The sequence below is a fragment of the Asparagus officinalis genome, unplaced genomic scaffold, assembly GCF_001876935.1.
Source record: "Asparagus officinalis unplaced genomic scaffold, Aspof.V1 AsparagusV1_Un47, whole genome shotgun sequence".
Lineage (NCBI taxonomy): Eukaryota > Viridiplantae > Streptophyta > Magnoliopsida > Asparagales > Asparagaceae > Asparagus > Asparagus officinalis.
The window spans coordinates 139,544-211,632 of record NW_017972313.1 but is presented as its reverse complement, the minus strand read 5'-3'; the positions used below and the strand labels follow the sequence as shown (position 1 = coordinate 211,632).

General features: G+C 40.6%; 1 protein-coding gene across 1 annotated transcript; it reads right to left on the bottom strand.

Moving 5' to 3' along the window:
- Positions 1 to 18,598: 18,598 nt before the first annotated feature.
- Positions 18,599 to 35,971, bottom strand: LOC109827130 (eukaryotic translation initiation factor 4G-like). The gene is given in 12 exon segments (XM_020394090.1): positions 18,599 to 19,250; positions 19,343 to 19,537; positions 24,744 to 27,769; positions 27,873 to 29,000; positions 29,106 to 29,237; positions 29,388 to 29,444; positions 29,546 to 29,613; positions 31,581 to 31,706; positions 33,793 to 33,926; positions 35,467 to 35,525; positions 35,528 to 35,686; positions 35,788 to 35,971. Coding segments are annotated over 11 exon segments (5,373 nt in total). The 5' UTR covers positions 35,648 to 35,686; positions 35,788 to 35,971; the 3' UTR covers positions 18,599 to 18,922.
- Positions 35,972 to 72,089: the final 36,118 nt, after the last annotated feature.

The following is a 72,089-nucleotide window of genomic DNA, read 5'->3' as shown; positions in this document are numbered from 1 at the left end:
GAAAATCATCGTACACCTCGGCGGCATCCGTAGTTGGGTTGGCTGCCAAGAGATCACAAATAGCTTGTCCATTGACCGACTTTTGTTGTTTAAAATGTAGGTCATACTGGGACAGAAGCAAAGCCCATTTCGCTAACCGCCAATTCATGAAAGCAGGCTGCGTCATGAATATTCTGACTGGGTTAACATTGGAGATAACGTAGATAGTTTGTCCTACCAAGTAGTGTCGTATTTTTTGGATGGCGAAAACTAAGGCGAGACACTCCCTTTCAATCATCGGATATCGAGATTCGGCACCTACCAAGGTCTGGCTCAGGTAATATACTGCCTGTTCGTGACCGTTATCGTCATCTTGTGCAAGTAGTGCACTTAATGAATGGCTCGTCGCCTTGACGTAAATCAAGAACGATTTGCCCGATTTCGGTGCCACGAGTACAGGAGGTTTTGAGAGATATTCTTTAATACTCTCGAACGCTTTTTTGACAAGCGTCGTCCCATACGAATGATACGCCCTTCTTTGTAAGTCTGGAGAAGGGTTGACATTTTCCCGAAAGATTCGAAATGAACCGACGGATATAAGCCAACCGTCCTTGTAGTCCTCTGAGCTCCTTAAGGTTTCTCGGAGGTTGTAATTCGTTAATCGCCTTCACTTTGTCAGGATCAATGTGAATACCCTTGGTGGTGACGACGAATCCAAGAAACTTACCGCTGGACATTCCGAGAAATGATTTGGTAGGATTCATCTTTAATTGATGAGTCCGCATTAGATCGAACATAGTCTTTAAATCTTTAATGTGATCATTTCTGTCACGACTTTTTACGACTAGATCGTCCACGTAGCATTCGACAGTCTTTCGGAGATGCTCTTGGAAAATCTTTGACATGGCTCTTTGATATATAGCACCTGCGTTCTTCAAGCCGAAGGGCATAACTGTGTAGTAGAAAACACCAAGGGGTGTTCTAAACGCGGTATGCTTTTCATCATCTGAATGCATCTTTATCTGATTATAACCAGAGAACCCGTCCATAAAAGACATTCTCTCGAATCTGCACGTGTTGTCAATAATAACGTCCGTGATGGGAAGAGGGAAATCGTCTTTGGGACATGCAGTGTTCAGGTCTCTAAAATCGATACAAATTCTGATTTTTCCATTCTTCTTAAGGACTGGGACGATGTTGGCAAGCCATTCGGGATGTTGCTCCTCCCTGACGAAACCCGAATCGATAAGCTTTTTGACTTCGGACTCGATTGCCTCCATAATTTGCGGACGAAACCGTATTTGTTGTTGTTTGACAGGTTTGACATCCGGTTTTATATTGAGACAATGCACTGCTATATTTGGATCGAGTCCTGGCATATCTTCATAATTCCAAGCGAACACATCGATGTATTCCCTAATGAGAGAGATTAGTTCTTCTCTCTCATTTGGCGGGAGGCTATCGCTAATGAATATTAGCTTCGGATTATCCTCGTTACCCATATTCACCTGGACTACTTGATCTTCGGTGGGAGGTTCTCTTTGTTCAAACCTATCACCGTACTGCATATTCAAATGATGAACCCAAGGGTCCTCCCAAGTTGGCATTTGATCGTCTTCCTCTATTGTAGCAGGATCAACCGTAGTCATGTTCACCATTAGCTTCTTAAACATTTCTCCGAGACTGGCGTCGGAGTCCCAGGCTGAAGAGTCGGAAGAATATCCATTTTTGCCCTTATTAGCGATTTGGTCGATGACCTGCCAGCAACATTCGTCATCGGACGAGGAGACATAACCTAAACCTCTTTTGTGGCGATAATAATCATCAGGTTTTCCTTTTGGTACGTAGGCCATTCGGGGCGGAACTCGCGGACCTCGACCAAAGCAAAGACCTTCTCCTAGCGTGAAATCATATCCGTACTTCTCCATGAGATCGCGCGCTTTCGTGTTATACCCGAATAGATGAGGGGCAGGTTTATCATCATCGTCTTCCTCTTCCAGGAAGTGGTCTGGTAGCGGAGATTCTCTTCCTTTACCGTAGACAACTTTCCTTTTACCCCCTACCTTTGCGGGGATGACAAGTGTCGTTCCGCATGTATCCTGTACCTGCTTTTTCATCAAACAAAATGATTGAAGTGGCATATACAAGTCAGGGTTATCATACAGTTCCTTAGTGATATCATCAAGACACAACGAATACTCTAAATCATCATTTATTGATAATTCTTCGGCAAGTTGCCAATTACAACTACTTTCCGATGATTCTTCATCGTCAAGATTGATTACAATGGGTACAATGTCATTAAGTACAAAACCACCATCATAATCAAACCCAGCTTCGGTATCAGCTTCGTCCCCGCTGTCCGTTCCTTGGGCCGATGGTTCAGTATCGGATTCGGCGCCGTATAGAAGGGAATCAGTGAAATAGTTCTCTAATCCCTTAAACGGTTGCTTATCCGCGACCACCGTCTTGACTTCATTATTTGTGTCCACATACTTGAGGCACTGATGAAGAGTTGACGGGACTATAAGATTGCCGTGGATCCAAGGTCGACCCAACAGTAAATTATAGGATGTTTCCGCGTCAATCACGTAACAAGTAACTTCCGACTTTAAATCCCCGATCTGGCACTTTATCCGAATCTTTCCCAAGGGTCTGGACCCACTAGTGTTGAATCCGTAGATCGTAGTGCCCGTGGATGCTAGCTTACTTACCGGTATTCTGAGATTATGCATCAATCGGAATGGCATGATACTGACAGCGGAACCCGGATCGACTTGGATCCGGTTGACAACGCTGGAGCCAATGTGGCCGGTAAAATACAGAGGCCGATCATGCTTGGAATTTTTCGTCTGCATGTCTTCTTTGGTGAAGGAAATGCAGGGAAAATGGTGCGCCGCTAGATTACAATGTTGAACTGACGGCCCCGCTTCTCCAGGAGACGGCTTGATTCGAGTCAAGAAAGCTTCAGAGTCATTCAAGGCTTCCTGCAATGCTTTCCTTGTGTCCTTTGAAAGACGCAGTAATTCGTATAGGGTTATCCTGGCTGGTATATTAGCTAACTGCGCCATGATGTCAAAATGGGGCGGAGAGCTTGCCTTTCCCGGTTTGTCTCTCCCAATCGGATGATTGAATCGAGACTGCCTCGGGTTTTGGACTTCTTGGTGTAGAGGCTCTTTTCCTTTCTCCTTTTGCTGGACTTTCTCCGTAGCTACAGGTGTTGGGGGAGTCGCGACAATTCCCAGTTCTGCCAACGTCTTTGAGGGAACGGTTTTGTTTACTCCCAGCTGCTCAGAAGCATCCGGATATTTGTAGTGATATTCATTCCCGCTCCGGGTTACCAAGGCCTCCTGTTCATCTTCAGAAAGCGGGAAGGCTGGAATTTCATCGTCGTCTCCTCCTGGAATAGCAAAAGCTCCATAACAAGACTTACCTTTTCCTTTTGGCCTCTTTTTGGAAGAGGCTCCGTTCCATTGTTCATCTCCAACCAAATCTGGATGAACCCAAAGAATCTCACCATTCGGGGCCGTGTGTGGTACAAGTCCCTTCTGGCGCTGTTTATGAGGATCATCGTTCACGGTCTTCACCGTTGCATTTATTACCGGCTCATGCTGGAACCAGTTCAAGGGAACAGAACCGAAGCTAATCGATACTGCATTTGCACCCACCTTCTTCTCCTTAGGTTGTTTCATAGTGATGACCCCAACATCAATCAAAGCTTGAATCTTATCCTTAAGGGCGTAGCACGACTTGGTAGGGTGGTGAACTGCTCTGTGAAACGCGCAATATTTCGGGTCATTAACCCTTTTGGCGTCTTCCTGATCTTGGATTGGCGGCAACTTAATCTTATTGTTTTCTATAAGGTATTTAAAAATACCGGGAACTTCATCTTCCTTGAATGAGTAAACCTTCGGGAATTTTGGTTCCGAAGTCTTCTGTTTTTGAGGCTGCTGTTGCCACCGTGACTGTTGAGGCGCCTTCTGCTGCTGCTGTTGCGGTTGCGCTTGCACTTCAAATGTTTGGTTCGCATCTACTGCATTCACCTGTGCTTTCCCTTTTCCCTTAGGGACAAAATTTTGTTGCGGGGCTGGTGCCGTCGTTTGACCTCTTTCGGCTTTTTTTCTCTTGAGGAAACGTTCGGCTCTTTCCCCTCGGACCTTCAAGTCTTTCCAGGTCTTAGATGGTGCCATTCCCATAGCTTCAAGAATATCCAATGAAAGATTGTTATGACAAGTCTCCAGAATAAAGTCTTCACTAATCGGATCCCTACAATTCATGGCCTTGTTTCGGAATCGCTTAATGAAATTCTCTACTAACTCTCCGTCCTTTTGTTTCTCATCAAATAATGTCCCGATCGAGACCTCAGTGTCGTCGTCAAAGAAATTTGTGAGAAACATATCCTCCATGTCATCCCAACTGGCGATGCTCCCCGGCTTGAGGCGGCGATACCAATCGAAGGCTGCTCCGCGAAGAGTGCCGACGAATGACCGTACCATCAGAGGTTCGTTCCCGGAGATTATTCCCAAATGAGACTTGAAGTATATTAAATGCTGCGTGGGGGAACCCTTTCCATCAAATGGCGTGAAATTGATCAAATTGAATTTTGCTGGATACGGGATTGATTCCCACTCCCTTGGGTATGGGCACGGTATTCCAGACCTTTTCACTTCCTGAGCATTCATCAACGCATTGATCTTGCTCTCCAAATCCCTCATCTTCTTGTCTTCACTCGTATCTGTCTTCGAGTGGTTTCGGGGAGAGGTAACGTGGTCCTCTTTCGTATTGTTATCATCCGAAGGGCCACCCCCATTATTGTTATTGACGGGAGGGGTGTTCATGTTGACATTATCCTCCCCTTCTCGATCATTATCAGCTTGGTCAGGATTGTTACGACGGCTAGTCTCTCCTTGATGAGTTGTCAATATCGCAATCTGTTGGTCATGCATTTCTCTCATCTGCTGCATGGCCATTTCCATTTCGAACTTGAAGTTTTCCTTCTGCTTAGTCAGGGCATCCTCAAGTATTTTGGCCATCTGTTCAGTGCTAATCATAAGTGACTCATAAGACTGTCCTGCACTTGATGCGGTGTCATCGGAGGCCATCGCCGAGCAAGCATCCGAGCCGGCATCCGAGTATACCTCCGAAGTTTCATCTTCTGAAGGAAGTCCCTTCTGTATTCTTTGGTAGTTCTTTCGCCTACTGGTCCCTGTTCGCAATCGAGTCATACGTTGGGACACTTTCCGGTTCTTCAGACGACGGCTTGATTCGAGTCAAGAAAGCTTCAGAGTCATTCAAGGCTTCCTGCAATGCTTTCCTTGTGTCTTTTGATAGACGCAATAATTCATATAGGGTTATCCTGGCTGGTATATTAGCTAACTGCGCCATGATGTCAAAATGGGGCGGAGAGCTTGCCTTTCCCGGTTTGTCTCTCCCAATCGGATGATTGAATCGAGACTGCCTCGGGTTTTGGACTTCTTGGTGTAGAGGCTCTTTTCCTTTCTCCTTTTGCTGGACTTTCTCCGTAGCTACAGGTGTTGGGGGAGTCGCGACAATTCCCAGTTCTGCCAACGTCTTTGAGGGAACGGTTTTGTTTGCTCCCAGTTGCTCAGAAGCATCCGGATATTTGTAGTGATATTCATTCCCACTCCGTGTTGCAAAGGTCTCCTGTTCATCTTCAGAAAGCGGGAAGGCTGGGATTTCCTCGTCGTCTTTTCCTGGAATAGCAAAAGCTCCATAACAAGACTTACCTTTTCCTTTTGACCTCTTTTTGGAAGAGGCTCCGGTCCATTGTTCATCTCCAACCAAATCTGGATGAACCCAAAGAATCTCACCATTCGGGGCCGTGTGTGGTACAAGTCCCTTCTGGCGCTGTTTATGAGGATCATCGTTCACGGTCTTCACCGTTGCATTTATTACCGGCTCATGCTGGAACCAGTTCAAGGGAACAGAACCGAAGCTAATCGATACTGCATTTGCACCCACCTTCTTCTCCTTAGGTTGTTTCATAGTGATGACCCCAACATCAATCAAAGCTTGAATTTTATCCTTAAGGGCGTAGCACGACTTGGTAGGGTGGTGAACTGCTCTGTGGAACGCGCAATATTTCGGGTCATTAACCCTTTTGGCGTCTTCCTGATCTTGGATTGGCGGCAACTTAATCTTATTGTTTTCTATAAGGTATTTAAAAATACCGGGAACTTCATCTTCCTTGAATGAGTAAACCTTCGGGAATTTTGGTTCCGAAGTCTTCTGTTTTTGAGGCTGTTGTTGCCACCGTGACTGTTGAGGCGCCCTCTGCTGCTGCTGTTGCGGTTGCGCTTGCACTTCAAATGTTTGGTTCGCATCTACTGCATTCACCTGTGCTTTCCCTTTTCCCTTAGGGACAAAATTTTGTTGCGGGGCTGGTGCCGTCGTTTGACCTCTTTCGGCTTTTTTTCTCTTGAGGAAACGTTCGGCTCTTTCCCCTCGGACCTTCAAGTCTTTCCAGGTCTTAGATGGTGCCATTCCCATAGCTTCAAGAATATCCAATGAAAGATTGTTATGACAAGTCTCCAGAATAAAGTCTTCACTAATCGGATCCCTACAATTCATGGCCTTGTTTCGGAATCGCTTAATGAAATTCTCTACTAACTCTCCGTCCTTTTGTTTCTCATCAAATAATGTCCCGATCGAGACCTCAGTGTCGTCGTCAAAGAAATTTGTGAGAAACATATCCTCCATGTCATCCCAACTGGCGATGCTCCCCGGCTTGAGGCGGCGATACCAATCGAAGGCTGCTCCGCGAAGAGTGCCGACGAATGACCGTACCATCAGAGGTTCGTTCCCGGAGATTATTCCCAAATGAGACTTGAAGTATATTAAATGCTGCGTGGGGGAACCCTTTCCATCAAATGGCGTGAAATTGATCAAATTGAATTTTGCTGGATACGGGATTGATTCCCACTCCCTTGGGTATGGGCACGGTATTCCAGACCTTTTCACTTCCTGAGCATTCATCAACGCATTGATCTTGCTCTCCAAATCCCTCATCTTCTTGTCTTCACTCGTATCTGTCTTCGAGTGGTTTCGGGGAGAGGTAACGTGGTCCTCTTTCGTATTGTTATCATCCGAAGGGCCACCCCCATTATTGTTATTGACGGGAGGGGTGTTCATGTTGACATTATCCTCCCCTTCTCGATCATTATCAGCTTGGTCAGGATTGTTACGACGGCTAGTCTCTCCTTGATGAGTTGTCAATATCGCAATCTGTTGGTCATGCATTTCTCTCATCTGCTGCATGGCCATTTCCATTTCGAACTTGAAGTTTTCCTTCTGCTTAGTCAGGGCATCCTCAAGTATTTTGGCCATCTGTTCAGTGCTAATCATAAGTGACTCATAAGACTGTCCTGCACTTGATGCGGTGTCATCGGAGGCCATCGCCGAGCAAGCATCCGAGCCGGCATCCGAGTATACCTCCGAAGTTTCATCTTCTGAAGGAAGTCCCTTCTGTATTCTTTGGTATTTCTTTCGCCTACTGGTCCCTGTTCGCAATCGAGTCATACGTTGGGACACTTCGGTGAAGTGATCCGGACTGAAGTGTCGCGTTGACTTTCCTCTTCCGGTCATGTTAACAGATACTTTTGGAAATTCATCATCTTGGAGAACAACTCTCTTCTTTCGGAAACGTCTTGGTCTGGATTCAGACGTTTTGGTGGAGATTCTTTCAAATACTGAAACTCTCTCCGGGGTGGTCTTGGAACAGCAACATTCTGACAACACTGCCTTGATGATTTTGGCACATGGACAGTGAGAATCTGTATTCCGGGCACTCATTTTCCTGGATTTGTTCGCACCCCCAGCTTGATAGTACAACTCGTCAGTTTGATGACTGGAGCAACCTATCGTGTGTTGGCACGACTTCCCAGGTATAACGTCTTCGTCTGACGAGTACATTTTCTTCTGAGGATACAACGCTTTGTTAGCATTTTCAGGAGTCGCATGTCTAAGGCGACGTTTTTGTGAATGTCGGCCCTCAACAGGCTCCTGGATTTCAATACGCAGTCCGATGCGGTCATTTGCGGGACTTTTCCCGTCATACCTTCTCTTCCACTGCTTAGGATGATGACCTCCAGCCTGACAATGTGCTCGAGATTCATTCAATCGGCCTAAGCGCTCTTTGACCGGAGCTTTGCCTCGATCATCGGGTGAAGGGCCAAGGCGATCTTTGATGGTCATCTTGAAATGGGACAAATCCACACTGTCACAAATCTCAACCGGAAGTGTGGAACTCGAAGGAATCGAAGAAATAGGTGCAGTACATCTTCTGCCTTGAATCTGTTGCGGGTCAGACTTGGGTGACCCGCAAGTTGGAAGGTCGGATTGGAGTGACCCGCGAGTTGGAAGGTCGGATTGGAGTGACCCGCATTTCGGCGGGTCGGATTGAAGTGACCCGCGTTTCGGCGGGTCGGATTGAAGTGACCCGCGTTTCGGCGGGTCGGATTGAAGTGACCCGCATTTCGGCGGGTCGGATTGGAGTGACCCGCGATTTTCGATCTTTTTGGCCGCCGTCTTAGACTTTGGCCTCCATACTTGGTGCAGTCTTTGTGGCTTATGTTCCACTCCTTCTTTCTCCAATTTCTTAGCCTCTTGCACAAGAATTTTTGCTTATGCAAGCAATGCGTGGCGTTTGTGAATCCGCTCTTGAAGAGTTGATCGGGTCCTTTTGACGCGAACCCATTCATTCTTCGCTGGTTTGAAAGGGGAGGGGCTGTCCATTCTCTGTTGTGATGGTTGGCGCCTCCTATATTTCAGATCCGCCTCATAGCGGATTCCATCCACTGGTTCCAAGGCTTTGGCCAGTTGACGTGCGAGGCGTTGGCGTCGCCTCTGACGTGCTCTCTTTGATAGAGTGGGCACATCCTCAACAGTCGACCCTTTGCTTAAGGGGTTCAGATCTGTAGTTTTAGCCTCGTCGGATGCCGACGGGGAGTTGTGAGCCACGGGTGCAGCGGTGGCGGGAAGATCCTCTTCTTGGGCTTCTGTAGCTGAAGTCCAACGGGTCTTCCTGGAGTAGGCCTTCCTGCATCTGTGAGGAGAGGCCGATCTGGAGGAGGAGGACAAGTATTCCTCGTACTTCTGCTGGTCGAACTCATATTCGACCTCCGTTTCAACCGGGATCGGGATCCGAGGTTGCGACACGTCAGCCTTCGCAGAAAGGCTGTCGGCTCCACTGTGGTCGCCAGTTTGTTTCCGTCGAAAGTTACCTTAGTCATTGATTTCATTAAACTTTAAGCGTTACAAATGAATTCAAACAACAAAAGAATAAAAGATTATAACTTTCTTGAAAATAAACACAAGATCCGTTTATCGGCTCTTGCTTGCGTGGGTTCTTTGCTGGTGCCAGGGTTAATCCGTGGACGACCGCGAATCAGATCCGGTTGCAGAAAATTTGGCAGAGCTTCGCCTTCACCGGGGAAGCTTTTTTGATTAGAGGCGCTGAGATCGTGGGTTCTTTGCCGGTGCCGGGGTTAATCCGTGGACGACCGCGAATCAGATCCGGTTGATGGAAAATTGGGCAGAGCTTCTACCTCACCAAGGGGGTATTTGCTTGAAGTCCTGGAATCGACAAAGCGATATCAGGGCTCTTCTCGAGATTAAGACAAAGCCTAATCTCAAGGAACGGACGTACGGGCTTCTGATCCTTCGAACGGCTTCTCCTTTGTGCTGAAGTTCGCCGGGATCTCGCTGTCCTTCGCTGAATTTTTGTGCTCCTTCACTCTCCAATCCAGCAGCACCTCGTCCTCTTGATAAAATTCCAGATCCAGAAAATAGAGGCCTTTGGCTCATATTTATAGGCCTCGAATGCGGTTATTTGGATGAGAACAAGTGATTTGGCTCTATCTTCAGTCAACAGCAGCCTAACCACGTTTGGGGATGGTCTCAAGTCAGTTAAGAACCCCTGGAACCGATAAACCCTGCAAAAAACCAATTTAAAACCGTCAAAACGTGTTTTGGGACATTAGACTGCGCGGCAGAACGATCTGACCCGCGCTCGCGCGGGTCGGAATCATCCGACCCGCGCTGGACTTGTTCTTGTTGCGTATTCGTTCGATTTGTTGACTTGTATGCTTCGTCGCGAGACCGATCGTCGAACGCGCGTTGGTTAATATACGCGTGCTGATCGATGCGCGCGGGCTGATTGACGTGCGCACGTTGACTGACACGCACACGTTGGTTGACGTGCGCGCGTTGACTGGTTTGACGTGCACGTGTTTGACTGACGCGCACGCGTTGGTTGACGTGCGCGCATTGACTGGTTTGATGTGCACGTGTTTGACTGACGCGCACGCGTTGGTTGACGTGCGCGCGTTGACTGGCGCGCACGAGTTGATTGACGTGCGCGCTTTTGACCGACGCGCACGAGTTGGTTTGACGAATCTTCTTGACTCGCCCATTCATTGCTTCGAGTTTCGTGCGGGCTCTTGTAGACAATTTTAGACGCCTACAACTTTGAGATAAATTTAGTAAATAAAATAATTAAATTAAAGTTAAAATTATTAAATTTGAGAGAGGTAAAAAGGATAATCAAAAGTTTTAACACCACAATCCTCTTTTATGTGTATTATAGATATAGCTATAGATATAGATAATCATTAGCACTACATGAGTGTTTTAAGAAAATAAGTTCTGACGTGTATAATAGTTACATATTTGAAACCGATTCATATAAAAAATCATTTATTTTGTATTTACCGGGACTGCAAGGTACAAGAGGAAGTTTGTTGCTATGGGGCTGTTTGGTTCAATTTCTATGAAAAAAGGGGAAAAAGAAAAATACTCAAAATTTGATTTTCTTGTATTTCTATAAAATTTATAGGAAAAAATTATAGAACTCAAAATAGCATCATATTTCTTGTTTTTTGCTATTTATTTGTTTGGTTCAAAGTATCTAACAATACTCTCTCTTCTGTTTATTGGATGGAAACAGGAGGGAATAAAATTTGATTTCATCTACTGAACATGATTGGTAACTTAGATGAAAGGCGTGATTAATTTTGGTAAGTTTGTTTGGTGACTCATTTAAGAACGGAGGAAAGTGTAGTAATGTGGTGCTGTTGTTTAATTTTTATTCTGGAAGAACGGTCCTGGTTTTGCCTAGAAATTGTTTTTAATTTCAGTTCTTCTTTATTACAGAGCCATTAAAGCAAACCTTGTATGGGTTTTTAACGCAAAATTTTTTAAAAAAAACCTTTTTTATTAAACAAGTCAACATTGTTTCCCTAAATAATTAGCAAAATCGACTTCTTTTGGTCACGTTATCAAGGCTTGCAAAAAAGGTCAATTTTGTAAAATAGATCTTCAAAATACAGAGGACTACTAGTCCCTTGTACTTAGTGGTCTGTAATTAAGGTTAATCTAATTCTTATATAAACGGGACTAGTAGTCTCATGTATATAGTAAAGAGTTCTGCCTCCCCTAACAAAATACACGGGACTATCATTCTCGTATTAAGAACAAATAGTTTGATAGTTTTGCCAACAAAATACATGTGATTAGTAGTCGCGTGTATTGTCAACATTAATCCCATGTATTTTTGACATTATATAACCCACGTGTGCTTGCCCTAATTCTCATCCCAACCACAATCCCTCGTATCTCTCGAGAATCCCTCAACTAAAATTAATCTCCTAATCCCTCCCCTCTCTCGAGACTCCCTCAACTAAAATTAATCTCGCCACAATGAGAAGTCTCTCCCACACTCATCTCCTACATGCACACTCTCTCTCTCTTCCCCCTCACATCCCCTCCGCACCACCCCACCTGGGTTGGTCCCGCCTCGCCCTCTCTCTCCCACCCACCACCCCCACACATAAGACGGGGAACCCAAAACTCTTCTCTCCTCCTCGTCTTGTGTTGCCGGCGCGCGCGCTCTCTCTTCTTGAAAAGCTCCTGATGCCTATTGTCCTACTGGCTTATCCGTCACAACTCTCTCACCAACTTCGACGAACCCCTTCTCAAGGTAAAAATTTTCTCTTATTCTAGAAGTTTTAAATTTCAATAGCAATATGAAATTTGTGGTGATTTTAAATAAATTTATTTGGAGTTTGATGAATAATGTGGTTGGTTACATGTAGGATTTAAAACAAATAGTATTTAAGATTTTACAGTTGCATAATATGAATTTTAAAGAATATTATTAAATTATTTGAATAATATTAAACTATAAATCTTCAATTAAGGTTCATCCAAAAATTTGATATTGGATTTGTCAATTAACATTTAACTAGAAATCGATATAGTAACTTTGATGTAGGGTTTTTCTTTTATAGTTTAAGTAGAAAATTGTTATAGGAAATTTGATATATATTCTTAAAATATAAAAATGTAATAAATAATTTTCATAGGACGGAATGGTGATATTTTAGTTTTGATAGCTAATGGAATATCCATCGTTTGCTTCTTCAGTGGAAGACTAAGTATTACATTGAATAGTATGCCTACATACAAGGGAGGATCCAAATAATTATTCATGTTATCTAAATCATACAATTTCAATGGAATGATGAAAAAAATAAACAAAGCCACTAAAATTATTCATAGAGAGTATGCAACTAAGGTGTTCTGTAATTGTCTAATAAGAATAGAACAATTGCTATCAGTGGTTTTAAAGGCGCGCGCCTCATTGCGCTTCATGCGCCTTACGATGCGGGGCGGTGGCAAAGCGCCCCACATCTGATGCAGCAGCGCCTTTTGCGCCTCGCGTACATCCGTACTTTGTGTAGTATGCATGTAGTATATTTTCTCATATAGTTTTGTTTGTTAACATTTCAATCGAGCCTTTATACTTGATATTTCATATCCCAAAAAACAAAATAAATCCATTAGGCCTTTTTAATAACCTTCAATTGAGGACCATTACTAATCCTTTGTTTGGATATTAGTCTTGATTTAACATTTGATTTGAAAATTTATGAAATTTGCTACTATGTTGGGTGTTAGCATTAGAAATTAAGGCAATATATTATGATTTTGTAGTAAGATATTATTTATCATAATATTTTTTATGTAAATTCTAAAAACATGTTCTTTCGCGCTTGATTACATATATTGAAATATTATGTGTGCGGTGTGCGCCTTGCATCACTCGGGCGCGCGCATCGCGTTGCGCCTTGCGCATGTGCGCGTAAAGATGCTTTGCGCCCCGCATTGCGCCTCGCGCATTAACAACACTGATTGCTATAGAGATGACCAACGATCAAGTATGATTGATATGAAACAACTACTAAAAAGAAAATCTTAATCAAGTTGTCCATTGAAATTTTTCTAATTTTTGGTATTGCCTAAGTTTTAAAATTTTTGGAAGAGTTCTCCTGCATGTTAGACAGTTGGTTTGGCACAACACACTTACGGCAGAAAAAGCTTCAAAAGAACTAAAGAGAAAAGACACAACAAAGGAGATCAGAATACTGGAGGCAAATACCTCCATCTATATAGTATAATATATTATATATATTATTATTATATATAATATAGAATATTATATATATATATATGGAAAAGTATTAGAGTGAATCATACCAATTTGCCAACTCTAAAAAGTTTTAGAAAAACCATGGTGACAACCCTAGGTCCCACCTAGGACGCCGGTATTGATCATCATCATTTCCTTGTTGCGATCCGCTCCGTTGAACTTGATCTACACGTCCTTAAACCCAACACCACCAATTTTAGAGTAAACGTTCGTGTTTTAGACCCTTTTTATCCACTCGCTGCAATTTACCCGGTTTCGAATGAATAGAATTTTTGCACGGCTCAACGATTGGTCAAACATAGACGTGTTCACCCCAAAATTGGGTGTGTTTTGGCGTTGTAAACGTGGAGAGTCTCTTAGTTCATACCCTAACGGAGAAAGTTCGATCGAAAAAAAATAGAAATGAAAGTCTGTTGATCTAGGCCCATTCATTAGGTGGGAGCATAGAAGATGGTAGTCAACCTTTATAAGATTCAGCTTTTAACCGATTATATTATTATATATAACTGCATACAATATTAATTATTTAACCTCAAAAGTATATCATATTTTTAAAGCTATATATTATAATTTCTTATATATATATATATATATACATACAGTCAAATAGTTCATAAAAACAAATTAATTAAATTACAAATTAACCCTGCTTGACCAACAAATATTATATTCAAACAGTCCCCCAATTTCCAATCGCCCCCTCATTTGTCAAGAACTGTCCCAAAAATTTTCTCAATCTCTCACTTCTGTTAAGGAAATGGTGGGTATTTAGCTGAAAAAAGCAAACTTAAGATTTTTTTAATAAAAGATGTACGGTGTGTTGTTGATCTAGTTTTCCTATAATCATATGTACTACTAACTAATATAGGCGTATATACTATTTATTATACTATAATAGTATATATAGGTATATCTGTATATATATCGGTATATATATATATATAAATATATAGAAAGAGAACGAAAGGAGAGAAAGGCTATGCTTTGGTACCAAGCACAAATTTTGTGCTTGGTAGTAAGGTGTCTCCATTCCATCCACACCTAACTCAATTGGGGAGACCACATGTCAACCCATGTGAATGTGTCCCCCATTTAAATTGACGTGGAGGCATAATTGCCACCTCACTATCAAGCAAAATTTTTGTGCTTCGAGGTACCAACATACTCATAGGATGCCTCATAATATATATAGTATATATATATAGTATGTATATCTACTAATATATATATAGATAGAGATGGTAATATATATATATAATATATATAATTATAATATAATTATATATATATATATATATATATGAGCTAATTAGTTATATGGTATAAGTATCGCATTAGACAGATTAGGGAGTCCTAATACAAGTTTAGGGAATTTGGATTACATTAAATGGTATTGAGGGATTACTAGAAGATGGAAATAAATAATATATGTGCCTAGGGGTTTAGATGAGAGAGAATTTGTAATTTTTTTACTACAAATCGAATATCAAATATCACGTCTACTTATTTTTTATTACTATAAATTATTTATATATGCAACTTTTTAACTTAATTGTAGATAAATACTATTGATGATATTGAAGCCATTGCAAATAAGGGTCTAGAACTTTCTGTCATAGTTACATATCCAAGAGTACATCCATCTTTGTATCAGCGAATAGTGTAGAGGGTTCATAGAGCTTTGAATTAAATTCATGAGGATCTTCATGATGGTTTAGAGGTGATGGTGGAGGAGGATGTCTTATACGCATGCTGACCAAATCGACGGAGACGACAAGAATTTTGCAGGAACGGTGATGAAGCTGGACTTTCACAACATGTTGGCGGCCCATCACAACCACGTATGCAATTGGACATGTAGCTTATAAAAACTCAACTTTTTGTTGGACAACGATGACCTGCTGGGGTAAGAAGAGGGAGACAAAGGAAAAGACTTTTAGGTTGTATGCGATCAATTTATCGACAAGGGTCATGGATGCTCGAAGCTTTGATTGGAGCTCTTTAAAGTCCCTCCTCGTCTTTTCGAGAGAACAGCGACTCGATTGAGCCTCTGCCTCGGCCGTCATCCTACGACGCTTCTCGGACTCAGCCTCCATCTATAGATGAACCATCTCTTCTCCTATTTTATCCTGTGATTATCTTTATTTTACTCGGATTTGGCTCAAGCCGAATCTAAGAAAAATGGGCTAACTGTTACGGGACATATCTGTTCCACGAATATATGACTTGATGAGTCAACATCTCGACCAGCCTAACAATCCGACACCTCAGTGCTGGCACGAGAAGCGGTGATGGTCGACATGAGAGATCCTGATCTCCCGGACGAGTCGACATCTTTATTTCAACTCGAGAGACGGTTATTAGTTGAGATGAAACAAAATTCCAACCAGTCGGACAGGCCGACACTCCTGAGTCGACGCGAAAGGCAGTGTCGGTCGACACGAGAGTCAGCTACTCAAAGATATGACCCTATGGGCTTTGCTTCTCGACGAAGCTAAAGGATTGCCCTTATCTCAAACCTGTCAGCATACGTGTCACTTCTCAACATTATTTAATCTTTGATGATCATCATTATGTCTTTGTCCTCAACAGTCTTGAAGACTTCTCAACATTGTTTAATCTTTGATGATCATCATTATGTCTTTGATGATCATCATTATGTCTTTGATGGTCACTTCAATGCAATGCTACCGAAGTGATCTCCCGCCACTCACAAACCAATACTTGTGGAGCAAATGATGACTTATTCTCCAACTCACTCCTCATCACCGCCTCACTATCGTCTTACTGCACACTCATGAAGTGACCAATCTGCCCTCGGCATCCCCTATAAATGTAGATGTTATTCGCTATAGCTAAAGGTTTGCAACCTAAAACCCCCAAGAGCACGTACTACACAAAAAACAAGAACACATAGTTCTGTTACTCCACTCTGGGCATGCACATTACCACCTTAAGAACCACATCGGTCTTTGACCTTTCCCTTCCCCACTCGAGTTTTACTAACTTGACCGTCAGAGAAACCACGGGGGAACCGATCACTGCCCTCTCACGGGTTCTTCTTGTCTGTGCAGCGTGGACATCAAGCCCTTGTTCAAGAACCAGGCATAAAACCGAAGAAGGGAGCGGGCCCTCCATTATCCTTCATCACTCCGCAACCATCCTCTTCTGGATTATTCTATTTGATATTGAGCATCAACATATCTATATTGATGAACATTCTTATTCCTAGAAAATAAAGAGTATTGATTTTTCTTAGAATAAGAAACATGATTCTTCAAAACATAATCGTTCTTTGTAAAAGACTTACGAACAAATCCAATACCAAAGTGATTGTTTGAAGATTTTTGAAATAAGAGTAAATCATTCAAATTCTCTTTTCCTATATTAAACTTGTTTACATTTAGAAATAACTCTTCATATTTGAGTTTAAGTGTAACCATATTTTTATCTAAATCAGAAATTCTATTTTTCATGATATCACATTCAGATTTAAGATAAATATTATTTTTAGTCAATAATTTATTTTTAGAAAATAACTCATCATTTAGTTCCTTCAATTTTTCAACTTGTGAGGACTTTGAAGAAAGAACAAATCCAATACCAAAGTGATTGTTTGAAGATTTTTGAAATAAGAGTAAATCATTCAAATTCTCTTTTCCTATATTAAACTTGCTTACATTTAGAAATAACTCTTCATATTTGAGTTTAAGTGTAACCATATTTTTATCTAAATCAGAAATTCTATTTTTCATGATATCACATTCAGATTTAAGATAAATATTATTTTTAGTCAATAATTTATTTTTAGAAAATAACTCATCATTTAGTTCCTTCAATTTTTCAACTTGTGAGGACTTTGAAGAAACTAATTCTCAGCTTAATCTCTCATTTTCATTTTTCAAAATCTTATAATTAGAATTTAAATCCTTAAATCTAACATATAGTTCATTAAATGCTTCTAATAACTCTTCATTATCAAAAATCACTTACTTTATTTTCTTGTGTCATGAAGCACATGTAAGCAAATTGCTCTTTTTGTTCTTCTTCTTCTTCAGAAAAGGATGCATCACTATCATCCCATGTCACTGCCAAAGCCTTCTTCTTCTTATCGTTTAACTTGTTGAAGTTTGTAGGCTTTGACTTTGACTTTAGAAAAGGACAATCATTCTTCATGTGTCCTGGCTTATTACATCCATAACAAAGATTTCTGGATGATTTCCGCACATTTTGAGCGGAAATTAATTTCTATAAAATGTGGTACTTTTATGTACTTTATAGAAAACTTTTCTAAAAAAAATTTTTGAACCAAACACGGTTTATAGAAATCTCTAGAAAAATTTTATTTACAAAACTGTCACTATCATCCATTTTCTATAAAGTTTTTTATAAAACCACTCAAACCAAACAGGCCCTAAACAAATGAAAGCTAGAATAATTTATGCACCCGCCCGGTGTTCACGGACGTAAACTTATATTTGGTGGTGATATTTATCCTATCTATAATTTAGTACTGTGTTATATATGTTTGTAACTGGTAATTATGTAACCTTTTTTCAGTATACTTTATCGCATTTTAGATATAAACCTTACACAAAGTTGCATTTGAAGTGCAATAGTAAAATAATATCAATTCTTTAGTTATATAAGAACAAGATTTTTATAATTATATAAATATTTAATATGATTCAGAAACATACAATATAAAGGAAGTTATAACCAATTCAAAAAAACACGTAACATTGCACTTGGCTGGACCGCACGGACGGAGAGGAACTGTGATCCAAAACAAATGAACACTAAAGTGACATGCGCGCCAGCCCGTGTTTCATGTAACAAGTTATGAGGTCTTCTAGCATTTTAATTTGATTTTTTAAATATGCCAATAGAAAATTCTCAAGCAAATATAATATGATTATACTATAGTTAATCTATAGTTATTCATTTTCATTATTATTAAATTAAAATATTTAATATACCACGGTTCATTTTGTCCATACAAATCCAACTATCTACTATTTTCGTTAATACCAATAAAAACACCTTCTGCCATAATCAAGCAGCTCTTCCAACAGAACACCAAAACTCAGTACGCAGAAGCGTACACAATTTTGCCGAAAGACTCAGGAGGAAAGTTTTTATTGCATCAAACACCACTACGATGGCTTTCATAAATCTCTTTGCTTCCCAGAGCCAGGTTATAGGATCTCAAGCTACCAGTGCTCATAAGAATAATCTCAATTATTAGCAAAAATGTATTAAAAATTTGCGCTATGCCTAAGAAACCCCCTCTCGTTTCTATTTCCTTCTTCAGTTAGTCTTCCAAAGAATATCAATGCATTTTCGAGAATTACTATAAAAAAGATCCTAACTAAAACAAAAGGAGTATAATTTCACTAGACCTACACACGAAACATGATATTCCCCTCTTCTCTAAAGAAATGCATCAAGCTTCTTAGACTTTGAATGCGGCGGCCTAAAATCCTCTAACCGAAGATTAGAGTTCACAAGGATCTCTTTCATAGTGAACTCACCCTTCTCTAATTTTATGCTCTCCAATATGCTGCCAAGGACCTCTGACGCCAACCCAATCTCTAGAAGACGGCCGGGCTCCTCTCCACCTTCATGAATCAATTTACCTATATCTCTTAATGACACCACATTCTCCAATATCACCTTTACGAAGATGCGCCCAAGGAATTCAGCTGCTCTTGGAGCATCATTCACAGCGTCCTCCAATGATGAGAGAACAGATCCAAACCTGTTAGAAGACCGAAAAAAAACAAAAAGGAGAGGCATTTTAGAGTTTATTGATAGCGCTGTTTGAATGGGAATAAGTTAAAAGGTTTTTACCCTTGACTGAGCTGGTTTTCACTGAGCAAGCTATCTTGAGATTTGCAGAGATCAACTAGAAGCTTAGCCAACAGATCTCTCTCGATATCTTTTCTCTCGAAGGAATCTGTTACCCAGAGAGAAACCATGGAAGGATAGAAGCTTGGAGAGTTCAGCTCTTTAATGCACAAAGCAACCTCCTCCTCATCCTTGGCACTGGAAACAAGGAGATGTTTGTGAACAAATTGTCTAAAAGCAACATAGTATTTTCAACAAAGTGCTCTGATATTGAAGCCTTGAATTCCGGAACTATATTTTGGAAAGACTATACAAATTTCTAAGAATTAATCAGTAAAAGACAATGTAGGAAAGTGTCATGAAGCAAAAGGCCTTTAGCATCTTCCATACCAGTGCAACTACAAACCAAGATATATTTGCTCTTTATGAGAGCCAATTGCCAGAAACGGGGCAAAAAAAAATACTGCATGAATACTGTGTACAAACACTAGAATTATATAATAACTTTTAAGGTAGACGCAAAATAACTTGCGAAACAGAGATGTCAGAATGGTATATTTGGGTGGTACAAATAGATCTAAGCTGTGTTTCGTCGAAAGAAGGAAGCTATGCAAAAGGCGAGGAAACTTTCATCTCATTATAATTGTCCAAGAATAGAACACATTATTTTGTGCCCTAGTATGCTAGCTCAATTTATCTGCTCGATTTTAGCATCTAACTTATATGACAACAAAAGGATTACCTGCCATTGGGTCATGGAAATAATATCAATTTTATATATTAACTTAAATGTCTATTAATCATCATTAGTAATATGCTAATCAGTTTAGCTTACCTAGTTTATGCTTATTTACCACAGACAATGGATGATATTTATCCCCAATCCCTCAATGTTTGCCTATTAACCTTTTTTCTTCCCCAAAGGTTATTTCCTTGCACTTGTCCAACCATTTAAAAATGATAATGAAACAAATGTCAAATAATAGAACTTGAATATTTATTAATTATTATTAATATGCTAATCAATTCAATTTATATAGCCCACGCCTAGTATTTACACAGATTTATCCATTGACAATGGGTAAATTGTATTTAACCCTCCCAAAGTCCAAAGTTTATCGTTCGAGCACATATCCATCTATAGTTTCTCTAAACAGTTTTTCCTCCCAATGTTTATTGGGTTAGCATTTTGACCTCCTACAGTTTAAAATTGTCATGTTCTAGCTAGTCATTTTCATGACAAAAATATCCATGATTTTACAGATATTCTATATCCTAGAAAAAGAAATGATGTAAATCACTAAATTTAAAAAATAAATAGAAATAAAAGTATCAAACAACTTTTGTCTTCCTTAATCAAAATCAAAGCCCACTGCAATCCTTATTCGTACATATAATATAAAATTAAAACAATAATTCTAATTATTCCATACCTATGCCTAATGATAAATCTAACTCTTAAATGAAATAGCATTTTAGTAAATAGGGAATATGATTAGCCAATAACTATTTTTATTTGATTGATTAATTAACACATTTTAGGATTTTAGTTCAATTTTAAATATTTAAACTTTTGTCAAATTTGAGTTTTCATTTCAATCTTCAAAATCTCAAGGTTTAGAACTTCTGATTTGCAGATGTACTAGATTTAGGATAAGAAGCATAGAAAGAAAAAAAGGTTAAAGCCTATCATAGATACCTTAGCATACCACACTTCTTACCAAAATAGCTTTGTTACTTGTTAGTATTTTAATCAATTAGAAATGATTTACAATTATTACTCCTATAGTTTGAAACTGTATGGGAAGTAAAGGGTGAAAAAGTCTATTCGACCCAATTATTGACATAATTAGTTTCCATTAGACATTGGAAGGCAGTGTTTCAAAATATAATAATATGCCTTAAATGTACCTTTCAATCTTCCAGTGAGATTTCATTAGCTCATAAATTTACCTTTGATTAAATAAAAAGTTACATCCAAAAAAACATGAATGTTTCTACAGTTGATAAAAATGCAAGTATCAATTGTATTAATGCACTCTAATAGAAAAGCAGCTACTATAATTCATGATGTAACTGCACTTCAAAAATAAAACTAAACTCTAGTTTTAAAATGATCATAATTTAAGTGCAGACAAGCAATTAGATTTCAGACGCCAAACTTCAAAGCTATAGGACAAGTCTCAGAAAAAACAACTGTACTACGTAAAGCCTCAATACTACTGCTAAATACATCAAAAGAGGTCAAATGGTCAAATAATCATTAGTTCTTTTATTCCTCACAGTTCAACACCAGGAATAGAGACGTGCATGCTAGTTTGCAATACATAAATTAGTGAATAAACTAACATGGTTTTAAATATTGGATTCGGGTTCATGTCGGGTTCATGTCGGATGGCTGAAATCCATGTCAGATAGAAGAAATCGGGGATATATCGGGAGACATGGACTAAATGTCAGATTGTCATATCGGGTGGTACGCATATGTATAATATCATGTCCTAAATCTAAGCATTCCTAAATTCAATATAAGCATACTTTATAAATTCTAGAGGCGACGTCGGCGATGGGTGGATTCCGACATCTCAGAGAGGCAGTATCGGGGCTCTTCTTCTTCTTCGTCTACTCGGGATCCTTCGGATGAGCCACCGACCACCCTCTTTCTTTTATCCCGATGACGGGATACCATGTCATCTTCAGGTTCGGTTGGGGTTCGGATTTCGGGGCGCAACGGGAGATGGACGACGGGGGGCCGAGATAGAGGTGGAGGAAGGGCGTCGTCATTCACGAAAGGAGTGATGGGTTTCCAAGTCCGCTGTAACCCTAATTTTTCTCTTTTCTTTCTATCGGGTTCATAAGAAACCCTTAAACATGAGAACGGATCAAATATGTTTGGGTTTTTATCACTACACCCAAACCAGATAACAAAAACAGATCTAAAAAAAAGTCATATCAGCCGATTTTTCAAAGCTGAAAAATCGGCCAATATGCCCGATATTTCCGATTTGGTCCTGAAAACCGACATATGAGTTAAAAACACCCATGTCATGTCGCTTAAGCCCTCAAACCAACATGTCGGCCGACATTTAAAACCTTTACTAACAAATGATCCCTATGTTTTTATTGCTGCAAGAGGCATTAGGTTCAATGAGATGGTAATGTGTAGCATGAGCATATCCACTGCAAAAACAATCAAGACATTGACAAAGATTTAATGAAATGGTGGTGAATCAAAATTAGATAAAGACTGTAGCCTTTGTAGAATGAATCTAGATATGGGAGACTCATAGGTGAAGCGAATCATCAAGGTAGCTTGAAACTATATCATCAGAGAGCAGTGCCGGTTATTACAAATATCTTTTGGGGGCATTTGGTTGCTTGCAACTATAGTTGCAATGCAAGTGCTATTTGTATGCAATTGAGACATTGCAACTCTTCTTACATGCAACTATAGTTGCAATTGTTTAGTTCACAATTTAAAATTTTCAACTTGTAGTTAAACTGTTTCATTTTACTTGTAACTTTACATATGCAATTTACTCTTTCACCATTAAAAAATTAATAAAGTTATTATTCTTTTCACAATTTTAAAATATTTATTTTAAAAAAAATAATGGTTCTTATTATTAAGTAAATTGACTTACATTTTTAAAAAAAATCGTAAATAATATTTTATTAAAATAATTATTTTTAAAAATAATATATTTTTGTAAAATAACTTTCTTGGTAAAAATATATTTTGTAAAAGAATTTCATTAAAAATAACTTTTTCATAATTTTTTTGAAATAAAGTATTTTGAAAACATACTATTGAAATTTTTTTAAAATAAATATTTAAAAAATTATAATTGTCCTCAAGAAAACTTTTATTTTTAAAAAAATATTACTTTTCAATTTATTTTTTCATATATTTTTTCAAATTAGTTTTCCAAGAAAGAATATTTCTTCAAAAGATAGCTTTTTTAAGAAATATTTTTTTAGAGAAAATTTAACCCCACGTAGACCTAAAATAGACCCGTACAGGGGTCACTTCCCTTCCCAGAAAAAAAGAAGAAAAAAAAAGAGGGAAAAGACCCACACACACTTGTAGTTTTTCGTAATTTAGACACCAAGATTCATTTGGGGGAAGCTTATTCCAACTAAATCGGTGCCTACTGGGACGCCTCAGATGTTCACTAAGAATATCCACTTTGAGAAGCAACAGCAGGTTTCATGTCCGTTTGATTTCCATAGTAAAAAGAGGCTTAACAAGCATAGGCATGGTCGGACCAGAAAATTTTGCCAGTATAAGTGGAACAGTATAAGATGAGAGGAATATAGAAGGATATTCAGCAATGATCTGAACCAACTAAGCTCCTCTCTATAATGCCACAATGATGAGAAGAAAACCAAGAGAGGCATCAGAAAGGTAAGCCAAAAAAACAACTCCCTTAAAGAACAGCCGGCATGTAACAGAAAATAGGGAGAAAATTTACAAGTTCCATAGAAATCCTAGTAGAAAATGGTACCAAAAAATATTGAGATGAAGATTACAGTCTTGTCATCTTTATGCAACTAATAAATGGAGAACTATGTACTAACTTCATACAATCTCTTCACCCTGAAGATTCCATATGAGATGGATAATCTTACTTGTACTAGACCATAAACGATCCTGACAATATCTCAGTAGGTTCAATGGTCACCCCCATGATGCACAATTACACGGCCCAGGGTGTACTACAAGCAGATGCTGATAACTTGCATATAAATTATATTAGGAGTAAGATTCAATTGGGTATATCTGGTTTGTTCTCTGCCTAAGAGATAAATTTGATTATCTACACATTGTCATCTTTAGCTTTCTTCAATACTCTTAATCTAGGGGAATTTATATTTTGTCCTGTTTTCACAAACTTAGATCTCAAGACCCAAAAAAATAAGATCCTTTACGATTAGGCAGCCAAGGTTTTACTGAAACTACATCGTCATTTTGGCTAAGAACTTTAAAACACTGCATAGAATATCAACATCAATTTGACATCAACAATTAGAAAGTTCAGCTCTTTCACCTTTCTCAACTTTGATATTGGCGGAGATTATTTTCGTAGGAAAGAGGCTTAGGACCTGTAATAACTTAGTTACCAAAATGTTCATTCCACTACTTCAACATGGTGACACAAACATTAGTTTCAATTTTAGATAAGTGCACAGTAAGCATGATTTAACATGATTATAAATATGAGAATATGGATAAACTACAACAATGATGATGAGGTAAATCTTAGAAAAATCGGATGAGATAAAGTACAGCTTACCTCCTCAACCAAACAAATTGAAAGGGACAAAGCTTGTATTTGTAATATATAGTAAACAGAAGGTAATAAATATTCAAACAAACAAGTAATGAACAAGAGACATGTACCTGTAGAACTCCCTTATTGCTGATATTGACTTTTCCCGTAAAGCCTCTTCGTTCAATGGTTTTGAATCAGAAGCTGCTATCAGAGTACAACCTAGGGATTCATGTGTTCGCCCAGCAGGTGTATTAGGTGGTGCACATGACCTATCCAGTGTTCTCAATGCTGCATCTTCCCTTGAGCTGTAAGGTACCCTGTCTGGTGTATTATAGACATTTGAACCTGATGTCATTCTCCGGTTATCTCCAACGGAAAGAAGAGTCTCTCCCAGAGAACTTGACATTGATGTTTGTCCCCTAAAAGACATCCCCCTTGCAAGACCACCTTGTGGACCAAGGGTAATAGAACTATCATCAGGTCTTTGAGTCAAGGGAAGCAACAATGTCCTGTTCTCAAGAGGATGGCGGTCCTCTGACCGTACATCCTGCATGCCATAGCCACGGGCTTGAGAGGGTAATCCACGGAGGCCACCAGTTTGGGAGCCTGGGGAAGGTAATATGGAGGATGCTCGTGGACCATAATCAATAGGTGGTCCTCTTCTTGAAGAAGAATTCATGCTAGGACCACGAGTCAATCTGCTAGTTTGAGATTGCCGTTCTTGAGCTGCATCCCTATGTACCTCTTCAATCTTCTTGGGCCCTTCAACCTTTCTCCTTTGTTGCCATCTGTTTTTCCTCAAATCAATTACATCTCTCAGCATGAACCTGACCCGTGAAGGTAATTCCTGATTAGTTGATAACTTTATCATTGCTTCAAAATATGCATCCATGTGTTCCTTAGCCTTGGCATGATCTATCTGATCTCCTATTGTAGTCATCAACTTGCACAGGGATTCAAGGTCTTCTACATCAAGTTTCTCATGCTGCCGGAGCAACTTCTGGATGCACTCATGCATTATCCTCTCTGTTAGCATCTTCTTTTTGTACAATTCTCCAATCAAGCGGATGTTTCCAAGCATACGCCTACGTGCCTTGATCCTTTTTTCCTCTCTCTCTTGCTGAGACTGTTTAATCTCACCTTCCTCTTCAACTCTGTCAGCTTCAGCCTGCTCTCTTTCCCCTCTTTCAAATTCCTCCTGGCACTTATTAAGGAGTAGCCTTCTAAAGGTAATTTTTTCATCGTTCTCAGTGAAATCCGGTAATGCACCAGAAAGATGGAAACAGAAATTCGCATACATTTCACAGAAAGTTGGCTCCATCAGTGCTTTATCAAAAATCTGTGATATTACACCAGAGAGGGTGACAGTATTGTCGATGTTAACCTCTTTAACTTGCAGAAAGAGTTTCTCAAAATTCTGAGGTGTTAACTTGTTTAGAATGCCTTTCAGCTGTCTTTGCTTCGCCTGTTCCTCGTCTGACACTTTACCTATTTCATATTTTCTCTCAGCCTTGTGCATAACCTGCAAAGGTGTTTGAGGAGAAGGCATTAAACCTCGTGAACTGTTTTGGGAACGCCATTGGTCTGAATCAGAGTTATAACGCAATGATCCTCCCTGAGGTGTAACTGATTGCATAGGACCAGGGAAAATTGGAAACTGATTTGACGCTTGTCCACGTGGATTTCTTAAAACCCCATGAGTGACACCTGGAACAGGACAAATATTATGACCATCTGAGCGTAGAGGAAAAGGGCCAGGTGCCTTGGACCATCTGTCATCATTCCTGGAAACTCCCTGAGATCTCTCCGTTATCCTTCCAGGACTAGGATAGGCACCCCGGTCAACAACATGTAAATTACTAAGTGAAGCACTCATCAGCACATCAGCTATATCAGATCCGATCTCAAAACTAACAGGAAGATCAGTGCAGTGCTCTAAGAATGTTAAAAGGAAATCTCTAGTGTACTTCTTTGTGCTGGTGGCTTCACATTCATCGTTATCACTATGCTTGTTTGTTTCATTAACCTGCTTTCCATTCTCCAGCTTGGGGGTTGAGATATCCGCTGCATCTTCCCAGTCATCAACTTCAGCTTTTCTTTGTCCATCTTCCTCAATTTTAACTTCATCTTTATCATGATTATCTGCTTCTTGTTTTTCCCTATCAACTATTGAAGAACTATCTACACTTTCTGAGGTATATGCAAGTTGAGGCTTTTCCTCTGGACCCTTGTATGCGTTGTACAGGTCAGAACGTCCTGCAGCATCAGCTTTTGAGAATATCTCTCTTCTTTTCTTCTTTTTTCCAGTAATAGGCTTAACCTTAGCGGACTCTGAAGGGATTTTGTCCTTGAGGCCAGATGCCACAGAGGAAGTTCGCACATCTTCAGGAATCTCCACAATAGACGCTTCTGAAATTGTTGTCCTCTCAGATATTGGGGCTTCAAATGAGCCAACATCTTCAACGCATGTTATTTTCATTTCATCTTTAACAGTGTGTGGAAAAGAAGGCGCGTCTTTCTCATTGTTAGCAGCATATTTATGCTCCAAAGATGTAGGAGCTGTTCTTTCTACCATATTCAATGTCCTTTGAGCAGCTGTTCTACTCTCTTCCTCTTTAACCAACACATCTGGCTTTCCATCTTCAGAAGACCTTGTGATGGTAGGAACTGGATCAACTTTAGCGTTACTATTATCTGTAGAAACCTCAAAAGCTTTTCCATGTTCCGACTCTTCTGACATCTTTTTTCTGCATTCAACTTCGAGAGTAACATTATCAGTTTTCTGTGAAGCAGAATCTATATTTTCAGATATGTTTTCATCCAGCTCAAAGTCAGCGCTAGATGACACCTTCGGACCTCTCACAGTACAGCTCTTTGGAAAATGTTCTGGTGCGTCCTCAGCCTTAACAGCTCCAGTCGAACCTGAATCAGCAGGTATAAATTTACTTTTGATTGACTTACTGCTTCTGGCTTCAGTTCTAGCACTATGTTCTGGACAAGAAGAAGGCAAGTCAGTTGTAGCAGTTGATGTATTCTCCCCAGAAGATTCACGAATTTTTTGAGTACCTTCAACTAATTGTGTACTGCTCACAGGTTCCGAGCTGCTATCCTTGTAAATTTTTAAAGAAGACAAGTTTGTAGCTGATTCATCTGTCTGCATGAATTGAATAATGAACGAGTTAGAAAACAACAACTAGAAACATAGTACAAGATTTCAAAATGAGAAGGACAGTAGTTAGAAGCTTGAGAAGTCATACTTGTCCTTGTTGCTGAGATGGCTTCAGATCTTTTATGCTTGATTTTTTCTGGTTATCCTTCAAGGAATCTGATCTTCCAATAGGTTCAATTTTTTTGCTATCAATCGCTAATAAGGCAGATCCAGAATTCACTGAAGGAATGGCTGGAGCTGATGAAGTTCCAGGATATGTTATTTTTGTTGAAACAACTGAAGCCGCTGCAACTGAACGTCCACCTCGAGTGATGTCTGATAACTGAGTAAGCGTCTCAGACTGCTGCGGAGAACTTTCTGTTAAGCTTGCATTATTCCTTTGCTGACACTGATCAATGAAAGTGGCTTCCCCGGCTGGCTTTAAGAATCTAGTCTCCTCAGCCTTGTTATTAGGCATGCTAATAGTCACGGAAGGTCCCCCAACTTTTGGACCAACTGGAGCAGCAGTTGGCTTCACTGACCCCTGAGGCAGAGCTGGTGGAGCTGTAACTAGAGGAGGTTCTGACTTTATCATTTCAGAGGGACTATGAAAAGGAGGCAGAGATTTGCTACCCGGCATGGGATTCAGGAGTGATGGGTTCATAAATGAAATGGCTTGGCCACTCTGTCCAGCTGGGTAGCTAATCCTTGGCGGTTGTGAACCTGTAGTCAATGATGTGCTAGTAGGAAAGTAGATTGGTGAAGGATTATATGAATTTGGTTGCATCTGAGGAAAATAATGTGAGGAAGTGAATGATGTAATAGTATGAGATTGTGGCCCTGCATTACGAGGTAGCCTTTGCCCTGATGAGCTACCATTCACATGAGAATTCGTCCTCTTATCAAGCCTCAACTCCTCATGGGTCTCTGGATGAGTAATTTTTACGGTAGTTTTACGAGGGCCGCCAAAATTTGCAGGCTGCTGCTGCTGCTGAGAAAATTGTGGGGCAGTAATAGCAATCCCAAGGTTCCCAAACTGTGGACCAAGCTGGAGACCATGTTGAGGTCCAAAACCCAAGCCTTGTCCCTGGTGAATCATTGCCTGATGCTGCATAGGATGAGACTGGAGATTATGAGCAAACATCTGTTGTGGAACTTGGGAGGCATTTCCTATGGGCAAAGTCATAGGCATTTGTTGCAGAACAGGGGTACCGAATTGCATAGAGATTGGTGGTTGCTGAAATGGCATGGCCATAGATATATCAGGCATAGATACCAAAGCAGACTTTCGCTGCGGTGCAACTGATGCAGTTGGAATTTGTTGGTGCACCTCTCTCTTTACCTGCACAGGAGGGTGCAACTCACTAGTAGATTGTTCAATGCCAACTACATCCTTCCTTGCCGGTTCTGACTTCTGCTTAGGACCAGGAGGTATAGGCTGTGTGGGGACAGCCCTGAATGAATCATGATGAGCCTGCATGATAGAGTGAATGCCTTAAACATTTCATGAATAAGAGAACACTATAAAGTGTTGACAGTTATAATAGTGGTGGCTTTTTGGTTGATATTGGAAAGCATTTAAGTGATGAAGCATTAAAAACAACAAGAACAGTTATCAGCGTACCTGGTCTCGCAGCTGCTCGTCAAGGTTAGGTGGTGCTGAGCTGGTCCTGGCAGGAATCTACATAGTTAAAATAATTTTTGCAGTCATCCCAAATAGAACATGAAAAGGATCAATATATATGGTCCATTTCCACAAAGTATCAAATAACTGACAGTTACCTGCAACCCATTCACAATACCAGGACTTATAGTCCCAAATTGGAGAGCGAATGGCTTTGTCTCTTCTCCTGATGAAATGAAAATCGCACAATAACAAAAAATAACGTTAACATTAAAGAAAAACATTTTTGTATAATCTCAACTACACACGCATACGTACACACACACATACATATATATATGTATATATGTACATGTATACATAAATACATATATGTGTATGTGTATACATATATACACATATACATATAATCTCAACTACACACACATATATACATATATATGTATATACACATAGGGAGAGGTTCTAATAAAAACCTCCTTAGCCTAAAAACTAAAAACCAATATCATCCATTGGATCTAGGTGAATCCAATGGCTGGGAGTCAGTCAAACAGTCAACAGACACATATATTAATTACATGCATTAATTACCTCAACGAACACAAATCTGGATTCACTGCAGTGAATCTGGATTCACTTGCAGTGAAAAACGTGTTCGTTGAGGTAATGAATCTGGATTCAGTGCAGAGTGAATCTGGATTCACTGCAGTGAAGGACGTGTTCATTGAGGTCATGAATCTGGAATCCCTATAGTGAATCTGGATTCACTGCGTTGAGGTAATTAATGCATGTGTTTAATGAGGTAATTAATGCATGTGTCTGTTGACTGTTTGACCGAATCCTAGCCATTGGATGATATTGGTTTTTAGTTTTTAGGCTAAGGAGGTTTTTATTAGAACCTCTCCCTATACAAATATATACATATATACATATATATGCATACTTATATATACATATATACGTATATATGTATACATGCACATATATACATATATACGCATGTATGTATGCATGGGTATGTATGTGTGTGTAGTTGAGATTATACAAAACATGACATGTTTGTATAATCTCAACTACACACACACACACACACACACACATATATATATATATATATATATATATATATATATATATATATATATATATATATATATATATGAGAAATGTGGGTATGCCTGGTAGTGATGTGTCACATCCCCATCCACTTAATACCCATGTGAATGTTCCCACATTTGAATGAGTGAGGAGAATTTGACACCTACTACCAAGCACAATTTTTTGTGCTCTGGTACCAAGCATACCCATATTTCTCTCCTCTCCTCTCTCTCTCCTCTCTCTTCTCTCTCTCTCTCTCTCTCTCTCTCTCTCTATATATATATATATATATATATATATATTATAATATATATATAATATATATATATATATATATATATATATATATCAGATATATAAATATATATATACACACACATATATGCATCTATGTATATGTATGTATGTGTATATATGTGTGTGTGTATATATCTATATGTGTATATATATGTTTACATGTATATGTACATGTATGTATATATGTATGTACAGTTTGAATGAAGAAGCTTTCCTTCTTTCATCAACCCAATGGAAGGCTTAAGAGAAGAGCTCGGCTGGCTCTCTATTTCTAATTTCCACATATCATCGATCTCGATGTTGGCCCTTCCAGTCAGAAAACCTCAAATGAGCATCAAAATACACAACCCCAACTATTTTATTATTTCTAATTTCCGCATATCATCCTCCCTCAAAAGGGTGAAGATCACATACATAAAACCTCAAATGAGCATCAAAATACATAACCCCAACTATTTTATTATTCCTAATTTCCGCATATCATCCTCCCTCAAAAGGGTGAAGATCACATGCGTACATACACACATACAGACATACACACCCACACACCTACGCACCCACGCGCCCATGCACGCGCGCGCACACACACACACATACATACATACGTACGTACATACATACATACATATAATTATATGTGTGTGTGTTATGCAAACCATTCAAGTGCGTTTCAAAAGAAAGTAGTAGCTGCGCACACTGCAGCACCCTGTGCAGTCAAAATTACAGGAAGTAAACACAAGCCAAAGAATGGCCTTCTATTCATTCACCAATATTAAAAAATAGTGGTACTGAAGGTACCTTTGACGGGTGTGATCAGCATTGTAGAATCTGAAATCCCAATAGAAGATTGTGAAGATGGAGCTTTTGGAAGGGGCCGAGATGTCGTGGAGATCGGTGTATCTGGCCTTGGACCACTTGGCAATGCTACAACAAATGGCCCCATAAGAACCAACAAGACCGAAATAAAAAGGTAGCAATTAAAAAAAGGAACAAAACAAAGCATCTAAAGAATAAACTTGAACCCTTTTTTTTTGGGTATGACTGACCTAGAGAGCATAACAAATTAACAAAAACTTAAAAGAAGATAGACAAAACCAGCATTCCATTTCTAAGCATTTTGAAAGCAGCCAATGAATTTAAAACATGAGGCAAAAATGCACCTAGATAACTGACCCTAATAAAATTTCTCTTACCTAGATAACTGACCCTAATCAAATTTATGAGGGAGAGGGACTAGTGTTATCGAGGCGCAAAGCGCAATGCGGGGCGCAAAGGTCCCTTACGCGCACCATGCGCAAAGCGCACAACGAGGCGCACGCCTCACTAATTGAGGCGCATAACTCAAACTAATATTTGCCAACATCATAAGACAGAAACATATAAGCAACATATTAGTTACCTACATCCAAAATTATGAGAATATCAACTTAAATCATCAAATTATGCTAACTGGAATTTTAAAGTAATAAAAAAGATACAAGAAACATCTATTTAAATCATCAAATTAAGTGATTAACAATTATGAGCATATGTTCATAAATTGTCACATAAAAGACTAAAAAATATAATTAACAAACATGACTGTTCATAATTTTCTAGTTAGTATTCTTAATTGATATTTGCTACTTAGCATGAAAAGATGAAGAATGAATGTAACAATTACATATTTACATGTTTATAATTTGCTAGTTAGCATGCTAATTAGAGAATGAAGTTATAATTAGCAAACAAGTATACTAAATTACTAATTATTGTTTCCTTTTTATAGGTTAAACATGGAAAGATGAAAATAGATTAGCAACTAGTAAGAAAGAGTATATTACATGATATAAATATGTAATTATGTAAATTATTTAAAAAATAGAAGAAAGAGTATGTTACATAACGCAGGTGTGAGGCACACGTGAGGCGCGCGCGAGGCGCACGCGAGGCGCGCGCCTCACTGCGTGCAGCGCCCCGCCTCGGTGCGGGGCGCATTTCCCCCAGGCCGAAGCGCCCGAGGCGCGCGCCTCAATAAGCCTGAGAGGGAGGGGGCGAGGGGCGAGGAGGGTGGTAAGGGGAGGGGAGGGGAGGGGAAGGAGGGGAGAAAGAGATAAGCTAGCTAATCTTTGGTTAATTGCATATTATCATTTGTAGGTAAAAGCCAAATAAAGTTTAGATATTAGTTGAACACTTGGAAGATTTTGTAATAATAAGTTTCTCTTTTAGGTTGACTTTTATTTCAATCTGAGGAATATTTATCTATCTCATTTTGGTTGCAGTAATTTTTAACTTTTTAATTATTGAGGATAATTGTAATGAATTTGATGATGAAATAGATTTGATGGTTTTTTTCTTATTTAAACACACACACACACACAACACTAGGAAGATTTTGTAATAATAAGTTTCTCTTTTAGGTTGACTTTTATTTCAATCTGAGGAATATTTATCTATCTCATTTTGGTTGCAGTAATTTTTAACTTTTTAATTATTGAGGATAATTGTAATGAATTTGATGATGAAATAGATTTGATGGTTTTTTTCTTATTTAAAAAAACACACACACACACACACAAACACACACACACACACATATATATATATATATATATCTCAGAATATTTTGCAAGCAGGTTAATCCGTCTTCCTTGTCCCTTTGAGGTCTGAGAATTGGGGAGTGACCAGGACAACAGCCACAGTTCAAAAAAATAAATCCAGAGAAACTAGATTCCCTTAAACACTCATAACTACATGCAAACAACTGTAAGCTGTTTCCTGAAGTTGATAAAATTCAAAAAAAAAGATACCAAATTTCAAAAAAGAGAGTTCAAAATGAGTATAATACAAAAAAATAATCAAAATCCTACGAATACCAAGGGAATTTTATCACAATATTTGAAAAGAATCTGAGTTAGTAACCTCTCAATTCAGCAATTTTTGAACTTACTGAAAGATTAAATCTATAAGCCACTGAATGAGTACACATATTAATAGAAAAAGCTAAAACGTGAGCCTGAGCCTGACTTACCCAGTGATGGGGGTTGACCATGAGCACCATTCTGAACAGTTCTAGGAGCAGCAGTGGCAACAGATGCTTCAGAACTCGAACTTGCAGGATTTATCCTTGACTGGGCTCCTTGTCCATTGCTAGACTTCTTGAAACTAGAGAAACCATAAAAAAGCAAACAAAGATAAAACTTTCAGATAACCAGAGTTCTCCAAACTGAGTACTAATTATTCATAGTACAACCATGAGGTAAACTATATATAACTATCTGCCCCAGATTGCTCTCATTGTACATGACAAAGTTTTTCGAAACATATAATGGATAATGGACCAAAAAAATCTCAAACTATAAAATACATATCTAATTTCAAAAGCCCATTACTCTTCAAAACCACAAAGCCGAAACAAGAAGCTCTTAGATACTACCACTTGCTCCTTGCATAAACTTCTTCAAATTAGAAAAGGCAAGGATGGAAAAGAACCAAATAATTAACAAACAGTTTGTCAATTGCTCGTCTAACTATTCAGTTATATATGATTCGGTATTTCATTTACCAGTAAATAAATAATTATTATTCGATTCCCAAACCAATAGAATTTAACTAGATGTAAATTCCTTTGTTTATCAAATATTCGTTTAAATTTTTATCTATTTTAACTTGTGTTATTGCATGTATAATATTATATACCATATTATATTTTTGACTAACTTACAATTTTTACTTAAGTTCTTACTAATTTTGAGAAACTTAAGGAATTCCAAATTGGTGTTTTAACTAAGTGCTCAAGTTATAGATTTATATATCATAATTAAATATATAAAGAATAATTCTCAATTACGAATTTAAATGATCCAAAATCTTAAGAAAAATGGAAGCCTTTCTTTCAGCCAACTAAAAATTATCTTTTAAAATTAATTAATTTAATATTCATAAAGAATAAATTATTAATCTGATGAATAAAATTTAATATTTGATAAATAATTATAGTATTCAAAAAAAATTAAATGCCCAAATTTGAAAAGAATCAGCAAATGGTACTTGAATTTTGATCCAACTCCGAAGATTTTAAATTAAATTAAACAAATACAAATATAAATATCTAAGTATTTGATTTGTATTCGGTCCATTTCCAGTCCTAAAAATCAAAATTTCCTTCATCCGCTACCATGTTTTGTGGATCCTAGAATGTAAAACTATAACCCTCAAGCCTCGCCAAAACTTCCACACCTTCGGAGCATTGGTGCAGCGGGGTAATATGGACCCAGAGCAAGCTAAATTCAAATCCAATCGACCATGCATTGAAAGAGGATTTCAAAAGGAAAAAGAAAAAAGAGAAAAAGGTGTGTTAGTCCACGCTTCGGCCCATTCAAAGCACACTCAATGTACAGCGGCATGTCAGAATGTAAGATTCTAAATCGCAACTTCCCACTACTTCTTGCAGGAGAAGTTGCCTGTGAAAGCTAGTTCAGCTAGCTGTTAGAGGTAGGGAACAGAAATATATCTTTAAAACACACGACTGACCCCATTTAATCAATGTGGGACTAATGGACCCTAACACCCAGGTGACTAAATCTGGAATCACCAACCATGCTCATTAAAAACTCAAACAGACCCAACCTTTCCTCTGCCCAGTTGCCTGAATTAGAAAATAATTTCTTACTCCATCCAAGAAAATAAACGGAAAACTCATCACCTTCGGTTGCTCGACAATGGCGGTTGATTCGGAGAAGATGAGACTTCGTGGAAAGAAGCGGCCCACCTCCGCCCTTCCCTCCACGGCCACCACCGGAAAACCCTCTGTTATTGCCGGATCGACCGCCGGTTTTCCTCAGCTGGCCGTCGCTCTTTACAAACCTAGCTTGATTACTGGACATAAATACCAAACCCTAAAATCCTCGCCTCTTCTACCCGCCCTTCAAAGATAAAAATAAAAAATAACGAAATTAATATCAAGAACATCCACTGAAAACCCTAGAAATCCACATAATCGATGTTTTTGATAGAAATCCGTCACCTTCGAAGGTTGGAAGGGATTAGGGCTCCTTCAACCCCAATGACGTTGATTTGGGGAACGGCGATCAATCATCAACAACGGCGACGGGCAGAGAGAGAAAAGGAAGTGATGAGAGAGAGAAATTTATGAAGAGAAGAGTTTTATAGAGTTGGTGTTTACGGGAGAGAGAAAAAACATGGAACGGCAGCGTGGGGAAACTTTGGGGCTATTTTGGGAAATATATTGACGTGGAGATCACGGAGGACGGTTAAAACGCCGGTTCCGGAGATGTGTCGGATCGGAGCCTTTAGATTTATCATCAACGGCCGAGATCTTTTGATGTTTTTACTGAGTGCTTCAACCTTTCTGAATAACTAATTAGCTCCTAACAAGAGGGTGATCGGTAAAATAAATAAATAAATGCATGGTAAAAAATGCTTTCCTTTACGAAATACTTCCTAGACTAGACTAGATACTAATCACAATTGTGTGCTAATCAAATATTGGAACACATTAATTGATGAGGAGATAAAACTATACTATCCGAAAGTCACTTCTTTGGTGCGCCGAGTCTTGACCAATGGGCTTATCATCAACGGTCGAGATTTCTAATGATTTTATTGTACGCTCAAACCTTTGGAGGTAGATTAGCTCGTAATAAGATTACCGATTGTCATATAAGACACATAGGTTAAAAATTTATTTATGAATTACTCAATGCTTAAGGAAGGAATAATTCTTAGATAAGTGATGGTGCTACGTGTTGTACATGCATAACAGGAATCCTAAAATGCATTGATAACATCGTCCATGAGAAACCAACAAATAGATTGTACATTAGTCAAAAAACTTAAATCACATTAATATCGCTTTTGAGTACTCACCGTTATTTGCCATTAAAAAATACAAGTAGTCAAATTAGATCAATCTTTTTATGTTTGGTGATACGGGTGTATCTTCTTCCTTGCTTCGGGAGTTTGGTGATCCTCATGAGAGCTTGAGGATAGATGATTCTCATGATATCTTGAGAATAGAGACGTGGACGAAGTCGTTGAAGGCGGCAACATCGAAAAGTACAAGAAAACTACAAGAAAATACTTTGGACTTCCAACGGTTGACCGCACGTGACGTCGCGGTTGACCGCGAACGTGCACAGGTCAGGAAAAGTCTGTGGACTTTTCGCAATCGACCGCGATGGGTTCTGTGGTCGACCGCCAAACCATGTAGTCGATTTTATGTTTCTGTCGATTACCACGGTCGACCGCTATCGGTTCTGTGGTCGACCGTGAGTCGGGTTAGGCCTGGTTTTCAGTTTCTTGTTCGCTTTTGGTTTGTGTTTTGATATATGTTAAAACATGACTTTTCTAAGGTTTGCTAAGCAGAATGTATTCAGAAAGGAGATCAGGGAGATTGTTCTTTGATCTAGAGAGATTGTGAGAGAGAGATATATAATCTATTATTTCTCATAATCTAGAGAAGGTATTTTTCTTCGACCAACTCAATTCTTGTGTGTTTTCTTTTGTCTTCTTCACAACCCACTCTTGATAATTCCACGATCAAGAGTGCTCGTCCGGCGACTCGTATCAGGTTGGTATCAAAGCGATTAGATCCTGTGAAAGGGGGGTCCTGTGTATGGTTCTTACTCGATCACAATACAAGAAGCTAGGCGAGATCCTTATTTCTTTGGAAGGAGTTCAGAGATTAAGGAAGAAGAAGATGACTGAAGGGGCTAGTTCAGCAAGACTAGATGCATTGGAGAAACAAATGAAGGCAATGGGTTCGACTCTCACACAGCTCGTCAATCTTTTCCAAGGAAAGGAAAAAAAGGAGGAATCTTCTTCGAAAGGCAAGAAGAGACTTGTAGAGTCCGATGGGGAAGGCGAGGAATCTAATTCTGAAGAGGAGGCCGAGATTGTCAAGGCTGTTCCGCATCAAGGGGATAAGGGTTCTTACTAGAATCTAAAGATAGATTTCAGAGTAGAGATTCTTATTTATGATGGGAGTGTATACGTCGAGAGGCTTGACGATTGGATCGAGCGTATGGAGATGTATTTCACTCTTTATGGCTATTCATCAAAAGAGAAGATTGTATTCGCAAATTTGAAGCTTTCGGGACATGCATTAACATGGTGAAAATCCTATTACAAGCAGGAGAAGAAGTCGGTGTCGTGGAATAAGTTCAAAGAGCTACTAAGGAAACAATTCTACCCGGTGGGATTCCTTGAGGAGCGTTGGTACAAGTGGTACAGCTTGTACCAAAGAGTCAATCAAACCGTTCAAGAATACACCACAGAGTTCCAGCAGTAGGCGACGGTCCTCAACATTGCGATGAAGGAATATTATGTGTTTATGAAGTATATGGAGGGATTGAGCGATTACATCCGAAAGGAGATGAAGTTATTCACGGTGAAATCTATTGCAGAGGTGAGTGTGAAAGCTATTGCCATCGAAGGCAAGCAAAAAAGGAGCAACGGGGCAAAGGGAGATGCAAAACAAGCTGGAGGCGAGTCTAGTGGTTCTCAATCTAAGAAGAAGAAGAAGAAGAGTGATTCAGGAAAAGCAGGGCTGATTTGTAGTCATTGTGAGAAGACAGGGTATGTAGCTGATCGGTGCTGGGAGAAGTATCATCATCTTAAGCCAAGGGGGTTGAAGAAGAATAAGGAGAAAAAGGCATACATGATAGCTCAAGTTCCGAAAGAAATCCCAAGGATGACAAAACCCAACAATAGTCTCAATCTTATGACGGAGAAATAGATCACGAAAGAGGATGACGACCCTAAAGAGCAGCTCTTTGTTCTTAAGTTACAGGTGAAGACCAGTTTAGTTGATGTCATAGTTGATCCAGGCAGCAAGAAGAATTTGATATCCGAGGCCTTGATTTAGAAGCTGGTCTGGAGACAGTCAAGCATCCAAAGCCCTATCCATTGGGGTAGATTCAGAAAGAGATAGGACTGAGTGTAGTTGATCAATGCACTTTCAGATTTACGCTCCATGAGTCATATATTGACGAGGTCATGTGCGACGTAGTTCCATTGGATGTTTGTTAGGTTATACTAGGCTATCCCTATTTGTGGGTTAGATACGCGATCTACGAGTGGCGGGCTCAGAAGTACACATTGACCAAAGATGGTGAAAAGTTCATATTTTGTTCGGCGTCTCTTCCGAATGAGACCAATTTGGTGACGGTGAACCGAGCGAAGAGGCTAGTGAATGCAAGCAAGAAGTTTATTGTGCTATGCATTGGTTCTTATGAGGAGCCACTGAAAGAGGGTTGCAATTTGGAGCGGAATGTGACTACGATGAGACGTGAGATGAAGGAGTTGTTTTTGATCGGACGTCGAGACTAGAGTCCTCACAAGGCTAAGTGGTTCAGGAAAGGAGGGGCTCACGAGTTCCCTACTCTATAGTTCTAACTTGAACAGGACAAGTTCTTAAAGGGGGGAGCCATGATACGGGTGTATCTTCTTCCTTACTTTGGGAGCTTAGCGATCCTCATGTGAGCTTGAGGATAGATGATTCTCATAGTATCTTGAGAATAGAGACGTGGACGAAGTCGTTGAAGGCGGCAACGTCGAAGAGTACAGGAAAATTATAGGAAAACACTTTGGACTTCCAGTGATTGACCGCACATGACGCCATGATCGACCGCGAACGTGCACAGCTCAGAAAAAGTCTCTGGACTTTTTTGCGGTCGATCGCGATGGGTTCTGCGGTCGACCATCAAACCATGTAGTCGATTTTATGTTTCTGTCGATTGCCACGGTCGACCGCTATGGATTCTGTGGTCGACCGCGAGTCGGCTGGGCCTGGTTTTCAGTTTCTTGTTCGCTTTTGGTTTGTGTTTTGATATATATTGAAACACGATTTTTCTAGGGTTTGCTAAGCAGATTGTATTCAGAAAGGAGATCAGGGAGATTGTTCTTTGATCTAGAGAGATTGTGAGAGAGAGATTTGTAATCTATTATTTCTCATAATCTAGAGAAGGTATTTTCCTTCGACCAACTCAATTCTTGTGTGTTTTCTTTTGTCTTCTTCACAACCCACTCTTAATAATTCCGCGATCAAGAGTGCTCGTCCGGCGACTCGTATCATTTGGTCAGATAACCCCTTAGTCAACATTATTAGATCTGACTTTCCAAATCCAAAATGCTCTTGATCGTAAAAACACTCATTTCATGTCTTTTCTAATATTCAAGATATGTAATGTCCACCAAAATCGTATCTCGTATTTATATGGATACGGATACCTTTGACTAAGTTGACCAAAAGTTCCAAAAATCAACCACCCCATATCTAGACTAGACCCAAACCATCTTTAACGTTTTAGACTTGAGTTAGGAAGATAAGAGGGTCAATCCGAGAGTTTAGAGAGGTTAAATTAGAGTATAAGTGCAAGATTAGCCATGGGTGGTATTGTCGTAAATATTATGATGTTTTAGGATGAGTGTATTATTTCCTATAAATAGAAAGAGATAATTCTCTTCTAAAATTCTAGTTCACTTTTAGGCAGAATCTACAAAGAAGAGAGTGAGAGTGAGAGAGAAAAGAGTGAGATTAGAGAGAGTGGAGACTTTTGATAAAGGAGGAGATCAATAGAGTGGGCAGAGAATAAATCAACCATCCAAGCCATAGATCCAAACTAAGATAAGTTTCCTTTTTGTGCTCAATTTCTTTGTTTGAATCTCAGATTTCATCTAGAATCGTTTGTGCTAGATAAAGATGCGATTTTTTTCAATCCATGGCAAAAAGGTAAATTTCAACGAAGGCAAACATCTCTCTCTCTTCTTGTTAGACCAGTAACTTAGAGCATTTGTTTTAATCATGTTTAACTATCAATTGCATATTTTGATTCATGGATTTGTTCAAATCTAGCTAATTTCCTTATAAAACTTATATTTTTGGATAATATCGAAATGTTGAGATTTCTCTTTAGATTCTTGATGGATTGAGCTCAAACTAATTGCAAATGACTCTAAATGGGTAATCCTTGGAATGAGAATTGGTTGAAGTATATAATAATGTAATTCGATAAATTACAACCAAACTACAATATGCTAGGTTGAGCACATGGGTTCACTCTACTAATCACGAGCCCGATCTGGTAGCAGCCTATTTTAAGAAGTTTAACCCACCATTTTATCTATTGTAATGTGTCATTGAGTATACATGCCCAACTACAAAGCGCATGCACTCAAACTTTGTAAATTGTCAAACTCTATTGTGTGCATTTTTGAGATTTTGACTTCCGATTTACTTCTATTTTATTTGTTAGCTTCCTTGAAGTGAAGATTACCTATGATAACGGGGTAATTGCATGTAGTTTGATGATTTGTGAAGTTTTGGGAATTTTTAAAAATCCCTTGAAAATTAGTTTTTTAGAAGACAAGCGTATTTGTTTTCTGTATGTCTAAATTATATTTTGTGAGTTTTCATATGTGTGTGATGTGATGCTAGGAATGTGCTGAGATATTTGATATTATAGACTTAGATGAATTTAGGTTGTAACCTTGATCTTGCTGTAGATGAAGGATGAAACCCACACATTATGGATTTTGAGTAAATTATTGTTTTAGATCTTAAAATTATAACTGACTCAAGATTACAATTTTAAGATTACAAGGAAATGAATCCGAAGAGGTTCTTTCAAAACATGAAGCGCCACCCTCATTTAATGCCCCACGTCCTAATACTCGAAAAGTGGAAGATCCTCCCATATATCCATGACACTTCGTCTCCTAAAAAGATGGTTCAAATCTTTGATAACGTCAGCCATGAATAGCGGAGTTAACAATGGTGGCCAATAATGACAAGCCACGTCTCTAAGACAGAGACTTCGCAGTTTCTTGTCCTCAGGAGGCCTGTATTGATCAGAGCATATCTTATTTCTCTTAGAGTCGACTAAAAGCCGACTCTAAGTCAAATGGGCCAACTGTTATAGTGTTCACTCACCCAAGATATGGATGTTTGCAAAATAATACGATAAGAGTCCTAGCAAAACAAACTCAACCCTTTGGTCGACTCTTACAGTCGTCTCTCGGCCTTAGGGGAAAGAAAGACCTAGTTGTAGGTGTAAATTTTGATCTCCCGAAAACAGGGAACTTCGTTTGTATTGATAAGAACAGCTTATTACAAACAAATAATCAAATATTTACAACAGAAGCGGAGGGAATGCCCTCCTTGTTTTACGTGGGTTCTTCGGTAGCGATAGGACGCCTCGCTCGGTGCTCGTGCCGAGTCTGCTTCCCTTGGACGATCCGATCGAAGTTGCTGCCGGAGCTTCAGTTCTCAAATGAGGGAGCCTTTAGCAAAAGTCCAGGTTCAACCTTTGGGAGATTAGCCAGCAGAATATGCAACAACCAATCCCCCCTTCATGCTGGCTGAAGATGTGTTTTAATAGGCAAGGGATGGCATGGGCCATCCCTTGATTCATAGGATTTGACCACTAATAGAGGTGAGGGAGCCAGCCGCCCTAGCTGTGGGATGTGACCACTTAGGGGTCCTGTCAGCCGCCCTAGCTGTAGGATGTAACCACTTAGGGGGTCCTGTCAGCCGCCCTATTCTTGCTAGGTGAGGAGCGCCATGCTTTCTCCCTTGATTTGTGAGATTTGACCACTGATGTAACTGTTCCCATACTCCAAGTGGACAGTTGACAGTGAGCTGGCGAGTCTGCAGCTTGGGTCTATAGGCGAGCTTGGGACTGTAGGCAGACTTGGGTCTACAGGCGAGCTTGCAGGCGAGCTGAGTCTGCAGGCGAGCTTGGGATTGCAGGCAGACTTGGGTCTGCAGGTAAGCTCGAGTGTGCATGCGAGCTTGGGTCTTGATCGTGCAGGCGAAATTCGAGCTGCAGGCGAGCTCCTGAGCATGGATCGAAGAATAGGCTGTAACTTTCAAACCGTAAGTCGGAATTGGACGAATTATATATGAAAATCGCCTATCTCGACGAGATGGAGCCATCCGAACCTAGCCGAAGGCTTTGGTTCGTTTCCTCTATTTTGCCAAATTCCTTACGGTTTGGGAGATATCTGCATTTTCCCCTTTTTATCAGTGTTTTTTCCCTTTTTGCTATTTCGGGCGAGGTTTTAGCAGTTTTGTTCTGAACTTCTCTGATAAGGATTTAAAGGCATTTTTTATTGCCTACAAAACCCCCTCCAAAGTTTTCAGACCTGAATCAGGCCGCATGGGGTCTGGAACACTTTGGATATGAAGACCTGTAAAGTGATCCCTGCTCAGATGGAGTGAGTAGCCCTCCAACGAGCTCGGTGAAGTTGATCTCTTCACTTGCAGTTGATGATCGCCATCTAGGATTTTGAGCAAACCCTCAGCTATCAACAGACTTGATTCATCTTTACCAACTGCCGTTTGAGTTGGACTAGCCATGCTCTTGCCCTTAGCATGGTAAGTTGTCAAGGAGTTTCTCTTAGGCTCAATGCTAAAATTTCTCCTCTATCCTTAGCCTTTCGAGGCATTTGGATTAAGAGCATAGGGAGCAGTTTAACCTCGTATACCAGTCAGAGGGTAGGAGCAGTTTATACTCTTGCACCAGTGGGAGTATAAGGGGGCAGTTTAGACTCATGCACCAGTTGGAGTAAAGGAGCAGTTTAGCCTCGTGCACCGGTTGGAGGAAAGGAGCAGTTTATACTCTTGCACCAGTGAGAGTATAAGGGGATAGTTTAGACTCATGCACCAGTTGGAGTAAAGGGAACAGTTTATACTCGTATACCCGTTGGAGTCTAGGGAACAGTTTATACTCGTATACCCGTTGGAGTCTAGGGAACAGTTTATACTCGTATACCTGTTGGAGTCTAGGGGGAAGCTTATCTTCTCTTAGGGCAAAGATGAAGACGAACCATGATTTGTCTTCTCTTGGGGCAAAGACAAACCCTGAAATAGCAGCACATCGCATAGTAGGCCACTATCAAACAACAACGCCTTTTATGGGAAAGACGGTGCTGGGAGAATCAAATCGTTCAGGGACGTATGAGTATAACGACTGATCGGACAACGTCATTTGCGGGAATGATGGTATCGGCTATCAGAAGTAATCGTTAACGTGATAGGAATTACCGCGATCTGAGCGACTTTGTGGACCTACCATCCTTTTGAAGAGGATTGGTAAGTTGATTTTGTCAGAGGTATAGTGTTAACATGACAGTGGGGTCCCGCCATCCTATTGAAGAGGATTGGCGGGGGATTGTGGCTTTGGTCCTAACTATCTGAAGGTTTGACCAAGTGGGAGTTTGATGCAGCCCACCTGAACTGCTAGTCTTGCCTGTTTTGAGGGGTTTGCCATCGCCGGGAATCTGGCCCAAGAAGTGGAGCTCGCCTAAGTCGTTAGGCTCGCCTGATTTGAGCGGTTCGCCATAACTGGGAACCTGGCTCGATAAGTGAGGCTTGCCTAAACTGTTGGGCTCGCCTGATTTGAGCGGTTCGCCATAACTGGGAACCCGGTTCAAGAAATGGAAGTGTAGGGGTAGGGAATAGTTTAACCTCTTATACCACTTGGAGGATGTGAGGACCAGTTTAGACTCATGCACTCGTGGGAGTGTGGGAGGAGAACTAAGGGTAGTACTTCTTCAAGTATTTGCCATTGATGGGCATCATGATCTTATCGAGGCGATAAGCTCCATTCGAGTAGACTATCTCTACCACGAACGGCCCCTCCTATTTGGGCTGAAATTTACCTTTCTTCTTAGAGGTGAGGATCATCGGTCGGCGAACGAATAGTACCAGTTCTCCCTCCTTGAAGGCTCGGCGTTTAACTTTCTTGTCGAAAGCCTTGGCCATTCGAGCTTGATAGAACTCAATGTGCTGTTAAGCTTCTAGTCGTTTGTCGTCCAACGCTTCGAGCTCCGCGATTCGTCATTGGTGATTATCCTCAACCGTCATCCCCGTTGTTAGGGCGACGCGGAGGGATGGAATTTGAATCTCTAAAGGCAACACGGCTTCATAGCCGTACACCAATGAGTAGGGCGTGTTACTAGTCGGTGTGCGAACTGTTGTGCGATATGCCCATAAGCTTTCGCCTAGCTTTTCATTCCAATCGCGTTTGCTAGTGGAAGTTAGTTTGGTCAAAATCTTGATAATTGTTTTGTTGAAGTCCTCGACCAAACCATTCGCTGAAGGGTTATAGGCCGTGGATGAGAGATTTTGTATTCGGAACTTGTCACAAAACCTGGTGAATACATGACTGACGAACTGCGTGCCGTTGTCATGAATAATACACCGGGGTACGCCGTATCGGTATATGACATGCTGTTTGATGAATTTGATCACGTCATTAGTCTTGACCTCTCTTAAGGGGACGGCTTCGACCCATTTAGAGAAGTAGTCGGTGATCGCGAAGATGAAACGATGGCCTCTTGCCGACGACGGAGATATTGGTCCGACTATGTCCATCCTCCATGCCTCGAAGGGCCATGACGCCTTCGTCGGGTGCAGGTCTTCAGGAGGTTGATGCATGTAGTTGGCGTGGATTTGGCATTCGTGGCAGCGCTTTGCGTAAGCGACCGCGTCGCTAATCATCCCCGGCCAAAAGTAGCCTATCCTCCACAAGCAATCCCAAAGCTTGGGTCCAGGCTGGTGAGCCCCGCAAGTGCCGTCATGGGCTTCGCGTAGGGCCTCCTGCGCCTCTGCCTTTGAAAGACATCGAAGCAACAAGCCGTCGTATGACCTCCGATATAACGTCTTGGTGGTCGAATCATAGTAGAACACGTCGTCGGACAGACTCTCGTTCCCTTGCGTCTTAGGACAACATGCCGTATAGAACGTAATCGATGATCGGGAGACGCCAATCTTCCTGATCGGGCTGATCTGGGGTTTTTATGGGTGGCGTTCGCTTCTGGGACGTCTTTTAGTCGAAAGAGTCTTCGGCTGGCGACAGTGACCCGTTGGGTCGTTCCTAATGGCTGGGCCAAGTTAGCCGCCAAAGACGCGAGGGCGTCTGCATGCGTGTTCTTGGAACGGAGCACGTGCTCAATGTGGAAGCTCTCAAATGACCCTACTAGTTTTATAGCCGCTTTATGGAGTGGGATGAGATCATCGTTCCTGACCTCGTATTCGCCAGTCATCTGCTTGATGATGAGTTGGGAAGGGGAAATTCGTATGTGTTGTCATTGTACCCCGAGAAACCATCCATGAAGGACATCCTCTCGAATCCGCATGTGTTGTCAATGATGACATCCGTGATGGGAAGGGGAAATTCGTCTTTGGGGCACGCAGCGTTAAGGTCCCTAAAGTCAATGCAGATGTGAATCTTACCGTTTTTTTTCAGGACCGGAACAATATTGGCCACCCAGTCAGGGTGTTGCTCCTCCCTGATGAAACCAGATTCGATCAGTTTCTTCACTTCGGCCTCGATCGCTTCCATGATCTGAGGGCGAAACTGCCTCTGCTGTTGCTTGACTGGTTTGGCGCCTGGGCTGATGTTGAGGCGATGTATGGCGACCCGCGGATCCAGGCCGGGCATGTCCTCGTAATTCCACGCGAAGACGTTAATGTATTCCAGTATGAGGGCAATGAGGTCCTCTTTTTCCTGGGGAGGTAAACTACCACTGATGAATATGGGCTTGGGATTCGCCTCATTACCCATGTTCACCTGGAGGATTTCGTCTTCGGTCGGTGGTTCACGTTGCTCAAAGCGACTGTTCCACTGGGCGTTAACATGGCGATCCCACATCTCGTCATAAAGCGGAACTTGTCCATCCTCTGCCATTTCGGCGGGATTCATCATAGCCATATTGACCGTAAAGTTTTCGAATAGATCCCTCACGCTGACATCTGAGTTCCATGCCGAGGTTGTCGACGATCGATCCCCCGAATATGCATAGTCGGAATCCTCGTTGGCGTAAAAGCACAAATCCAATGAGGAGGAGGAGTAGCCTAAGCCTTTCCGAGTCCTGTTGAAGTAGTTTGAGGGTTTACCTTTGGGTACATAAGTAGGTCGGATGACCGTTTTGCGCCCTCGGCCGTAATTCAAGCCCTCTAAACTAGTGAGGTCATACCCCATGTCGCTCATCATGCGCTTCGCAACCTGACTGTATTGCGAAAACTGAGGCGCCGGGTCCTCGTCTTCAGACTCATCCCATAGCGTGTGTAGGGGATGGTCAATTCGACCGAAGATAATATCTTTTCGATAATTATTCCGGGCTGGCACGACGAGCACAGCTTGCGATGACTTTATTGGATGTGCCTTGGCGACGTATGACGAGCATACTGGCAAGTGCAGGGAGGGATCACTGTAGAATTTTGACCATAGGTTATTGGGCGCATCATCCTCGGATGTGGAACAAGACGACAAATAAGTAAAGTTGGACTTCTCATTCATGATAATTTCTTCCGCCTGAACAGCGTTGGTTACATTGTGACTTTCGTAACCGATTACAATTGACTCGAAATCGTTCAGGATTAAGCTGTCGTCGTACTCAGGCTCACTGTCTGCCTCGTTGCCACTCTCCAGCTCCTCTGCCGGTGGCTCGTCGGGGTCTTGGTACATCGGAGAATCCGTGAAGTAGTTTTCGACGCCTTTGAAGGGTTGCTTGTTGGCCACTACCGTCTTCACTTGCTCGTAATCGTCCACATACTTCAGGCATTGGTGCAACGTGGATGGAACTATCCGGTTGCCATGGATCCATGGATGTCCTAGGAGTATGTTGTAAGAAGGCTCGGTGTCGATGACGTAGCAGGTCACCTCTGTCTTCATATCGCCTATTCGACACTTCAGGCGGATTTTAACAAGCGGCCGAGTCCCCGTGGCATTAAAGCCAAAGATGGTCGTGGTGGTCGAAGACAGGCGCCTTGGCGGTATTCCCAAGTGTTTGATCAACTTCAGGGGAACGATGCTCAATGCGGAACCCGGGTCGACCTGAATTTGATCCACTTTCGACGAACCGACGTACCATGTGAAGTATAGTGGTCGATCATGAGATGTGCTCTTGATGAGCATGTCCTCGGGAGTGAAAGTGATGCACGGGACCCGCCTCTCGGAGGTTTGGCAACACGTCGCGCACCTCTTCCCTCGAGAAGTGTGTGGAGAAAACCTCCGAATCGGCCAGTGCCTCTTGCAGAGCTTCCCGGGTAGGCTTGGATAGCCGTAGGAGATCGTACATGATGATTCGCGTAGGGATGCTCTTCAGCTGCGCGAGCACATTGAAATGGAAAGGTTGGCGGCTTGAGCCTGGTCTGTCTGGATTGGGAGGGGCTGTTGCGGCTGGCCTCGTGGGAGGTCCTGCCGGGTTCTCTGCCCTCGTGGGATATTCCTTCGCGAATTCCTTCCCTGCTCTCGTGGCGAGGACAGTGGTTTCCTCTTCGGAGTCAGTCAGGGTGGTCACTGCTGTCTTTTCCCCACCTAGAATGGTGGAGATGACATTACAATATTTTCCCTTAGCCTTTTTCGAGGACTTTGTAGTCCATTGTTCGTCGTTGAGGAGGTCCAGATGGACCCACATCACATGACCCGATGGCAGAATCTGCGGAGCTAAACCTTTCTCTCGCTGGTTGTGAGGGTCATCGTTGGTGATCTTCAAGACGGCCTTGGGAATGGGAATTATCCCTACCGAAGCTTGGACTTCTGGGAGATTTGTTTCAAACCTCAAGGTGATCATATTCGTGGTCACCTGCTTTTAAACCTTCTCCTTCTTTAGGACCCCCGCATCGTAGAGGGCTTGGAGCTTATCCTTGAGGACGTAACACTTAGTCGTGTGGTGGCCCAGGAATCTGTGGTAGGCACAATAACTCGGGTCATTGGTTTTGTCCGCCTCCTCAGGCTTCGCGGCTTCTGGCAACTTAATCCGACCGCTCTTGAGTAGAGTATCGAATGTCGCCACCACCTGGTCCTCTTTGAAGTCGTATTGCCGTGGGGGGCGTTGTTCAAATTGTCTGGGCTTCGGCCTTTGAGCAGCCTTTGGCGCCGGGGCGGAGTCGACGGCCATGATCTCTTTCCCCTTGACCGAGGGGGATTCTTTGGCACGGCTAGTTTCGCAGCTCCCTTCTTGGACTGCGGCTCTTCGGCCTCTAATCTCTTGATCATGTTTTCCACTTGCTCGCCCTGGCGAACAAGCTCCTTCCATGTCCGGGTCTCTACCGCGCCCACTTTGGATAGGATGTGGATCGAGAGATTATTGCGGCACATCTCGATTAGTGTGGATTCGGAAACTTGGTCCCGACAGTGGACTGATCGGTTATGGTACCTCTTCATAAAGTCGTTGACTGACTCCGACTTTCGTTGCTTTTCGGCGAGGAGGGTGGCCATCGACACCTCTGTGTCGTCATCGAAGAAGCGGCGAGGAAGAGCCTTTCAACATTGGCCCATGACTTGATAGAGTCGGGTTCTAGTTTGCGGAACCATTCAAAGGCCACCCCTTGAGGGTGCCTATGAATAGCCGAGTGAGAATAGCGCCGTTCCCCGTAAGGAATCCGGTCAGTGCCATGAAGTAGTAAATATGTTGCGAGGGCGAGCCCTTGCCATCAAATTGCACCAAACTAATCGGCTTGAACTTCGCCGGATAGGGGACCGTATCCCATTCGACAGGGTAGGGTCGGACCACCCCCAGCTTGTTCATGTTCTGCTGAAGCTTGAGTGCATTGAGCTGGTTTTGGAACTCGTCGAACCTCTTGTCGCGGGTGCTACCCCCTGTATGTGACGTTCCTAGCGACGTCTTAGAAGAGTAATCGAATTGTGGATTACGGTTATCTTCCGTCTTAGTCGCTAGACTATGGGAGGTACCCACTCCTTATCCCCTGTTCGTCGGGGTAAGGCGCGTTGGTGATACGGCATAATTATGTACCAAAATTACAAGTGCACAATTTATCAAGTTATAGTATAAAAAATATCGATCCCACGAGAAAGGTGATTTTAAGAGATTATTAGAAATGGTTCTTATGTTTTGTGCGTGACAATTAGGAATAAAGAATAAGTGTGAATGTGATGAATGATTGTTGTGAATATATGCAAGAGGTAATAAATTTAACCTATCAAATTATCATCTAAGTCAAAATTACTATTCATGATAAGAACAACAACATGATAATAATCCTAGAATTCATAAGCATAATCTATCAAACCATTTAAGATAAGCATAGATTATCAAATTCTTCTTCTATCGATTAGTTCTCTAGTTGATTATCCTAAACATGAACATTTTAAGTGCAAGAGAATAATTCATACAATATAAAGGAAATTAGACTAGTTTCATATAATTCTAAACTTCCTACAAGAATTAAATTCACATCTTTAAGAAATAAAAACAAGGAAAAGAACTAATTACAAAAATAAAAAGAAAAGAAAAATCTAAACTATGAACAAGAAATAAATCTAACTACAAAGAAAATAAAAATCTAAACTACAAAATATATTACAAAAATTAAATGCGAGAAAATAAATCTATTCTACAAATTAAAGTGCAAAAAGAAATAAAAAGACAAGAAAATAAATCTACACTACAAGCATGAATTTAAATCTAACTAATAAGCAATAATAAAGAAATTACTAAAAAGAAATAAAAGAGAAAAGAAATACAAACCTTCAATTTGCTCTTCATCTCCATCCTCATCATTCAACAAAGAGGAGAAAGAACAAATTTAAAGAGGAGAAAAATTATTATTATTAATTGCAACTAAAGTTACAATTTTTGGAAGGCATTCTCAATTAAGAGTAGCCCTCCTCTCCAAAAGGAGTTTACAAAATTTTTCACACCCTTAACCCCTCACTCTCTACCCCTATTTATAGTAATCTTCAATGAATATGAGCCATTGGATTTGTCTTAAGCCCCAAGCAAAGCAATATCCACCTTTGAATTTGCTTTTTGTTCTTCTCTAGCCCAACATAAGAGGCCTAATTGATTTTCAAAAACAATTGAAAATCAAGTCCCTAGCCCAACATAAGAGGCCTAATTGATTTTCAAAATTAATGATGAAAAGCCAAGCCTGCAGCCATCAAGTACTTCCATATGATTTTCGGCCCATATGTTAAAATCTAAGTCTAATGAAAATCAAAGCTGCAGCAACACAATGGCATTTGATCTTTGGAAAATGGAAGTTCAAGCAAGCCCACTCATCCGCATTTCATTTGTGAAAATTAACAACCGGCCTATAGCAACCAAGTCCACAATTCATTTGATTTCCAAGCCAAGTCCAGTCCACATCTCAGCAGCAACTAAGTCCGGCCATTTTGAACTTTATTTGATTTTCAAACCAAAGTTTGTAGCAAGTTCAGCCCATTGCTGCCATCATAATATTCTTAAATTTTATGAGGACTTGGAGACTCAAATGAACATCCAAATCTGGCCCATAGCAAGATTCTGCAACAAATCAAGTCTCCATTCATTTATTTGAGCAATGCATTTGATTTTCGGCCCACTGCAGCAGTCCAAAGTCCACAATCAAGTCCGGTCTCCTATGCACTTGTTTGAGAAAAAAATGAAATGCAAGGTCCATGAGAGCTCATTTGTTGATGGGCTTTGGGCCTTCAAACTTGAGAAAAAAATAGGAGGAGCTGCCATGGATGTTTTGGGCTTTTAAAATCAAATATTTCACTTTGGCTTCTTGAATTTCTCTTATTTCTTCATTTACTCAAGGGCCTTTGTTGAGAGATGAGATTTTTTGGGATTTATTCTTCATTAACCTGTAATTAAAGATAAAAACAATTATTAGTGGTATATTTATTCATATAAAATAGATAATGAGGGTATAAAATTGTAATAAAATATGATTATCAAATACCCCCACAACTAAAATTTTGCTAGTCCTCTAGCAAAGAAAATAAAAAGAAAATCCTAACTCACTTTCGCAGGAATCGCGGTTGTATTTAGCGCATACAACAAGCTTTTAAACCCCTAGGTTACCCTAGTGGACGAGTTATAGTCTCGTGAGGGTTTGCAGTGAATATACCCACAAAATTCGGTCAACTTGCCAAGTTAAATAAGTCAGTAAATAACAGATTTTCCTTGATATATTTAAACATTCTAATTGAAGCTAGTTAATAATCAAGAAAACTTTTTTATATATAACTCCAATGTAAATCCCCTAGAAAATCTTTTTCATTATAGCAATACAAAACCAAGTCAAATCTTAGAAATTTAATTAAAAAGTTTTGAAAAGAACATGCCAACTCCTTGTTTTAAATAACTTTCAAGTCTCTTGATCAAAAAATATTTTTTCAAGATCATATATACAAAACAACAATATATATATAAAAACATTGGTTAGTGTTATATATATATAAATTTTTTTCTCACTCTCTAATTCTTGGTGATTGTTTTCTATTTTAACGGGCTTTCTAAGTGACCATTTAACGAGTTTTGGGCCAATGAATCCCAACCCAATTGGGCTTAGGTCATTAAGTATAGAGATACTCCTTGGGCCTAATTGCTCAGTCAACTTAGGCTTTATAAGATAGAATCACCTTGAATTTAAGAGTTTTTTTTTATGGTGTCCATTTTTCGCACTCTTCTTTTATAAGGTTAGTTTTTTTAATATATATATGTGTAAGTATATATAGTCTTTTAAAAAAATTTGTGTAAATTAAGATAACTTGAAAAAATATTTTCAACTCTAAGTTAAGCATGCAAAAATTTCATTATTTTTAATTAAAAATCTAAGGTAAGACTTAAGTAAAGTATACTAGTTGAAAAATCATTTCTTAAGAATTTTATTTGGAGTTATCATAAAAGGTGAACTTGAATATGTCACTAACTAAGAATTAGAAAATTTAAAATCTATCAATTTGATCAATTATTACTTAACTCTATTAATTTGGCAAGTGACAATATTTTTATAAAATTTTTTAACAAAAAGAAAGAAAAATATAACTAAAAAGGTAAATAAATATGAAAATATGTATTTCTCACCCCCACACCTAAATTTTGCATTGTCCTCAATGCAAATTCGCTGAAGCACAAAGTAAAGCAGATAAAATTGAAGAACTTACATTTGTTCGGTTGACAATGATGATAAGGATCTGCAATTACTGTTAGTATGAGGATGAAGAAATCAAATAAGAGGAAAATTATAAGTAATTATTATTATTTTTTTAAACTATGTTACTTATTCAAATTTTTGGTGTTTTTTTAAAGATAATGAGGTTCATGAAGAACCAACACCTCTTCCTCTCCGAGCGTAGAAAATTCTAAAAATGGTTTCAGACGTTGACCATTTATTTTAAAAATGTTACCATTTTTAGGATTTTCTATCTCGACAGCTCCATGTGAAAAAACTTGTTTGACAAAAAATGGACCTGTCCATCTTGATCTTAATTTTCCAGGAAAAAGATACAATTTTGAATTGTACAATAAAACTTTCTGTCCTGAAAGAAATTTTTTCGCAAAATTGATTTATCATGAAAAATTTTTATTCTCTTTGTAAATTTTTGAGTTTATGTATGCATCATTCCGAATTTCTTCCAACTCATTTATTTGGAGCAATCTGTTTTTACCTGCCGAGTCTGAGTCAAAATTTAGCTGTTTTATCGCCCACATAGCTCGATGCTCCAACTCTACTGGTATGTGGCAAGCTTTCCTAAACACTAATCTGTATGGTGACATCCCCAAATTGGCATTAAAAGCTGTTCTATACGCCCACAGAGCATCACACAATTTTACAGAACAATCGTTTCTGTTATGATTAACTGTTTTTTCTAAGATTTGTTTGATCTGCCTGTTTGTGACCTCTACTTGTCCACTGGTTTGGGGGTGATAAGGAGTTGATAATTTGTATGTGATTGAATATTTCCTCATCAAAGCCTCGAAAGAACGGTTACAGAAATGTGTACCGTTATCATTGATGATTGCTCGAGGCACTCCAAACCGGGCAAAAATGTTCTCTTTCAAAAACTTGACAACGACCTTGTTGTCATTAGTTTTGCAAGCTACCGCCTCAACCCATTTTGACATGTATTCAACGGCTACTAGAATGTAGACATTTCCAAAGGAATTTGGAAATGGTCCCATAAAATCAATACCCCACAGATCAAAAAGTTCAACGGATAAAATGGGTTGTAGGGGCATCATATTTCTTCTAGTGACCTTCCCTAAAAGCTGACAGCGGTTACAGGTTTTGTAAAACTCGAATGAATCCTTGAAGAGAGTGGGCCAATACAGCCCAGATTGGAGAACTTTTTCAGCTGTTTTTCTCGGGCCAAAGTGGCCCCCACAGGCTTGCTCATGACAAAAGGATAGAACACTCCTAGTTTCTTCTGTGGGAACACACCTCCTAAAGATCTGGTCAGGACAGTATTTGAACAGATATGGATCATCCCAGTAAAAATATTTTACTTGGGAGAGAAAACGTGATCTATCCTGTTTGGACCAATGAGAAGGGATCTGGTTCATGACTATGTAGTTCACAATGTCAGCGAACCAGGGAACAGATTGGATTTTTAGGAGTTGTTCATCTAGAAAATATTCATTAATTGGGACGGTTGATGTTGGTGCATTTGGGAGTTGAGAGAGGTGATCTGCTACGGGGTCTCTGTTCCCCTTCTGTCAAGAATTTGGATGTCAAACTCTTGAAGAAGAAGAATCCATCTAATGAGCCATGCTTTAGCATCCTTTTTGGTCAAAAGATACTTTAGTGCGGCATGATCTGTGAAAACTTTGGTTAATGAACCGATGAGGTAGGACCTAAATTTTTCTAAGGCAAAGACTACAGCTAAAAACTCTTTTTCTGTGACAGAGTAGTTTTGCTGGGCATCATCCAGAGTCCTACTGGCGTAGTTGATCACATGCGGTTTTCCATCAAACCGTTATCCTAAAACAGCACCGATCGCAGAATCAGATGCATCACACATCAGTTCGAAGGGTAAGGTCCAGTCCGGTGCATGAATGATAGGAGCTGTGGTTAGCTCCTTTTTCAGATATTCAAAAGCTTTGAGGCAGTCGGGAGAGAAGACAAATGATGTATCCTTGGCTAAGAGATTGGTCAAGGGTCTAGCAATCTTGCTGAAATCCTTGATAAAACGTCGGTAAAAACCAACATGACCAAGAAATGATCTGACATCTTTAACAGTTTTGGGAGAAGGGAGATTGGAAATGAGATCTACCTTAGCTTTGTCCACTTCGATTCCCCTATTCAAAACTACATGTCCTAAGACAATGCCTTGTTTGACCATGAAATGACATTTCTCCCAATTGAGATTCAGATTTTTCTCCCTACACCGTTCTAGGACCAGTTTAAGATGATGCAAACATTGAGAAAATGTGTCACCAAAAATGGAAAAGTCATCCATGAAAATTTCGAGAAATCGCTCTACCATGTCGGAAAAAATACTGATCATGCAACGTTGGAATGTGGCCGGTGCATTGCACAGGCCAAAAGGCATGCGTCGGTATGCGAATGTTCCATACGGGCAAGTGAAGGTGGTTTTCTCCTGATCTTCGGGAGCGATAGGGATTTGATTGTAACCTGAATATCCATCCAGGAAACAGTAGAACTCGTGTCCTGCTAAACGCTCTAACATTTGGTCAATGAAAGGAAGATGGAAGTGATCTTTCCGAGTGACTAAGTTGAGTTTTCGGTAATCAATGCAAACTCGCCATCCAGTTTGGATCCGAGTGGGAATCAACTCATTAGCCTCATTTTAGATCACGGTGATCCCAGATTTCTTTGGAACAACTTGGACTGGACTCACCCATCAACTATCAGAAATGGGATAAATGATCCCATGATCGAGACATTTCAGAATATCTTTCCTAACGGCTTCTTTCATCACTGGGTTTAACCTACATTGAGCATCTCTAGTAGGTTTGGCATCATCTATCAAATGGATTCGGTGTTGAACAATGGTTGGACTAATCCCTTTGATATCAGCCATGGTCCATCCAATGGCTTCCCTATTCTCTCTTAAAACAGCTAAGAGAGCTTCCTTTTGACCGGTAGTCAACTCAGAAGAAATGATAACTGGTAAAGACTCGTTCTCCCCTAAGTAGGCATACTCTAGATTTTCGGGTAGAGGTTTGAGCTCTAACTTAGGGGGTTCCTCCACAGATGGGCGAAGCTGGACTCGGGGTTCTATCTCTAAAGGTTCTCGTTGCCAGCCAACAGCAAAAACATGATTGACCAGCGGTTCTATCTCAAGTTCGTCATCAGAAAGCTCCTCAATCATTAAATCAGATGCATTTGAATCAGACTCACACTCTCCCTCTTGTTGTTCACTGGATATTCCTTGAATGAAATTCACTTCCATGGGTTCATCAGATGGATCACTAGGCTGTCTCCCTAAGTTGAAGATATTGAGGTCAACAGTCATATTCCCAAAAGATAGTTTCATCTGACCGGTTCTACAGTTTATCAAAGCATTTGAGGTGGCTAAGAACGGTCTTCCTAGAATGACGGGGATTTGACTTTTGAGATTGGAAACGGGCTGCGTTTCCAAGACAATAAAATCAACAGGGAAAATGAACTCTCCAACTTTGATCAGAACATCCTCTACCTCTCCTTTGGGAATTTTTACAGATCTATCAGCTAACTGTAGCGTGCATCTTGTCGGTTTAAGTTCTCCTACACCTAGCTGTTGATAGACTGAATAAGGAAGGAGGTTGACGCTGGCTCCCAAGTCTAGAAGTGCCTTATCAATGTGAGTGTTACCTATGACGCAAGGAATTGTGGGACAACCAGGGTCCTTATATTTCAATGACATGGGTTTTGAAAAAATTTCACTGAGGTTGGCAGCTAGGAAGACTTTCTTGGGGACATTGGTGGTTCTTTTCTTAGTGCATAAGTCCTTCATGAACTTTGCATAAGAGGGGATTTGTTCGATTGCATCTAGGAGAGGGATGTTGATCTTGACCTGTTTAAACGTTTCTAGGATTTTATCAACCTGCATGGAGTTTTTCCTAGGTTTGAGTCTATCTGGAAAGGGGGCAATAGGCCTATACCTATCTAGATCAGGCTCAATCTCAAGTTCACCATTTTGGTCATCGGAAGGAATTGCTTCATCGGAAGGAATGTTTTGAATGGGAGAAGGGGTTTGATCCGGTGGCATTCTAACTTGATTGTCTACTTGTTTTCCTGATCTCAGAGTGTGAATTGCATTCAGTTGAGCTGGATTTTTGGAACTGGATCCAGTGTCTTTAGGGTTTGCAACATGTTGACTAGGGAATTTTCCTTTTTCTCTCTCACTCACGATAGCGGCTAATTGCCCAAGTTGGGTTTCTAACCGGGCTATGGCTTGTGTGTTCGAGTTGAGCACTTGGCCGGTGGTATGCATGAATGAATTTAGAGTGGTGGATGATTGGGTTAACATGTTGGTAGTTTGTGTAGAAGCTTTGATCATAGCTTCTAAACTCTTTTCTAAGACACTCAAACGTTTGTCATGAAAAGGATTTGTAGGCTGGTGAGGATGAGGATGTTGGTTTGGAAAAGGTGGGTTAGAAAAATTGTTCGGTGTATTGAACGGGACAGTGTTTCCCCTCGGGAATTGCGGGTTTGACGCGGGAATGAAGTTTTGATTTCCGGGAGAGTTTCTTTGGTTCCAAGCAAAGTTAGGATGATTTCTCCAACCTGGATTGTAGGTTGGAGAAAATGGATTATTTCTGGGACGCTGGAATGCAGCGTTCATCTGTTCTAATGCATGGTTGTTTCCTAGAAGAGGACATTCCTCTGAAACGTGGGTAGGAGACTGACAGTTATGACATCCCTGGGCAGAAATGTGATTGATTTGAGCCGGAGCTCGTTCCTTAACTTCTAAGGCTTCTAACCTCCGCATAATCGTCGCCATCTTTGCTTCAGAAGCAATGTTTGACTCCAGGGAAAAACCACTAGACTTAGGTTGGGGAACAGATGAAACCCTGTCATCACAGTGTTCCCACTGCATTATTTTTTCGGATAAACTCTCTAGAAATTCCCAAGCTTCATCTGCATTTTTTCTCATAAAATCTCCCTGACACATCGATTCTAAAGATGTTTTTGAAGAATAGTCCAATCCTTCATATATGACTTGGCACAATCGTCATTTTTCTAGACCGTCATGAGGATATTGGATCAAAAGATCTTTAAATCGGTCAAAGTATTTCCAGAATGGCTTTCCCAGGACAATTTTGAAATTCTGAATGCTGTTCCTAAGCTTTACCGTTTTGTGAATAGTGAAAATTTTCTTGAGAAAAACGGTGACAAATTCCTCCCAAGTTGAGATAGAATTTGTCGGTAAGCTGTACAGCCATTTTTTAGCTTTGTCCTTAAGGGCAAATGGAATAAATCTAAGCTTAATCGCATCTTCAATTAATTCACTCATTTTAATCATAATACATACTTCCTCAAATTCCGAGATAAATATATATGCATCTTCTGTTTCGTTACCTAGGAATTTGGGAAGCATGTTTATGAAATGCGGTCTAAGCTCGAAATTTGCTCCATTTACTTCGGGGAGTCTTATGCAAGATGGAATTGCATTTCTGGTGGGGTAACACATATCCTGAAGAACTGGTTGATTTACCATTTCTTGGATTGGTTCAACACGAATTAAGCGATGAAAATTATCTCGAACCCAAAATTGCATACACCAAAACAATTTTTTTTAAAGAAAGAAAGAAAATTAGTTTTTTTAAAGGAAAGAAAGAAAGAAAATTAGTTTTTTTATATGAGAAGATAAAGAAAAAGAATAATCCTAACTAAAACAAATCAAGACAATCACTTTTCAATCAACTCTAACTCTAGGGTTTAGCCTAACTCCACTAGACCAGCTCCTAACCAAAAATTCCTACAGTGAAAAGATCAAAGTTTTACCTAGGTAGTTAGCCAGGTAAGGATAGTACTAGAGGGTGATCAAAGATCAATTAAGTACCTCTTTCCTTGCGGAACACTTTACGCAACCCCTAAACCTTGCCTTAGACACCAACTATTCTGAGAAAACTTAAACCGTTCACTTAAGGATTTCTTGTTCCTTATTGAGCTCAAATCCCTAGGGGCCAACGTCTAATAAGTTTTAGAAGGCTTGGGTTTGTGAAGTGAGGAATTAGTGATTTGTGGGCTAAGGAAAGGGTGATGAAATCCCTTACCTTATCTTGATTGGGGTTTTGCCCTTAAGAATGTTTTAAGTGTGTGCCAAATCAAGTGCTACAATCACTTTGGTGAATTCCTACACTATATGAAATGCAACCCTAGAAATTAAAAGCGACTAAAAAGGATGATAAAAGAAAATCTTTATATTTTTTAATTATGGTCAACAACAATCAAATGTGAGAAGATGACTCATATTTGAATTTATTATCTTGTTAGTTAATGTCCAAGTGAAAGGTAGATTTTATTATGGTCAACAAAAATAAATTTTCTTTTAAATCCTAATTGTCTCTAATTGTGAAACTAACTAAAGATGGTGGAATTGAAAACTAGAAAGAAGACTTACCCGAAAGCAATGCTCCAAATTCTTGATCTTCAATCCAAGATTTTCAAGCTCCAAGTGGTTCATTCACAAGAAAAATACACAAGTTAAAGAACCAAATTAATAAAATCCTATTTTAACACCTTCCCCGGCAACGGCGCCAAAAACTTGATGTGACATAATTATGTATCAAAATTGCAAGTGCACAATTTATCAAGTTATAGTATAAAAAATATCGATCCCACGAGAAAGGTGATTTTAAGAGATTATTAGAAATGGTTCTTATGTTTTGTGCGTGACAATTAGGAATAAAGAATAAGTGTGAATATGATGAGTGATTGTTGTGAATATATGCAAAAGATAATAAATTGAATTTTAGAGGAGAGAAGGAAGAATTAAAGAATAAATGAAATCACAAGGCAAGAAAGATGAATGAATAAAATCAAGAAATAAAACCAAGAATGAAAAGAAAATTTAAGAAAGTTAAGATGGAGGATTTAAAAGAGGTAAGAAATCTAGAATATAATCCACTAACCAATTTCAATTACAAAATATAAACTATTCTCTTTTTATCATATTTCAACTTAGATTTATTAAGCATAGATTATCAAACCATTTAAGAAAAGTGTAACCTATCAAATTATCATCTAAGTCAAAATTACTATTCATGATAAGAACAACAACATGATAATAATCCTAGAATTCATAAGCATAACCTATCAAACCATTTAAGATAAGCATAGATTATCAAATTCTTCTTCTATCGATTAGTTCTCTAGTTGATTATCCTAAACATGAACATTTTAAGTGCAAGAGAATAATTCATACAATATAAAGGAAATTAGACTAGTTTCATATAATTCTAAACTTCCTACAAGAATTAAATTCACATCTTTAAGAAATAAAAACAAGAAAAAGAACTAATTACAAAAATAAAAAGAAAAGAAAAATCTAAACTATGAACAAGAAATAAATCTAACTACAAAGAAAATAAAAATCTAAACTACAAAATAAATTGCAGAAATTAAATGCAAGAAAAATAAATCTACTCTACAAATTAAAGTGCAAAAAGAAATAAAAAAGACAAGAAAATAAATCTACACTACAAGCATGAATTTAAATCTAACTAATAAGCAATAATAAAGAAATTACTAAAAAGAAATAAAAGAGAAAAGAAATGCAAACCTTCAAATTGCTCTTCATCTCCATCCTCATCATTCAACAAGAGGAGAAAGAACAAATTTAAAGAGGAAAAAATTATTATTATTAATTGCAACTAAAGTTACAATTTTTGAAAGGCCTTCTCAATTAAGAGTAGTCCTCCTCTCCGAAAGGAGTTTACAAAATTTTTCACACCCTTAACCCCTCACTCTCTACCCCTATTTATAGTAATCTTTAATGAATATGAGCCATTAAATTTGTCTTGAGCCCCAAGCAATAATCTCCATCTTTGAATTTGCTTTGTGTTCTTCTCTAGCCCAACATAAGAGGCCTAATTGATTTTCAAAATTAATGATGAAAAGCCAAGCCTGCAGCCATCAAGTACTTCCATATGATTTTCGGCCCATATGTTAAAATCTAAGTCTAATGAAAATCAAAGCTGCAGCAACACAATGGCATTTGATTTTTGGAAAATGGAAGTTCAAGCAAGCCCACTCATCCGCATTTCATTTGTGAAAATTAACAACCGACCCATAGCAACCAAGTCCACAATTCATTTGATTTCCAAACCAAGTCCAGTCCACATCTCAGCAGCAACTAAGTCCGGCCATTTTAAACTTTATTTGATTTTCAAACCAAAGTTTGTAGCAAGTTCAGCCCATTGCTGCCATCATAATATTCTTAAATTTTATGAGGACTTGGAGACTCAAATGAACATCCAAATCCAGCCCATAGCAAGATTCTGCAGCAAATCAAGTCTCCATTCATTTATTTGAGCAATGCATTTGATTTTCGACCCACTGCAGCAGTCCAAAGTCCACAATCAAGTCCGGTCTCCTATGCACTTGTTTGAGAAAAAAATGAAATGCAAGGTCCATGAGAGCTCATTGGTTGATGGGCTTTGGGCCTTCAAGCTTGAGAAAAAAATAGGAGGAGCTGCCATGGATGTTTTGGGCTTTTAAAATCAAATATTTCACTTTAGCTTATTGAATTTCTCTTATTTCTTCATTTACTCAAGGGCCTTTGTTGAGAGATGGGATTTTTTAGGATTTATTCTTCATTAACCTGCAATTAAAGATAAAAATAATTATTAGTGGTATATTTATTCATATAAAGTAGATAATGAGGGTATAAAATTGTAATAAAATGTGATTATCAGCTGGGTTCTCTTCTTCTTCTTCTTCTTCTTCTTCTTCTTCTTCTTCTTCTTATTCAGAAGTTGTTCCATCATCTCTCTTAGGGAATCTATGGTCGCCTGTTGTTCTTCGAGCTTCTGGGCGACCGTCTGCTCATGGGCGAGTTCGGTCATGTGTACCCTCGTCAGCGCGTCCTGACTTGAGCGCAAGGTTTGAGACGTGGCCGCTGCCGAGTGAACCTCGTCTTCGCCGTAGGAGGGAGGCTCTAAGGTGGAGTAATCAAACCCGATGCTTACCCCCCTGCGACTACGGGTACACTGGTATATGCCCTCTTGCCCGTGTTGAACGAACCGAGGATTAGGCTCCAGAACGGGGTCCAAATCTGGGGAGTCGGAAAGTACCGCCTTACCCTTGTCCGTCATGTTGATTGTAGCGGACGGGAGCTCTAGGTCGTCGGTAGCGCGTCCTTTTTGGTGACGACGCTTTCGACGGGAGGGCCTTGGTTGAGAGGGCTGTCGAGAAAGTCTCTTAAACACCGAAGGCCTCGCCGTTCCTATGCATTGACAGTCAGCGAGTACTGTGTGGATGAGCCTTTCGCAATGGCACTGAGGATTTGCCTCATGTATGGTGCGTTTGCGAGTTAGGTATCCCCGGAGGTTCTCTGTGGGCGGTTGGTGACAACCCCCAGTATCGGAAGGATCGCCCGGGTGATCGCACGAGAGAGCATTGGATGTACTCTCTGGTGCTCGCTGAGTGGAGCGTTTTGGTGCTGGAGTTAGGCGATCTCGCCTTGACGGGCGAGTTTTCGCGTTTGGACGAACTCCAGTATGTAGGCGAGTTTCAACCCTTCGTTCGAACGGGCGGGTTCGCGAGGTGTCGCCCACTTCTTCACCTTTACGTTTATTCGCCAAAGGGCTATGGCGAGGCTCGTCAGCCCTCGGGGATTCGCCTATTCGGGTAGGCTCGCCCGCTTGGGGTGGTTTATTCGCATCAGGGATATGACCTGAGAAGCAAAGTCCACCTAAGTGGGTGGCCCCGTCCTTCTCGGTTGGCGCTCCTGATTTAGAGAGCCTCCTGGCGTCGGGTGAGTTGTCCTTCCGTTTGACATTTTTCGAGCATGCGTGATAGTTCAGGCCGTTGTATGAGATGAAGGAGTGTCTGCCGTCGCTGTTGGCTAGCTCTTCTAACGAGGAGAGCATCTGCGCGGGCTGTGGCAGTGTAATCTGTGCCGGAATGAACCAACGTTTCCTCCGAGACAGGTGTCTGCGGGGGCCACTTGGCGACCCATTTGGTAGGCCCTTGTCCCTTGCTCTCGATCTCTGGCTTGGCCTTGATCGATTCTAAGGGAGCGGGTTCCCCTGACGAGACTCAGGTAGAACCCTCAGGTGCGGAGGCTTTGACCGTTTGAGGTCGGCCTCGGCGCATGACTCCGTGGTGTCTACAGGACGCATCGCCACCAGAGAAGGAAGAAGACAAGTACTCTTTGTACTTGGCTTGTGTTCGCGGGAAAAATTGTGTTCTTCATTGATGTCATTGCACACTCTTTGATAACAGTTAATCGGTTACAAAGATCCGGTCTTTTTATAAGATCCGGTTACAACAAAATCAAAGAAAAAGAAATAAAAATTACAACTTTCCTTTTTCGAACAAATCACGAGCTCCTGTTTTGCGGTCGCTCGCTTTGGTGGGTTCTTTGCCAACGCCGGGGTTAATCCGTGGACCACCGCGCGATCTAGATCCGGTCGGGTCTACACGATTTGACGGGTGTTATCTCACTAAGGAAATAACAGCCGGGGGTACTATTTCACCAAGGAAATAATAGGCTTTAGTTCTCGGGATCAAAGGCCAAGCTTTGATCCGGAGTATTACTTCGTGTAGATCTCAGATCTGATTTCTCTCTTTCGAACTCCTGCCTTTTGTGACGTGGATGGTCGCCAAGAACCAGATCTGAATGTCCAAGTCTTCAAGTCTTCAAAACTCCAAGCTCAGTTCTCAATTCGGCAGAGTTTCGGCTCCAAAAGTTCCCCTCTCACAAATGAACCATGCCCTCATATTTATAGGCTCTCAGATCTGTGCCTTGGCACAGATCTGGGCCGGCCTAGGTGTTGGGTTTCCGCTGTTTTCCATCATTGTATCCGTTTTTCGGTCTTGTGGTTGATTTGGACTCTGATTTGTTGATCTGAACCCTGATTTGGCAGTAAACCCGCTTCGTTGTTGATCCGGATTCTGATTTGACAGTCCGAATCTCAATGTGGCAGTAAATCCGCCTCGGTGTTTGAGTTCAAATCCGTTCTATGGTTGGATGACTCGTTGACTCACCGAACTGTTAGCTTGATTCCGCACGCGAATGGATGTATTCCATTATTTGCGTGCGGTTCGTTAGCCCCGTCGCCTCGTTAATCCGCTTCGTTGCGTGTCCCTTGGCTTTGGCGTTGTGGACTGACACTCGTGTTTGGATACGTCGCCCGATGGTTCGTCGGTTTATGCCGAGCTGTGCTAAGGGACCTATAAGCAGTTTTATACGCCTACAGATACCCCCTCCAAAGTATTTCAGTCTCGTTCTTTTATAGAAGAGTCTGGAATACTTTGGATATGATTGTCCCAACCTTCAGTCGGTGTAACGGGACCTTGGAATGACTTCTGTTCTTGATTCCTTCAATCCTTCAGGCTATTCGGTGCTTTGTCGAATGTCTGTAAGAGTTCCGGTACTGCATTTATTGTCTGACCGTTGTCGGAATTTTAAACTTGAAGTCGATTCCTGATTTTCTGATCTTTAGCTCGTGTTTATTGGTTCAACATAGAACTGACCATCGATTGTTGGCGTTGAGTTCTCATTTGCGACGCGTTGTCCGGCGAAGTGTTGTTGAGTTATCCTTAAGAATATTTTTAGAAAAATATTCTCCAGAAACTTCTCAACCAAAAAATAAGAAATAGTTTATACTCGTATACCTTTTTGGAGTAATTCTCATGTTCGAATGAGCTGAACCGACCTAATAATGAGCTGAACCGGCCTGATATTGACCCAAAAAGGTAGTAATTGGGCTCAAAAAATCTTCCGACCCTTCCAAATGTGTGGGAGAGGAAAGAATAAACAAAGAACTGAACCCTCGGTCGATTTGAAGTTGTTTCGATGCTCGGTTCATCTTCAATTTGAATTCTGGTTCAAATCTGGTTCAACCTGGTTCAGGACTGGTTCAACCTGGTTCAAGGCTGGTTCAGGACTGGTTCAAGACTGGTTCAGACTGGTTCAGACTGGTTCATTTTGGTCTGGTTTGGTTCAGGCTGGTTTGGCCTGGTTTAGCCTGGTTCAGCCTCTTTTGAACTGATTTGGACTGGTCTGGTCTGGTTCAATCTGGTCCGGTCTGGTTCAAGTCTGGTTCACCTATAAAAGCCTCTTTTTTCTCCTCCTCTTCACCTATAAAAGCCCCTCTTTTCCTCCTCTCTTGGGCCGGCCCCCCCTTTGACCTTTTCTTTGATTTTCTCTTCCTTCGAGCATCCTTTCTCCCTCAAATCTTCACAATTGTCTTAGATTTAGTCTTCCTTTGGATCTTAGACTGAGAAATCCCTTAGAAATCTTCATATAAAAATTCTTCTCAGGCCCCTCGAGCACGTGGTCTGAGCCTCTTTCAAGATATAATTTTTTGTCGGATCTTCGAGCTTTCCCTCAGGTAAATCCTCCACAATTTTAGCATATTTAATACTTAATTCAATTTATGAATTTGTGGGATCGCATGTGAGGGTTAGGATTATGATTTGGTGCCCCGAGCTCGTCTTTCAGGGGGGTAGAATTGCAATAAAAATATGAATTTTTTCTGGATCTGACCCCTAATTTATTTTGTAGATCATCATGTCGCGTGTCCCGAGAGGTCGCTCCCCTGCTGCACCGGCTGATGGCGTGCTTCCCTCGTATGCTGGTGAGCTATTTTTGGAAATTTACAAATTAGTCTATTTTTTCTTGGAAATTTGCAAATTGGTCCTTTTTACCCCCACGTTGTTCTCCTTGGTGAGGCAATCGGGAAGAGCATTGATTCTCCTTGGTGAGGATCGACGCTTTAAAGATAGGTTTTGCTTGGTCAAAACCATATCTCATAATAAATAAAGGGGCGTTTTGTCGCTGCATTGTGCCTTATAAGGCAGGGATTTTTTTTTGATATATCCTACCTTATAAGTGCATAATGTGGCCAAATAGTCTCACCCTTTATAAGGCAGTGACTCTATCTTACCCATTCGTAGGATGAGTTCAACTTCCTTTTATAATTGAGACTAACCAATGTTTAAATGTTTGTTTCCAGTGGAATATCCTTCTGGAGCATTCTCATCTCATGCGGTGAACGGACATCGTGGGGATGTTTTATCTTCGGTTTCCGCCAGGCAGGCCATCGGTCCACTTCCTCGGTCAAATTCCCGTGATAGGAGGATGGTGAGACCCGAAATCATCCTAATATCCGACGATGAAGGGGAAGAGGATCCCATTGCTGCAATTATGTCTGACCAAGAATCTGTCCTCCCGGTCTCCGAATCCGTGCAGGGCATCCTCCAAAAATTAGAGAAGGTTATGCAACAAACGGCCACCGCCATTAGTTCTGGACGGGGAAGATTTTATGATTTGCTCCCTTTCATAGCAGATAGTCTTAAAGACATTCAGCATGTAGGTGGCATCCGGCTAGCTGGACGATGTGAGTTAAGGTTGACTTGCTTAGAGGAACTCATGTATCGTTTGGAAGAGCTAGTACACTTCGACTCACATGATGAGGTCACACCGCTCATGATCGATGCTCAGATTCAGAGGATGCACGAGCGTAAGGCCCGAGCGAGACGCATATCAAAGCAAGAAATCATCGTTGCGAACTTGTACGAACGGCAACGTCATCTGCGGACTAAGATAGATGCTTATAACAGCATTGCTGATAGGACAGGGATTAGGACCGTCCAAGGGGAGAGGACTCTAAAAGATTTTGAGTTCGAGAGCATCAGAGTTCAAAATGTTTATAGAGGGGAACTGGAGGCTCTTCACGTGTTGCACCGAGAAGACGTAACTGCCGATGCTGCTGCCGTTCTTGCTTATGCCAAGCTTCAGAAGGAAGAAGAGGAGAAGGTTCGAGCGGAACACGCAGAGAAACTTGCCACTGTTAAGGCTAAAATTGCTTCCTTCAGTTTGTTAGATCTGATTTGAGACGTCTTCTTGTATCTCCACTTGGTCTTATTTTATTAATGAAATAAAGTCTTTTCTTTAGCGCACTCCTCTTTTTATCATTATGTTTCTCTGTTGATTGTGAACCCAACGTTCATAATACTTTACAGGATTTTTGGCAAACCCTCAGCCATCAACGGGTTTGATAAGCCTTTACCGATTACCGTTTGAATTGGGCTAGCATGCGGATTTTCTAAATCCGTTCCGCATGTAACGTTGTGCTAAGAGAGTGAATTCTCTGAGACTTTGTGCTATGATGTTGAATACATAGACTTCGCCATTGTTACGGGAATAGGCTACCCGGCGACACGTGTTAGGTGTTGACTTTAGGATTTTTGGCCAACCCCCAGCCTTCAACGGATTTGATTAGCCTTTACCGACTACCGTTTGAATCGGGTTAGCATGCAGATTGTCTAAATCCGTTCCGCATGTAACGTTGTGCTAAGAGAGTGAATTCTCTTAGACTCGACGCTACGACTTCGAATACGTAGACTTTGCCATTGTTATGGGAATAGGCTACCCAGCAACGTGTATTAGACGCTGACTTATCCCTACTTAGGCTTCGGGATAAAAAAACCCCAGAATCGAACTCTGGTGTCTTTTTCTACGGAGAAAGACTAAACCGACGACGTGTGTTAGGCGTCGGCATATCCTTTCTTAGGATTCAGGATGAAATTCCTCATGCGTGTAAGGCATGGATTTTGGTGTTATTAATAACAACCTGCCACAATGTTGAATATGTAAACGAGTGTTCTTTTTAACGGTTAAGAACTAACCGGCATTGTAGGTTAAGCGCAGACTTATCCCTGCTTAGGTTTCAGGATAGAATACCCCAGAATCGAACTCTGGTGTCTAGACTTATCCCTGCTTAGGTTTCAGGATAGAATACCCCAGAATCGAACTCTGGTGTCTTTTTCTACTGAAAAATACTAAACCGGCAGCGCATGTTAGGCGCAGACTTATCCCTGCTTAGGATTCGGGATAAACTTCCTAGGATGAATCTTAGATTGACAAATTTTAGAAAAGATCAGTGCGGGAAAAGAAGAATTTTATATTCTGTTTCCCGGTCTTCTTTTAGGGTGAAGGCGAACCCGAATACAAGGAAGGAAGAATTTTATATTCTATTCCCTGATTCTGGAAAGGAAGAATTTTATATTCTATTTCCAGCGCAAAAGAAACTAGAAGTGGGATCTCCACTCGAAGAATCTGGAAAATCTAGATAAACCTACCTTTTATAGGATTGGTTATCTAAAGATGAGTTTTTTCGTTTATCGAAATGAAATTTCAACTTATGTTATGACCATGAGAAGGCTTAACCAAAGAGAAAACAGAAGGGAGTTCTTTCGTTTATCGAAAGGTGACTCTGAACTGAAAGTGGACCTCTTGTTTATGGAAAGAGTCAAGAGGGCCAGAAAGATATTTTTGGTGGACTCACTGTCAATTGAAATTGATCAGTGAGGAATTTTGGTGGTGAAGATGATTTTGGGTTATCCTCTAGAATATTAAGTGTGATATTCTTTAAGGAACTTCCCGGTGAATGGGTTATCCTGAATGTACTAGGGATAGTACTTTTTCAGGAACTTCCCATTTATTGGCATTAATTGCCTGGCGCCCTCTTGAGTAATCAGGCGATATGCGCCGTTTGAGTAGACTGTGTCTATCACAAACGGTCCTTCCCATTTGGGTTCAAATTTACCTTTCTTCTTGGAGTTGAGGATTATCGGTCGGCGAGCAGCGAGGACCAGATCTCCTTCCTTGAAGCTTCTTTGTCAGACTCTTTTGTTAAAAGCCCTGGATATTCGGGCTTGATAAAACTCAATTTGTTGTTGTGCTTCCAAGCACTTTTCATCCAACCTCTCGAGTTCTTCAAGACGTTTTTGATGTTGTTCTTCTGTCGTCATCTCAGTTGCGAGAGCGATCCGAAGGGATGGGATTTGAATCTCCAATGGTAGCACAGCTTCACACCCGTATACCAACGAATATGGCGTAGCTCCTGTAGGTGTGCGTATGGTCGTGCGATAAGCCCAGAGTGCTTCACCGAGTTTATCGTCCTAGTCTCGTTTATTGGTCTTTACGAGCTTTGAGAAGATCTTAATGATCGTCTTGTTAAACGCCTCAGCTAATCCATTCGCAGCAGGATAATAAGCTGTTGACGAAACATCTTCAATTTTGAACTTGTCACAAAACCTGACGAAGGCGTTGCTTATGAACTGTGGACCGTTGTCATGAATGATCCGTCTTGGTACGCCGTGTCGGTATATGACATGATGCTTGATGAAATTGATGACATTGTTCGTCTTTACTTCTCTAAGCGGAATCGCTTCAGCCCACTTTGAAAAGTAATCCGTGATTGCGAGAATGAATCGATCGCCTTTGAGACACTCTCTGGCATATTCGATTGCGTCACGAACCATCGTTGGCCAGAAATATCCCATCCTCCTGATGCGATCATACAGTTTGGGACCGGGTTGATGCGCACCGCATTCTCCTTCGTGTGCTTCCTTAAGAACTTCTTCTGCTTCTTTGTTCGAAAGGCATGGGAGTAACAAACCATCGTACCCTCTACGATATAATGTATGAGTTTCGGTATTATAGAAGAATCTTGGTGCTCTTCGGCGGATTGATTCCCTTTCTTTTACGTCCTCTGGCAAAATACCATATTGGACATAGTCAATGATAGGAAAACGTCAATCTCGGGATTCAGACCCAATTTGAGTTGAATTCACCTCCTTGGCGTTTATATTTCTATCATCTTCCTCTTCAATATCCATATCGTATATGGGTATGCAGAGCTGATGCGTCATTACCGTGACTAACAGCTCAGTTTCGGGAGGCTGCGCAAGTGAAACCGCTAGTGCTGCCAGTGCATCCGCATAAGCATTCTGGAGACGAGGGATATATTCAATGAAGAATTCTTCAAAAGATTCTGCCATTTTGATGGCCTCCTGGTGATACGGGATCAGGTCTTGGTTCCTGACTTCATACTCTCCACGGACTTGGTTGACTATCAATTGAGAATCCCCAAAAGCTTCGAGATATTTGACCCCCAGATCCTTGGCGAAACTGAGTCCAATGAGAAGCGCGTTGTATTCGTCTACGTTATTGGAACACGAGCTAGTCAGTGAATAATCCCGAGGCATCACATGCTTTCCCGGAGAAATTAAGACAACTCCAACTCCGGAGGAGACTGTAGAACATCTGGGGGTTATTGCCTTATTAACTGCTCTCGAAGCACCATCGAAGTATAATTGCCATACTTGTTGATGCGACGTAGTGTTAACCTCGTGGGTTTTATCCGACAAGTCGTCATATACTTCCGCCGCATCTGTGGTCGGGTGTGCCGCCAAAAGATCGCAAATCGCTTGTCCTTTGATCGACTTCTATTGTTTGAAGTACAATCATATTGGGACAAGAGAAGGGCCCACTTCGCTAACCGCCAATTCATAGAGGCCGGTTGCGTCATAAACACCCGTACTGGATTAACATTGGAAATGACGTAAATCGTCTGTCCAACCAAGTAATGCCGCATCTTTTGCATTGCGAATACTAATGCGAGGCATTTTTTCTCAATCATCGGATATCAAGACTCGGCGCCTATCAAGGTCCGACTTAGGTAATAGACTGCATGTTCGTGACCGTTATCGTCGTCTTGTGCTAGTAAAGCACTTATCGAGTGGTTCATCGCCTTGATGTAAATCAAGAACGGTTTACCCGATTTCGGTGCAACGAGAACAGGAGGACTCGCCAGATACGTTTTGATATCTTCGAATGCTTTTTGGCAGGCGTCGTCCCAAATAAATGACACCCCTTTCTTGTTTAGCTTAGAAAATGGTTGGCACTTCCCAGAAAGGTTTGAGATGAACCGCCGGATGTAAGCTAGCCGCCCTTGCAATCCTCTGAGCTCTCTTAGATTTCTAGGAGGTTGCAGTTCGTGTATCGCCTTCACTTTGTCAGGATCGATATGTATACCTTTAGTGGTGACGACGAATCCAAGGAATTTTCCGCTAGACATTCCAAGGAAGGATTTAGTAGGGTTCATCTTCAATTGATGACTTCGCATGAGATCGAACATCGTCTTCAAGTCCTTGATGTGATCTTCTTTGTTGCGGCTTTTTACAACCAAATCATCAACGTAGCACTCGACTGTTTTCCTGAGATGTTCTTGGAAAATCTTAGTCATTGCTCGCTGATACGTGGCGCCTGCATTCTTTAGACCGAAAGGCATCACCGTGTAGCAAAAGACACCAAGAGGTGTTCTGAACGCTGTATGCTTCTCGTCATCTGGGTGCATCTTGATTTGGTTATATCCTGAAAACCCATCCATAAAAGACATTCTCTCAAATCCGCATGTATTGTCAATAATAACATCCGTGATTGATCTTCTTTGTTGCGACTTTTTACAACCAAATCATCTACGTAGCACTCGACTGTTTTCCTGAGATGTTCTTGGAAAATCTTAGTCATTGCTCGCTGGTACGTGGCGCCTACGTTCTTTAGACCGAAGGGCATCATCGTGTAGCAAAAGACGCCAAGAGGCGTTCTGAACGCTGTATGCTTCTCGTCATCTGGGTGCATTTTGATTTGGTTATATCCTGAGAAACCATCCATAAAATACATTCTCTCAAATCCGCATGTATTGTCGATAATGACATCTGTGATTGGGAGAGGAAAGTCGTCTTTTGGACATGCCGTATTCAGGTCCCTGAAGTCAATACAAATCCTGATTTTACCATTCTTCTTCATGACTGGAACGATATTGGCTAGCCAATCTGGATGTTGCTCCTCTCGGATAAATCCTGATTCGATCAATTTCTTAACCTCTGCCTCAATGGCTTCCATAATCTGCGGACGAAACCGTCTTTGCTGTTGTTTGACAGGTTTGGCATCCGGCTTGATATCGAGGCGGTGCATTGCCACATTGGGGTCGAGCCCTGGCATATCTTCATAGTTCCAAGCGAAGACGTCAATATACTCCCTGATGAGAGCAATTAACTCCTCCTTCTCATTTGGGGGAAGGCTGTCACTGATGAATATGGGCTTTGGGTTGGCCTCGTCACCCATGTTAACTTGGACTATTTTATCTTCAATGGGCGGTTCTCTTTGTTCGAACCTATCGCTGTACTGCATGTTTAGGTGATGAACCCATGGATCTTCCCACGTTGGCATTTGATCGTTGTCTTCTATCGTCACAGGATCGACCGTAGTCATATGCGACATCAGTTTCTTGAACACCTCCCCCAGACTTGCGTCGGAATCCCCAGCTGAAGAATCAGAAGAGTATCCATTTTTAGTTTTGTTAGCAATTTGATCGATAATTTGCCAACCACATTCATCATCAGACGAGGAAACATAGCCTAAGCCTCTTTTGTGACGGTAATAATCATCCGGTTTCCCTTTTGGCACATATGCTGCTTTAGCTGGGATACGGGAACCTCGATCAAAGTACAAGCCTTCTCCGAGTGTGAAATCATATCCCTGTTTTTCCATGAGCTTGCGCGCTTCAGGACTATACTTAGATAAATGTCGACCA